We start from the raw sequence: 60,948 nt of genomic DNA, 5'->3' as shown, positions 1-60,948 counted from the left end.
ACGAGTTTCAAATTGGCTATCTTCAATTCAAATCGAATTTGTCAAATCTATTTTGAATTCTAATCTAGTTTCATAATTTGAAAATTCGGATAATTCGATTCAAACAATTTGAATATTCGATATTCAATTCGTTACTTTGATTTTAATAATCGAATTGTTTTAAGCATGTCACACGGCTTCATGAATAACATTATATAAAACGCACGTACACAATAGTATTCTATTTTTGCATAGAAGTATGGAAAGCGCAGACTGTGTAGTTCATTCATTTTGTATCCAACTATCAACATGTAAAGTCAATTACAAATCAAGGAACAATGGTAATATAAGAAAGAACAGTTACTAAACACTACATTAACACAAGAAGCATGACAGAAAGAGAAAAAAAATACATTGTTTGCAGTAAAGATCAAAGCAAGCAGTATTCCATTTCTATATTCTCATATTTCTTAAATTGTTACTATTATTTGAAGAATTTTAGATAAGGGATGCAAAGACTAGGGTGGCCGGTGCATCAAATAAGGTAAGGGAGGTTGAGAGGGTTTGGGCATTTGAAGAGGAAGTAGGAGATGACGCATGTTAAGAGTACTGGAAACCATGATGGCGAAAAGGAGGAGCAGACCCTCACTCACTTAGAATACAAGGTACAAGAAGTCATCTCATGTTGCACATCGTTTTATGATGTATCTAGTACTTGCTATTGTCTTTTAAGTAAATTCCGCATTTGAACCTATATTTATTATGATGTTGTATCTAGTACTTATTTTTATCTTTAATGGCTTTTTTATTAGTGGTAACTTTCTAGTTCTGACTAGCACTACGTCTATATATTTGTGTATGATGTTCTTTGGAAGCAAGTCTTTGTACCATATCAATAGCTTTACTACGGGTGCGGTTTTTACTTGATATATCGGTTGTATACTTGTATTGGATATAGTGTTTGTATTCTAAACACAGAAACCACACACCATGAACACATAGCCTATGTTCATCAAAGCTTCTAAAAGATGCACATTTAAGGCATAAAAACATATACACCTAAATAGTTAGAAACAACATAGGTGAGTATGACAATAAGTAGCAACTTGAAACAATACCTATGAAAGAAGTGAGAATGAAACAAGCCAAATGCATGATCAAAATTCAAAAGCCCTGTTCTTCAACAACATCTACAATCATAATTCCACAAGAAACATCAAGATTCCAACTTTCAAGTTCTAACAACTACAACTATCCCAAATTATTAACAAAAACAAACTACCAAATGAAATACACAGTTTATACACTAAACCTCTTCTTCAACCTTCTTCCGGTGTCGCCAGTCTCTTTACCTTCTCCTCCATAACCATTTCTGTTAACGAATCCCACAACTTCCGATGCGTCTCAAGAACCATCTCCGTCTGCTCCATCTCCGTCTTCACCCGCATCGACTCAAGCTCCCGCGCCATTTCCATCTTCATCCTCTCCATCTTCACAAACCTGTCCCCTATTTTCCGAATTGCAGCCACCATTTCATTCATCACATTACCATCATCCTTCCTCTTCACCCCCAAACCCGACCCGAATCGTTTATAAAACGACGGAGGCAAATCATCATCATCATCATCCAATCTAATATTATTACCATTAATAATAATATTATTATTACTACCTAGGGCGGCAAAATTGGGGATTTTAATCCTAACACCTTCATTAGCAATTGAAGACTTATACCTTAAATTAGGGTTTAAAATCATATCCTCTACATCTTCTTCCTCATCGTCTCGATTACTCGAATTGACAATTGGATCGGATGACGTAAGCCCTAACTCCATAGACTCCATCAACTTGAAGTGAACCCATGACGTTCGGACCCGATTTCCGTTTCCGACCCGTTGGATCTCCGACCGGTACCGTTTCCTAAGCTTCTCCATCTTATGCCGGCACTGGATCGTAGTTTTCGGCGGACTTGCTAACGTGCACCGGGCGGCGACGCCGTCGGAGACGTCCTGCCAGTCCGGCGCACGGAGGTTTCCTCGGCGGAGAGAGTACCATTTGTCACGGTAGACCTCAATCAACGCCGATGTTTCCTCGTCGGACCAGCACGGCAGAGGTAGCCGGCGAGATGTGGGTGTGGACATGTTGACGGAGATGTTTCCGGCGGAGGTGGTGGTGGTGGGTTGGTAAGTGAAGGGAGAATAATATTATAATAATAATAATAATAATAATAATAATAATAATAATAAAAAGATGCATAATGAGAGATGGGTGGGTGTTAGGTGGGAAGATGATAGCGGTGGGGTGGTGGGGGAGGATAACGTGCGCCGAGGTTAAGGTTAAAGTGCGCAGGATGAGATATAGAGTAAAAACAAGTGGTGAGGTGTGGTGAGGTGACATGACCGCCGTCAGGGTTTATTATTATTATTATTATTGGGTGGTGGTGCACCGCATGCCTGAGAGTTACTCAGTTAAGGCTGAGGGGTGTGGGGGGCGCGAGAGGGGGCGTGAGTGGGGGCGCCATCCAATAATATTGTGACGTGTGGCAGAGAGAGAAACTTGATAAGATGGGTATTGGTAGTGGTGATAGCGCCCCGGGGCATGGTGTGGAGGGGCGCGAGAGGGGGCGCGAGCGGTTTTTTTTTTTTTTTTTTATAAATGTATTAAAAAAACGTATTATTAAAAACAAAACATTAATTAAAAATCTATTAACATGAAAACTAATTAGAAGATAGTTTTTACGATTTGATTTCAATTTTTTGTTAATTAAAAATCTATTAACATAAAAACAATTTTTTTTTTTTAATATAATATTGAGCCCAACGGCTCTATTCCGGAATCCCATGCATCATCACGCCATTCCCAGCCGCTACCCAGCCCGCGCCTGCCTCGTTTTCCGCTCTCGCGCCCCTCTCGCGCCCCGGTGGTGTGGCTCTCGCGCCCCGGGGCGCTAGCGAACGCCCTCACGCGCCCTGACTAGCGCTCCGCACCCCTCAGCCTAAGGGATGGGTTTCACTCACGGTTGTTTACAGATACCTTTTCTTAATTATTTAAGATATATGTGACGCAAAGTATCATTATTGTTGCTTGGTAAGTTGGTTCAATGTGTTTTCTTGGGTTATAATTTCCTTTTAGCTTCCTATGGCTTATGGTTTTATGATTTTTTTTAATTAATTTAATATTTATTTTACCTTCTGTCACAGTACTAGGTTTTTGTTTTTATTAGTTTTTTAAGTATTTTTTTTAATTTGTTTTAAATATGATACACCGCCGAATTTTTTCTAGGTTTACTTCTCGTACCAATAATAAACCTAGTTGGTACTGGTTGAATTCCTGTCGACTGATCGCCGAACGTCCATGTTTTGGTTTTAAATATGTTAACGGAACCATTTTTTGGGTTTACTTCTAAACCATAATAAACGTAGCCGATGCCTACCAAATTCGCTTAGACTCCCTGCCGCAACGACCGCATTTTACCAACCAAATAAAGATTGTTTAAATATGTTAATTTTTTTTGTCTCATAGACAATACAAGTGTCACTACCATTATGGGTGTTCACTAATTTGATTTGTTTTTTAGGTTTAATGTTTGAACCGGTACAAACCTAACATATACCAACCGAATTTGTTGCGGGTGTCACCTAGTTCTTAGTTAATATTCAACGATGTATTCAATATATATAGTGTTTTTACATTATAAATTTATTCTATAAAACGTGCATTCCATAAATTAAAGACATTCTTATTCAAATCATACACGGTACATCGTAAAACAGATTCTGATCTCGTACACGGTATATCGTAAAAGGATACATGAGAAACTTGAAAAGCATAGTTTGCTTTAACGTATTTCCTCACTTCAATTCTTAATCTTGATAAAAATACACATGCACCCGTATACATATTACTAAGTGTCATTGCTTTTCAGCCTTGTTAACCTTAACACATTGGGCAGCCTTGAAAAAGCATGGTAAGGCCACTTAACAAAGTTTATCTGGAATGTGTTGTGTTGAAAGATGAAGATACAACTTATTGACAGAAGGCTTGCTACTGGGCAATCATGGTCATTGTAGGCATTCTCGTATCTGGTGCGATAGTCTACATTTCGGTAGCCAAATACACAGTGGACACGCCAGTACCCCGTTTCAGTACCATACGAATACGTGTCATATTGATGAAGGTCATCCGTATGGTACTGAGACGGGTTAGTGACGCGTCCACTGTGTATGTGGCAACAGAAATGTAGACTATCGCACCAAATACGAGAAGGCATAGCATGACGACGACTGCCCAATAGCGAGCCTTCAATTTGCAAGTTGTATCTTAACTTTGCAAAGGAGGTAAGCACGCGTGCGTTGATTTGACATGTGTGTCCCCCCTCGTTGGGCTACGGGACCACGGGTTTGTGGCTGGTCATGCGATAAACAAGCTGAGGCGGGTAAAGTAGCTAAGCACGAGAAAGCTTGCCATGAGAATCAGCACGTGTTCGTACCATTTGCTTTTGACACTTTTGGCGCTCTCGACCCTGACGCGGTTCAGTTCCTTAAGCGGGTTCAGCAGTTGGTCAGCAGTAATTCCGCTCATGCTAAGGGGAACGTTGTGTTTGGTAGGGTAGGGTTTGCTATTCAGAAGGGGGGTAGCGGCGCAGCTTGTTGCCCGTCTATCTGCCGTTAGTCTGTAATTGTCTATGTAATAGTCTCACTTATTTATGAAAAAAAAAATCTTAATCTTCCAAACGACCCCTTCGTAAACTTTGTTAAAGGGCTGTTTGATAGCATCTTGATGGTCATTAAGAGGATGCCTCTTAATGGTTCATACTTTATAGTCTTTTAATTGTTAAGAGGTAGTTTTAAATCTAAATGTTAAGAGGTAACTATACTCTTAATGATCATTAAGAAGCTACCAAACAACCCGTAAGTTGCCTAACCATGCTTTTCAAGGCTGAAAAGCAATGACTCTTAGTAACAGTGTAAACGGGCTCATGGGTATTTATATCAAGTATAAGAATCGAAGTAAGGAAATACATTATAAGCAAAGTGTTGCATTTGAAAGCTCTTAAGCACAAATCACCTAAATGACAACGGTGGTGATTGAAGACGCAAGTACATGTTGTTGAAGACGGTGGTGGTGGCCAGAGAATAGGGGGGAGGAGGGAGGGAGATACGACGCGACGCTATCATCACCAGAATGACGATAGTAAAATACATTCAGGGTAGTCCAACCATACTTCAACAATCTTTGCTCTATCGGGCCAATGACATCTACAACAACCACATCCACATATTGACAAATTAGTTGCTAAACCAAGTAACATATAGGTAAAAGAAAAGAACAAACTAATTTAAGGTCTAAAATGTCACACATGACTACATGAGTAATCCGAAAGAATACAACTCTCTTTGTACAACACTAAACTAAAATCACTATACAGAATAAACAAAAAATGTACAGCAGTACCAATAGATATTGCCTATTGAGCAAATAAGAACCGTCAAAACAACAAAGAACCATCAATAGCATGTCTTTCATAAACTCACTTAAAAATTACTTTCAGCTATTTTCTAAACTCCGTTCAAATATGAAATAACTTTTTTCCGAAAATAAGACCTAATTTTCACTGCAAGGGAGCGGTTAACAAAGAAATTTGACCTAATTTTCGTTTCACTTCAAGAACTAAAGCAATTAGCAATGCATAATAGGGCTGTAAACGAACCGATCGAACACGAACAAGGCCTTGTTCATGTTCGTTCATTAAGAAAATATTGTGTTCACGAACGGTTCACGAACACTTACCGAACGAGATTTTATGTTCGTGTTCGTTCATTAAGAAAATTAATGCGTTCACGAACGGTTCATGAACACAGACGAACACAAATAAAATCGGTAGAGGCTAGAGAATAAGACTGTTGTATTCATCAATGTGAATAATGAAAGCCCATAAATGAATCGAATCTCGTTTATATGAATTCTAATATTATTATTATTAAGTATTGTTATTATTGGTTAATAATAATAATGATAATTTTATTACTATTATTTTATATACACAAATCGGGCAAAGTCACGAGCTGAACCAACCATGGAGCGGGTTCGGCTCATTTAGACTATTATTTTATTTTATGTACAGTTGTACACACACGGGGCTCGGGCTCGTTTAATAAACAACACAACATATCATATACACACACACAAACAACCCATTTATAAACGAGCCAAGTCTGAGTCGAGAGTTAATCTGTTTTGGAATTCTTGGAGCAACACATGGAAGGAAAAGTAAGGATGGAAAAAATATATTGTGTTCCAGAGGATAAGGAAGGAAAATTTAAAAAAGGTGTTCCCGAGTTTCATTTAAAGAAAGAAAAGAAGGGGAGGGAAGAGAAAATGATGAGTAAAATAAAAGAATTTGTATCTTTCCAAATTGGAAAGATTAGGAAGGAAAATAAGTTGAAGCAAAAGAGAAATACCAAAAGAAAAGCTAAGAAGAGAAATTTTCTTTTCCTTACATTTCTTTTCTTAAATGAACTCTGGAACACAGCGTAAATGATCGAAAGATTTACAAATGGTTTGTAGATAAAATCAAATTTGTAATTCTGAATGCAAGATAAAGAAACAAAAATACAATTAAAAGGAAACCAGTTACAATATTTTCTTTCTTCACTTGAACAGGAGTTGAATTTTATTACCAAATCACTAGGTAATATAGTATTAACAAATAAACATTAAACGCATTGACCCGAAACAAGATCCTAACACGACATGATTTTAAGTGAAATTCAACAGGACGTTAATAAACATATGGGTTGGATTCCAGTTGAAAATTCAACCCGCCAACTGACACAACTAGCAGCCCTAGAAGGAAGAAGAGAGGAAGGAGACGGTGGTGATGAGGCCGCTGGTTAGGGCAACTTGACCTTTACATTTACATTTCCTTTTAATAAATTTATCTGCCAAACACAGTACAATTTAGGTTATTGAATAATGTTAACTACTGATGGGTTAATGCATATCAGTGTGTAACTAAGACCAATAACAGTAGCAGAAATCCTAGTTAATGAGAATAGTAATTGAACAACTAGAACTCTAGAAGACAGTTGATTCTTAAGAACAGTATGTTCTTTATCATTTTTACATTATTATCTGCATCAATGATTTTCTTGTATGATGTTTTAACTTAGGGGCTGTTTGTTTACATCTAAATGGAACCATTCAGATGTAAACATCTGATTCATTCAGACTTTAGACTGTTTGATTCCAAACAGAAAAACATCTGAATGGTTAAAATTATGTCTGAATCATTCAGACGTACTGTTGTTGCTGAATGGCACGGATGCTCATTCAGATCTGAATAAACCAAACAGCCCCTTAATAAAACCAGAAATAGCAACAAGCATTGCAAGTTCGGCATTTATGAATGAAAACAGATCAGGTTATCGGTATGCCTTATAAGTTATAATCCGTTCGCTTATCAGTTCACTTACGCCACACAACAAGACCGAAACCAATCCAAACCAAACCACAACTCAGTTATATTTCAGCTGTTAATTTGGTTACAGTTCGGTTAACTCGATTCGATTATTTACTCACCAGCATTACAACTTTCCAACTAGAATCGTTAAGAGAATGAGAATTAAAACATTCAATTAATTTAAAGATCAACATCTATTTTCTTCAACATAAGCTACAATTCCCATTACAAAAGAAGCATCAAGGTCCCAATTTTAATCACTACTACACTAAAAACCAAGTTATTAACACAAAAACAAAATCCAACAAACATTCATGTTCTTAACATTACTCTTACTCATGATTCTGGTGTGGGCATTCTCTTAACCTTCTTATTCTTCTCCATAACCGTCTTCGAAAACGAATCCACAAGCTTCTGCTGCGACTCAAGTATCATCTCCGTCCGCTTCATCTCCATCTTCATCCTCATCGACTCCAGCTCCCGCGCCATATCCATCTTCATCCGCTCCATCTTCACAAACCCGTCCCCTAATTTCAAAATAGCCGCCACCATCGCATCCATCACATTCCCATCACCCTTCTCAACCTCCTCCTCTTTCCTCTTATTATTACTCCTCTTGTTTTCACCCTCATTTATATACCCATTCCTCAACCCGTAATTCGGATTCACCGGGGGCGGAAAGTCATCAAACGATCTATTATTAGGCGCACCTGAGTTGGGGATTTTAATCCGAACCCCATTTCCATCTCCGCTAAACCGTCGATCAAGCGGGAGGGCGATCGCTTGCTTAATCCCTTTTGGGTACAACATCAATTCATCCTCAATTTCATCACCATCATCTTCCTCTTGATTATTATTCGTATCCGAAGCCGAAACCCCCAACTCCATCGAATCCATAATCTTGAAATGAACCCAAGCCGACGGGTACCGATGCCCATTCGGCGTATTCCCAATACGCTGAATCTCGGCACGGTACCGTTTCCGGAGCTTCTCCATCTTATGCCGGCACTGAATCGATGTTTTCGGTGGGTTACCCATCGGACACCTGGCGGCGACACCGTCGGCAACCTCTTGCCAGTGGGTGGCGCGTAGGTTACCTCGCCGGAGAGAGTACCATTTTTCGCGGTAGGCGTCGATTAATGCCACCGTCTCGTCGTGGGACCAGCACGGCGGAGGTAACCGGCGGGAGGACGGTGGTGGGACGGCGACGGCGAGTGTGGGTTCGGAAGATGGTGAATTTGAGGTGGCCATGGTTAGGTTTCCGGTAACGGTGGTGATTGGAGGCATAATAATAATAATAATAATAATAATAATAATAATATCGTTATTGTTATTAAGGGGATGGGAGGATAAAGGTGATGCGGCTGAATTGGGGATCTAGCGGTGAGGTGGTGGAGAAGGCTAACGTGCGCCGAGGTCTTAAAATGCGCAGCAGCATGGGTGAAAACAAAATAAAAGGGTGACGTGAGGAGCGGTGGTGTTTATTATTGGGTGGTTGAGCCGGTCCACAGCCCATTACGCCGCCGGGGTTTGGGCGGCGAAAGGGGGTCAGTTTCTTTATGTTTAATTATTTATGTAAATTACTTACTACACCTATAAAAAGAAGGGGTGAGCTAAATACACCATTTAAATTTCATTTTACACCGCTAATTATTAAATAATAATTATGTTTAATTTTTTCTTTTTCTTTTTAATGATTATGTAATGATTTTGTGTGACACCCATTGTAATGATTACGTTTTATTTTTCTTTGTTTAATTTTTTCTTTTTCTTTTTTTTTCTTTATATTATTACTAATTACTAATTACTATTTCTTTATTAAACTAATTACAATTTTATTTTTATTTTATATTTTATTATACTATTATTACTTATATATAAACAAGATATATAATTAAATAAATAAAAGACAAATAAATAAGATATACAATTAATCTATAACTTTATATACAGGAGGTTTCCATATCCAATCTTTATATAGTTGTTGACGTGATTGATATATTTGTTCCCACTCAGATGCGGCAGTTTGTCTGTTTAGTGTCCATAACTTTTGTGTGACACCCATTGGAAACTCGCCTTGCATTTTCACCGCTACATAATGATTTGAATGCACCAGTGCCATTGTAATGATTCTTTTTTCTGGGAACTGGTCAGGTCCTCTCCAAAGCGGAAATATTGTCGAGCTACTATTATTATCTTTACTAATGAAATGAAAAATGACGTTAAACCTGTTTGCAATCAAATACCCCGTCTCTGGCATAATCATCCAGTATTGTGTTGGTGCAAAACCTTTACCAAACCAGTTCAAGGATGAGAACACAGCATTGTATTCGTCCACCGTATTGTTTTTGTCGTTGAAAGCGAGTCTGTAAAGTTGTTCATACTGCACCATCTCCTCAATTAGGGACCTTCGGATTGATGCCCAATCATTTTGGTGGTACCCGAGAGCAACAGCTGTAGCCCGAAACCCACAATTTCCATCACCGTCGACGTTTTCTATATCCTCCACATACGGTTGAAATATTTCTGGAATTTCACCAATATAAGTGCGATAGTCTATTGATTTTTGACATGTAACACTATGCTGGCTCAACCCCATGAAATCATATTCTGTTACCCTTGCAGTGTTGGTGAAATACGTCTGTTCAGCAGTATTCTGGTTAAACCCGAATAAATCATCTATTACACTTGAAGTGCTTCCAAAATACGTTTGTTCACCAGTATTCACGTATGCACTATTGTCATGTGGCGCAACATTCATCTTTGTCAAATATGCAACCCAACTACGTTCATCATCGGTAAGTCTCCTTGCATATGCATGACCCTCCATATACTGTGAACGTTGATGGTTATGTCCATCGCAAATCACCGTTAAGGTCCACGCATCATACTCATCCGAATATGTTCCTTCTAATTCGAATGGGCAATTAATCTTTTTTGTGCCGGACGCCTTGCTTGATTTCTGAACTCTGTATTTTCCGCCACGATCACATATGAGTACAACCTTGAAGACGAAACCACAAGGTCTTTTATTCGACCTTTTTGTGACGACGACAACACCAAGTGAGTATCCCAACTTTTGTACCCATTCCACCAAATCTTCACGAGACCGGAACACCTACAAATTAATAATAATAATAATAATACTAGTATTAAAATATTAAAATAATAATAATACTAGTAATAAAAGATAAAAGTTAATAATATAACAACAATAAAAATAAAAGTTAATAATATAACAACAATAGATGGTGTCATAAACTATGTTTTTTAATGGATATTGTACCTGATTAGTAGCAAATTGTGGTGTAGTCATAATAATTTCATCATATCCCATTGAATCATTTTCATAAAAAGTCGACATCTATTCAAATAAAAAAAACATAATTATTAGAAACTCAAATATAAAAGAAATAAATGTGTGATGTTTATAAAAGAAATGAATAACTTTTTTTACTTGTATTTTTAGATCTGTGGTGGATGGTGGTGGATGGCGGTGGTGGATGGTGGTGGATGGCGACTGACGGTAGGGGATGGTGGTGGATGGCACTGGCAGGGGATGGTGGTGTGTGGTGGTGGATGGTGGCTTTGAATTAAATATTATTACCTTATTAACTTATTAACTTGTATTTGTTTACTGATTTGGAATATCAAGTTTTGATTAAGTTTTTGATTGAAGTATTCTTATTTATAATACGTAGATGATCAAGTTTTAGTGATATAGAATTAATGTTAACTTTCTAACTGTATTTTTCTTTTCAATACAAATGGTGTTTTCTAAGGTTTGTATCTGATCAAGAGAGAAAGTGATTTGGAAGGTTAAATTGAAGTTTTCAAAGATAAAAAAGCTGATCATATCTTGTTTGACCAAAAAAATAAAATAAAAGTTAAGACTGACACAAAATTATGAAAAAGAGGAAAGCTGACAATCTTATTTCTCTTTCTCTCTCCATTAAACTTTTCAAAGTTGACCCATTATGGTGTATATAGCAGGACCCAAAAAGAAAAGACATACACATATTAAATAATTAATAGACGGTCAACCTTTCTCTCAAATCAAAACCATTTAAAAGCATTCAGATCCCATCCCCTATAATTATGTGTGAGGAATTTGTAAATTACAGGGTGGGATTGTGAGTGTAAATTATAGGGTGGAAAGAGAAATGTAGTGATTTTTTGTAAATTTGAGGAAACATTTGGGGAACATTGTTTGCCCCTATTTATTTTTTAATATTTGTTGGATTGATTGTGAGTAGAAGGGAGAGAAAACTGTAATTATAAAGGCATAAAAGATATTATTTAATTAAACATGAGAGAGAAATATAGTGTTTTGTAGTATAATTATAGAGATAGGGATGATGAGTGGGATGAGAATGCTCTAACAATATAAATTATGATTCTGCATAGTGATAACTTATAATATGACTGTTATAGTTTCTAGTTTGACCCATGATTTTTCATTTTCGTGAGGTTTACAAATCTGTGCTGGGTTTGGTGAACTAATGGTAAGGTTTTGTGTTTGAGTATCGGAAAGTTAAAGATATTATTCTTTAAAAAGAAAAAGACAAGGTTTACAAATCTTATGGTGGTTGAGTTTAAGAAAAAGGGTGAGAGAGATGCTGAGACAAGTTTAAGACCATAGTGAGGTGACGACAAGAGACACACTTACAAAGCTATGGTAATGGGAGTATGATTGTGGTGGCTGAGGCTACGACTATAATGACTTTCGCGATAGATAAAAATAAAGAAAATCTAATCTATATATGGGTAATGTGGCCTTGGGCTGGGCAAGACCTAGAAGGGAAAAAAACGTCTTCACGTATGGGAGACTATGAGGAAGATGGTCAACGACCAACCGATATATGGTGGTGGAGAAAGATAAGAAGGTAGAGAGAAGAATAAAGTAAAAATTCTAAAACTCTGGTACCATGATAATAAAAAACTTATAAGTTATCATGTTAAATATGTACCTAATATAAGAGTAAAAGATGATTACATATCATTTCTTTTAACTAATATAATGATATATATATATATATATAACAATAAAAACTAACTAAAGTGGCCTCTCCGTGGGGTTGGAAGGCATGGAACGTTATTACACAAATATGTTTGGCTTTCCATATCTGACTTTGTAGATAAACTAATCAATCTAATTTGGTGTATCTATAGACAGGATGAAATACTAGATCATCCCGATAAAAGAATATTCAGATCCTTCATCTAATTATCTTAGGCTAGACAACTTTGCATACACTAACATATATAATAGACTTTACTAGTAAAGCATGCATTCGACAATGATAATACATGCGCAAACTCGGTAATCTGATCAAATATATAGTTTTGTTCCAAGTTCTGTGTAATTCTTGATCATGTCACTTCACATGATTCATTCACTCGCCGCATACTAATCCACACCGTTCAAGTTTATTCTTCTTAAAAAATAGTTTCTGTACGTATATATAATTAAGAAAACAACAATATTGCTATATTTTATGGAGAACAAGATTAGGAAGTAACTAAGCTGAGCTAATCAACGTTGAAGTTTCCTTACAACTAACTCTCATTGACTTCACTTCAGGCCTACAAGTGGCTTATCAGTTTGAATATAAAAAGAACTCATCCTTAAACTCTTAATGAGCATATTGACACCAGTAGCTAGATTTTTCTTCACTGTAGAGCCATGGACCAAAGGTTGTTTCACGCAGCATGGAGCGGGGATGTTGATCGTCTTCTTAAAGAGGTTGAGGCCAATCCAACTATTCTCCACACCATAGCGTTAGAGGGAGGCGAAAATCCATTACACATCGCTTGTTTGGCCGGACATCTCAACTTTGCAGCAACAGTGGTCCAACTAAGGCAACAATTTTCCTGGGAGCTTAACCGAAATGGTTTTAGCCCCTTGCACATAGCAGCCGCTTGTGGGCATGGAGAAATTGTGAAGGAGCTTCTCAAAGTTGACCTTGGTTTGTGTTTGATAGAAGGAAAAGAGAGAAAAATTCCTCTTCATTTGGCTGTGATCAAAGGTAATGTTGAAGTTGTTAGAGAATTGCTTTCGTCACGGTTAAATTCTATCGAGTGCGCAACTGCTCTAGGTGAGACCTCCCTTCATTTAGCAGTCAAGAACAGCCAATTCAAAGTTTTCCAAGTTTTAACACAGCATCTCAAACAAGTCAACAGAGAAGATCTTCTGAATTATAAAGATTTTCATGGGAACACAATATTGCATCTTGCTGTCTCTAGGAAGCAGTATGAGGTAAGTTAATTTTCTTTTGCTTGTATGCATGCATCTTTTCAACCTAAATTTTTGAAATATTTTTCCTAAGTTTATAAGTATTGTTATGGGAGTTTATTATCTATAAAAGTTATCATTATTATTTGATTTATCATTTATCTTTAAGTTTGTTTATAGTTATTATTCTATCTCTATTAGTTTAAGTATTAGGATAGTTATTGACATTATATTTTATCATTAGTTGATTAGTTTTATCATTATCATTATCATTATGATTTTCAGTTTAGTTCCTCTATAAAAAGAGATCTCTTTTAAGTTTTTCAATACACATAAAACATTATACACTTTGTTTTAATTATTTCATTTGTCATAGGTGGTTGAACTTCTACTAAATGGACTAGTTATTAGTAAGGAAAAGATGGAGCTGAATTCCTTAAACATGAGTGGTTTGACTCCCCTTGATATGCTACTAATGTTTCAAAGTGAAGCCGGTGATCGAGAGATTGGAGAGATTCTCATTCAATCGGGAGCTCTAAAGGCCGAAAATTCACAATCCCGGGCACACGTACAAGAAGAAAGATCAAATCATCATGATACAAGAGTACACGAACACACTAGATCTCCGGCTAAAAAAATGGTAGACTACTTCAAATACGATAACCTTAATGACTCTCCTAGCAAGGTAAGAAACACACTTCTAGTGATAGTTATACTTATCACTGCTGCAACATACCAACCGGCACTTAGTCCTCCTGGAGGCACTTGGTAGGACGATTATGCTCCATCGAAAGGAAACAATTCGTCATCGTCGGCCACAAGTAATACCACTGCTACTAAACCACACACTGCTGGAGAAGCTATAATGCTTACTCATAACCCGATAGCTTACAGTATATTTCTTTCTGCCAATTCAGTGGGATTTTACATGTCGCTTCACATGATCCAAGTACTGACCGCAGCTTTCCCCATGAAGATGGAATTGCATATTTTAGTTATTGCACTTTCTACAACATACTGCACTTGCATGAACGCAATTGCGCCGGATAGTGTCATAACATATTGTTTTATTGCCATCGCCGCTACTCTGCCTTTCATTATACCAATTACAACGAGTTTGTTGAGAAATTATTTGAATAGGCCAAGAATTGCATCTGCTAACACAAGTCAAGAAAGGGTTTAAATTGGTACAATGGATTAATTAGCGTTTACTTATTAGTAATGAAGTTTGAGACAGGAAATAGTACTTATTTTACATCATATGTAAATTATTGTAGTTTTTAATGCATTCCTTTTGTTTGAAGACTTGATCAGTGTCAACAATTTCTATTCTTTTGTTTCAGTAACGCTATGATTCGGATAAAACTACTAGCTTGCGTTGTAGCATTATTTCGATGATATGCCTCATTCTTTGGTCGAACACAAACATGTAGGAAAACCGTTCAAGTTTTTCCAACAAAACAAAAGAGCCTAACTGTACTACAGATGTTCAGTTAGAATCAAGACTCTAAAGAAATTATGTGCAGCTATACTATAAAACTAATATATATTGAAGCAAAGGAATGGTCCCTGAGTGGATTCATTCTTCTTTACTTTGCTTATGTTTGTGTTATCAACAGAAGCTTAGACACTTAGAGTCATTATTTTATGTAAAACGATAATCTCTTTCCAATAAAAACGGTTGCCCTGCACAGTATAGCACTCTTGCCAGCAGGGCGGATCTAGCATAGGTTAAGGGGTAGTTTGCGCTACCCCTCAACTATCTTGGCGAAGTACATTTGAGTGCGATTTTCTTCTTCTTCGTTTTATGTATCGGCTACCCCCTAAACAAAATATTCTTAGCCCGCACTGCCTCTCAACTTTTCTTAAATTGTTATTAAAGTAATAACCGTTCGCGTGTATAATAAAAATAAAAGTATTACTATCCTTTGTGTAGGATGACATTTAAAAGTAATGAGCCTGAGCTCATCCTAATAGGTTTACTAAATCTTCAAGTTTCTTGTAACTTACTCCCATTGACTCACCTACAAGCCCTACACTTGGCTTATCTTTTATTGACCTTAATTCTTTAACCATGTTTGACATATATATATAGAGAGAGAAATAAAGTTATGGGTATTACAGGTATAAGTATCAGAAAGTCTAGTTAGACTTATTTATGTGGTTGTTAGAAGTATTTATGTAGTTAATTTGTAAACCAACGAGGACCGTTTTTTTGAAGAATTGAAATTTGATTAATATCGGCAAGGCCATCGACCCGTTTAAAATCATCATAGTCATATGGCTTTACATAACAATTTCAAGATGATGAACATACCGGTTTCGGTTTTTTTTTTCTGGTGCTAACCCTTCTTCAGTTTTGATCAATCAAACTCAAAAGAGTAAACTGAAAATAGCAATTGAGATTTCTGCATTAGAATCAAGTGATGAACCAAAACATTCTGACTGATAAGTTGAACACAATATTTTTGGCTTTTTTACTTCACAAAAATAGTATTTGACTTTTCTTGTTTTAGTTATGAAATTGTCTTATCTAACCAAAAGCTTCCACATAAAATCTACTACGTCAAAATGAAGATTGAAATCTATTGTGCCAGGATTGAAATTTGCTGCATCAAAATGAAGATTTGCTGCACCAATAGATACTTGTCAAATACTAACTAGATTGAAACTCTTTTAAAATAAGAACTATTTTTTGAAACTTGATCATATATCAACGTTCAATGAAATTTTAACAGATTTGTAACGCAATACATGTTTCAGAATCTACAAATAATAACAATCACTATTTAAATATCATAATAATAATAACATATATCACAGCAAATGGTTGACAATACCTTACTAAATTTATAATTTAAAAAAAAATGTATAATTATATATCCGCATAAAATATTTGTGTCCACATTTGAATGTCATCATACTAGTGACTTCATCCTAACCTACACTAGCTGACTTCTTCAACTTAAATATCATAACCATGACTTGTTCCAGTCTACACTTTACATCTGAAACTAAATGAGCTGGCTGTTTGGTTCATTCAGATATGAATGAGTCAGATCTGAATAAGCATCTGTCCCATTCAGCAACAACAGTAAGTCTGAATGATTCAGACCTAATTTTAACCATTCAGATGTTTTTCTGTTTGGAACCATATAGGCTGAATTCTGAATGAATCAGATGTTTACATCTGAATGGTTCCATTCAGATGTAAACAAACAGCCCATCACTGTCATTCTGTGAAAGCCATGGATCGATGGCTAATGCAGGCATCTTGGAATGGGGATGTCGATCATCTTCTTAAAGAACTCGACCGAAATCCATCTACCCTGCATGCAGTGGCGTTAGAAGGTTGTGAAACTCCATTACACCTTGCTTGTTTCCGCGGTCGCGGACATCTCAACTATGCAGAAACATTCATCAAACTGAGGCCCGAGTTTTGCACCGAGCTTAACCAAGATGGTTTTAGCCCTTTGCACATAGCTGCCGCTTGTGGGCACGCTGAAATTGTGAAGGAGATTCTCAAAGTTGACTTAGGTTTGTGTTTGATCAAAGGAAAATACAGAAAGATTCCTCTTCATAGGTGTAGAAATGCATCAGCTGACACACTAGTACAACGGATTTTAGGATACATTTGAAATGCTTAAAGACTTGATCAATGCCAACAGTTTCTTTCGTATTGCGTGTGTAACATAATAAGTGTAACAGTCAGTTTATGTTGTGCTATTATCTTGATGATGTACCTCATACTTCGGTGACACAAAGAGAATATCATATTTGTCCTTGGTTGTTCAGCTTGAGTCCTGATCACCACAAAGAAATAACTTAAAGCTACTTATAACTAATTGCAATTGATAAACAATGAAACAAACGAGTGATGCTAAGTAGAGAGGAGTCAAAGATCTGTTATCTTTTCTTTTAACTGCTTTAAGTGATTGGTAATTGGTCTTCTCTTACTCAACTTCCTATATGGTAGACAAGTTGATCAATCTTCGCAATTACGTTAAAAAATTTTGAAACTTTCTTTCGCAGCTTGAATGCTGCTCCCTACGACAAATCAACCTATGGCGACGACACAATGTAAATAAACTGCTTTTCTTATTAGATCAAATTCGTTTCTTATAGAGTTAATATATTATATGAAGTAACATGAAAGTTTAATTATATACAAGGAACCTGTTGTTATTTAACAAGGAAGAAGATCGTATAAAACAAAGAAAATATGTATCCTATGCTAATTTTTGGGTTGTTGGGTACAATAGTGATTCGAGTCAAGCAGTAGTAAACAGCATATGTTTTCTTTTGTTTCTCCTTAGTATTAGTATTGACTATTGAACACAAAGTCATGTAAAAAGAAAAGAAATTAAAAGAAAAGGGGATATTTGAGGTAAATTCTAGCTTATTATATGTGCAATTCAAAAAAGGGTAACGCGCAGCTTGTTTCTTGTTTGCCTTTTGTTTCGACGTAAACACTACTTTTTATCGATCTAAATCAAGAATTCTCTTCTATTCATGTTTTACAAAAGCTAATAGAAAGAATAGAACCTTTTTGTGTCTCTCACATAAACATTTAATACGAAACTGCACGCAATTAAGCTATTTCAGTTATGTTGAACGGGGGTCGATCAAGTTTAACCCGGTAAGTAGTACACTGTACACTACAACAAATGAAAGTATATGGTAGTTAGACATTGTTGCAAGTAATCACATAATCGGCGTAAAGAGTCACTTCAAGGAGATCGATGAAGTAATTGGAAGACATGTTTGTTTGGGAGATGGATCATACGCTAAGATCAAATGAAGAGGTTTATGCTGTTGGAATGTAAGAATCATGAACATGGATTATATCCCAAGTATACAAGTTACGACATTCAAAATCTCAAGAACAATATATTGAGCCTCGGGAAACTAACAAAGATCGAGTGCAAGCTAGGTGATCATGGAAGGAAAGTGGTTATTGTTATATGATCATGGAGGAACTTGATAATGAAAGTGGAAAGGTTGAAGAACATGATGTCCCACATCAAGTTAAAGATAGTAAGATCTTCTAGCAAATATATATAACGAAGCATAGTTTTAATAGCTAGATTAGGTCATTTGAACTTTGATGATAACAAAGACATAATCGGAAGAATCTAGTTCAAGGAATTCCAAAGACAAGTCATGTAGGCCGGTTGTGCGAAGTCCGGTATAAGCGTGTTCAAAATAGCGGTCTACTTGAGAAATTTGGTATAATCAGCCGATTCGTAATGATTTTTAAAATATTGATCATATTAAAATATAAGTGTGCAAAGGGTTAAAAATTGAAAAAAATACAATGAAAGGAGTAAAAAGACGGTAATACCCCTAACTTAACTATTAAAATAGATGAGGTTAGCAAAATTAATAAAAATGGCAAAAATCGTCAAACTGCAAGATCCATATTTAAAAAAAATTGGTTTTAGATGAAAGTAACATAAATGATCAAACATCAAAGGCCAAAATGGCACTTTACTAAATAATAATAATAATAATAAATAAATAAATAAATAAAATAAAATCAATGTAATTGTCTATATTTATAATATCATTTTCAAACTTATAGACACAAGTGAGAAACCATATTGGCAATGATAATCTTTTATCGGTTGTGTTGAAACCATTTTAGGCAGTACATAGACAATGAAGTAGCGATGAACAATTAAAACTGATGAAAAACAAATAAAGAATAAAGAAAAAAGAATGATAAGTGCAGTTTTATGATCAATTTCGAAGACTGATTGTTTGAACATGGCACATGGCCAACTTGAGTTGTGCTTGAAAGCACATGTTGAATGTTCCCCCTCCCATGGGTCAATACACATGTCAACTTTGTCTTCACTTCCAACCATACTCACATTTTTACTATATTAATTAATGGTGTTCTCGAGTTTAATTAAACTACATTGTACAATTAAACTACATAGACCAACTCTAATACAATACATTAAGGTGCATTTGTGGCAGACCGAGAGTATAATGTTGTGAGAAGGAATGAAAAGAACAATGAAAATAAAGAATTAGTAGGAGGAAAGAGACGTGACATGCTTTTAGGATATTGAATTAAGTTTGGAGAAGCTCTTAATAAATTTTTTCGTATTTTATTTTGGATATTAAAGTTTAAAAATCACTATGAAATTCTTTTTACTAAAAAATGTATGATTATTTTAAATAGAATTTTTATTTTTCTAAAGAGGCCAATATTATAAAAGAAAAAAGAAAGGAGAACTCACAAGAAGCGAGAAGCCGTATATATAGTACAAACAATCGAATAACAAAATAATTATACCACAAAAAAAAAAGAGATCATTTATAAAGGAAAATTCAAAAAATTAAGTTTACACAATTTCTCTCATTCCAAGCATGATCGTGTGTTCCTATGTATGTTTGAACCACATGAATGAGGTTGATTCAATATCATTGACCAACATATCCATCGACGTTTGTTTATTGGTGAAAACCCTATCATTCCTTGATTTTCAAATCATCCAACATGTGTCACCAAAATAGCTTGAATTGCAAACACTCCTCTTTATTCTTTTTATGCTTGTTAGGATAATCAATAATCTCTTTTACCAAGTTGAAATTGATTGTGACCAGTAGCTTCACCCATTCATGTATGATAAACCAAACTTGTTTTGCGATTCCACTATGAACTGTCAGATGTGATGTTGTTTTCAATTCCGAAGAACACAACACACACACACACACACCCCATCATCACCCATGCATATCTATGCCTCATGTCAACAGTGTCGTTTTTATGAAAATTCTATCTGTTAACAACCTTCATATGAAACAACACAATATCAATTACCCATCACAAATTTTTAACCAAGAAAGGGTTCACCGAGTCGTCAATACCCTTTCACCATCAACTATCTAGTTTATCCACAAAAGACACACTCAATAACAAATTTAGACAATTTTTAGATCATTACCTAAACGAGCCGAATTTGGAGCTCTCTTCCATCTCCATATCCATCTAATCTCATTTACAATCCACACATAACAATCTTTCACCAGCACATCCTTTTGTTTTTCAAGAAAGAATAAAGATGGAAACAACAATTTTAAAGGTTGTGTACTTGTCCAGATATCAAGCCAAAACAGAGTCTTATTACCCATCCCGAGCTGAACACAAAGTCAGTCAAGCATCTTCAGAGGCCACCGAATCATAGTACTCCATTCTACGTGTATTTTTCCAAGTGCCATCGATAGACTTTTTTAACCGGATTCGTTCCCCAATTTTAACTACTCGTATGCACCGCTGTTAAGACTTTAACCCAAAGAGTGTCACTGTCATTATTGCGTTGATGACGCAAATCATTGATTTGGCTAGGTGGCGGGATGTAGCGTTGTCACCTAAGTTTTTTTTTCATTTTATTTTTTTGGACGTACGAAATTATGTTTATGATTTAGTGCCCGTACCGTAAATGCTGAGCGAACCGCATTGGTTCGCCGCAACAATGTGTGGGTCTTGTATTTTTTTTGTTTGTTCGCCGCCGCAACACACAAGTTTTGTGTTTTTTCTTGTTACCATCGATAATAATTGAATTCGTGCGAGTTTTATATAATTTTATTTGTTTTAAATATGTTAATTTGTTGCATTTGGGTGTTGACAATTGAATTTAGTTTTTGGTTTAGTTCCAGTCATAACTGATATTCACCAAATTCACATCAACTCACAGCGGCACCGCGCGAGTGTTATCAATTGACTACACGTCATTTTCAAAATGTTATCAATTGTCACCAAATCATCCTTTTTCATTCCTAACGTTACTTCTAGATCGACCTACCATTTATAGGCTTACAAGCAAAAGGAAATTGACAAGTGGTTAACACATTAAAAGTGTCCATAATTTCTTTCTATTTGTCAAATTACAAATTTACAAATATCTATTTTCAAAGTTTATTAGTCAATTTTTAAGTTTACCCTTAAACACACACAACTAGTATTAATAAACAATATTGATGTACTTAATATTTAAGACAATTATTGTCATATGAAAGGGAAAAAAAGTAATTATTCAATATACCTTAAAATTTGTATTTTTTCAAATCATGACTATTGATGGAGGGAGAAATATGCATAAACAAAGGAGATTATGCAGAAATAACATCCCACGATGCCCTCTTGTATGGTGCATGGATTACATGGCCATGGTACATAACATCATTCCAATTCACATAAAGGATTAATATAATTAACTCCCCATAATCGTATATTTTTGTTCGTATTACATAACAAGTGAGTCAAATGACATCCACTCACCATCCTGTCTTTCCTTTTCTTTCCAGATTGGATCTTACACAATGTCCCCTTTCTCAACTTTATACATATATGTCCTACCCAACCAAATGGACCACCATTAAGAATCTTTTTATTTCTATTTTCATTTTACACTTTACATTTATATATTGCTAATCAACAAAACTATCTTTATATAACCATTAAAAACTAACCACTTTTGTGACCACAAATCATCACATGTATAACATCTCATGCATGCTTTACAACTCTCAATCTTAACCTCACCTTAAATTCTGAAACTTCGACTTTATATAAAAGTTTTTTCTCATTTATGGTGTCATCCAAATTCCAGTCTGTAAAGTTTGTAACAGGGCAAGCATTTATACATCCCACAAAAGATAGAACTTGTAATAAATAAAACGTCCTTTTCAAAGGTGGATTAATAATTTTCGAGATCTAAACACGCTTTAAAATAAGACTTTTTACGTAGTAGGGTTATTCGCCAATTAGTTCAGTCACTCATATTTTTAAACCTAACATGATTCAAGTTCTACAACAAATGTCTTACATAAAAGCTTCCGTGACATGGTGTTTTTGTGTCACTCGGAGTGATTAAGATTGAATGACAAATAAAGAATGACATACCAAGTCTTGTATAAAAGACAATATTTCTTCTTTTGTGAAAACATAATCTATCATAAAACTTAAGATCTTTTTGGAAAAATAGTGTATAAATTAAAGAATATTAGTAGCAAGATATTTTGTATTATTATAATTTTCATTTTATATAATAATATAATGTTGTGTATATTCACTATAAGTCTGCCCCAAATCCAGAATGTAATGTTAATAAAAATTAAAAAGCACATTATCTGCATACACAGTAATACAACAACCAATTGATATTTAGTAAAATAGGTTATGCGATCCTAAAGAGGATAGCGGTGCAGTTTGTTGCTCGCTTACCCATTATCCAGATATAGCTTGGTTTATGTTAAATGTTAATAAAAATATATAATGAAACCGAAAAAAAAATTGATTCAAGTCACATGCATAATGCACCCCCAGCAAGAAAATATTAAATAAAGAACCTTTTTCCAAAATAACGATTTTTAAATCCAGAGTATTACTCTTACATCAACATACTCTATGCATCAAAAGATATATGTTACTCAGGATTTATCAATTATTCTTCTGGATAAGAGCCTAACCCAAAACAAGTTTAACTTGCTAAACACATATCACATACCCTGCAAATCTACCTGAAATTCAACATTCAAGAGTCATAACATGCGGAATTAATCAGACGGCTACCACTTCTTGTTGTTGATCATCTTCATAGTGCGACAACTTTGTTGATCTTGATTTGTACGAAGACAATGATGTTTCTTCTTTACTTAATGGTGGGTCAAGAAGGAACATTTGATTTTGAAGATTTGAGCAGTAAGTGTTGAATGTGGTTGGATTTACATTCAATTGGAATCCCAATCCAAATAGGAAATCAACTTCAAGAAAGTTGATCTCTGTTATGCTGATTCCTCCAACTTTTGCATAGTACGCGTTGTTGTAATATCTGAATTCACAAAATTGAAGAATCCATCGATCACATATCAAATTTCGTATACACATTCTCTTTACATAGAGATATTACAAAAAGAAAGTATAATAATGAACCTAATTGATTAATGATAAAGCTAACCAACAAATAGCTTTAACAAGGCAAATTAGATTTTAACAATACTATTACTTATTGGACGATAATAATTCATACATGTAATCCAAATAGCATAATAATAGTATATTTGTACATGATTTCATTAGTCAGCTTGCTCATTTCGTGAATATCATCATTGTGAACGAAATCAGAGTGCAAATCTTGAAAATTATGTTACAACTTACAATATTGCGTTTAGAAACAAAAATGAAGTTAGTAGTGTCATTGATCAAATTGTTGGTATAAATAATTATGGGAAACATGCTATTTTTTAGTTACTAAACTCTAATTTGTTTATTAATTAAGGGTGGATGGCTATTCTAATATTCTAACAATAAAAAAATTAATTACTCACAAACAATATTTAAAATAATTGATAAAATAAACAAGTTGGAATTTTGCAGAATTTGTTTTATGTTTTATATCAAGACCATCATTCTTCTGTAATTAAAAATGATAAATAAAATAATTCATAACTATTGAATTCAATTATATGCATAATTTGATTAAGCAATTTGAATTATAGTTTAAGTAAAAATAAAAAATAAATCCTTACATGTCATCCATGAACTTGGCAGCAATCATGACACTGGTGATCAAACAACCTATGAACATTAAACGAATTGATCGAAAGTGCCGGCTGTTGCTGTGTAAATCGGTCAAGATAAACATATGCAACGACGTAGCATGACGGGCTGCAATTAGAATACTTAAATATTCTCTCTAAATAGTTCTGAATTGAGATTGTTGGTTTTGTAAGACCATGAAAGGCCGAGATCTTCTGCGGCTGGAATCGCGGGTTAAGATCATCTTGGTCATCTCCGTTGGGCACTCCAGTTCGGCCATTGATGAACAGAGGAAGTTTAAGTATTTTAGTAAGTTGAAAGAATTATTGGTTTGTGTATATAACGACTGGTAGGGGTGTCAACAGGTAGGTAGAAGGAAAATGACAATTTTGGGCTTGGGTGGAAGATTGGAAGTTATTGTGACTAATTATTATTAGCAGTAGAAATCATTTGATATTTGAATTAAATCTACTTTATTCCACGTCACTTTAATTATTGGAGTAGGCTAAGTTTTTGGTTTTAGTTATTTGATATATTTAACACTTAATAGACGTACTGAGAATTCATTCCAATTAAGAACTTTAATCAAATACTTCTTCGTCAATATTAATCTAACTCATATATATGTAAGAGCGATAAGGTAAATGGTTCTCTTTCTACCTTTCTCGACCATACATCTTCTCTTTCTGGTACACATGGCCTCTCCCTTTCATCTCTCTCATCCAAAACCACTGTCACCATTATCAATCATCTCTAGTGATGTAGCATCCATCTATTTTAAATAAATAAACGGTTTGTATATTAAAATGCTAGTCATAAAAGAATAAATTAAATAGGCAATAAGCTTGGTTATGGGCCTAAGAAAGGCCGTTAGTATATATACTATAATATACTAATGCACTTGCTCCCTAAAACCCCCCGTCACTATATATAAGTTACATCTAAAAACACACACTTAAGCTCTCATTTCTCTCTTCAGAAAATCAAGGTTTAGTTTTTATCTAGGATTCAAGAAACGATCTCAAAAATGTTTAGTGTAACATCTCGGGTTTTTCGTATTTAAATTCGTTTATGTTTAATCCGGCTCGGAATGTAATTCTGATCTATCGAATTATTTAAATTTTGTATTTATTAGTATTTAACTTGGTTAAACTTAATTTATATTTTCTTAACTTTCAAACTCACTAAACAATGGTTAGAAACTTTTAAAATCTCTTAAAACGCCTAAAAATTGCGTTTACAAAAGTACAATGACTAATTTTGCCAAATCTTTCCTATTTTCTACCAAACTAACGAAACCTAAGCTCTAAGATATGTCAATTAATGTTTTAAAACATCCTAATTCGTTTTCTTGTTGTCCAAGCTGAATTTTGTTAGTTATTATACCCAATTTTCGCATTGATAACTTAATTGTTTCCTAATCGAGTTGATTACTTCATAAATGCACTATAACCCTCAATATTTACTCAAAACATATTTCTAAACCCTAAAAACTACTGACTTCCGGCCATCCTCCCCATATCCCACGAAATTTCCATTCCCCATCATCAAGTTCTTCAAGATTTTATCGATTTCATTCAAGACAAGTTGACTTTGGTGTTCAAGACCTCATTGACCACAAATTTCTCTTAGTTCCAATCTTTGTTTGGGTAAGTTATGATGTTTTGGTCAAAAATTGGTTTAAGGATAATGTAACCAAATTTGAATTTGTGAGATAGAGTGCTTGTATAATAATGATGTATATGTAAACGAAATATGGATGAACACAGAGATTTTTTACGAGGAAAAGCCCTTAAATGATTAAGGATTGCCGGCATAAAACCTTGGGTGAGGACAAACGTCTCTCACCACTATATTAATAAAAAGGTAAGATTACAATGTTGGAGACTATGATCAACGAATACAAAGAATGCTATGTTCGTGTGAATTGCTAGAATTGCAGTGATAATAAGTGTAGGTCGTGAGGGATGTCTAAACCTAGCTGATCAAGCCCCTCTAAGTACAAATATAATATAACAAAATGTCCTATTTTTATTCCACTACTCCACTATAGCTGCTACACTTCTTTGACCACGTGCTAGACCACTTGGAGTGCGAAATAATATGTTAGACCACGTATCCAGCCTTTATACCTGCCAATATATTGATATACAAAGAGAACAACCGTTAGTAAATAATAAGTACTGAGGATCCTTGATCCTGACAGGATCTGGAACATATGCTAAGGATAACTGAACCAGAACATATGCCAGGATAACATATCCACAGTGTCAAATTTCTATGCCCTAACAGTTGTCTTCTTCAATACTGTAGATCTTTATCTCCTTTATAAAATACGTTAATCAATTTTTTAGATTGAGGAGATTTAGCGTGTCGATTGGACTCCGACCCGCTTAAGGACAAAATAGTCAACAAGATTGACTAATCGATTTCTAACACTTCTGGTCGGAACTAGCTTTAGGACCAGCAGAATTTTATGTTTTTTTTAAGATTTTGAGTGTATAGACCAAAACCCGGCTCCCAACTCGCAGTTCGGATTTTGGTCAGTACCAGCTCGCTTATTTATTAAATATCTTATAACTTGAGTTCTATACATCCGTTTGGATTGATTCCAGCGGCTAGGTTATCGGTTTGACTCTATTTTACTTTGTATAAGTCTCAGGTCTGTTTGGGTTAGATTACTCGTCACGTTAACTTTGCTCGTTTATTCTTTCTCTCGGTTTACTCGCTTAATCATCAAGGTGAGAAATCATTCCTCACATTTTACTTATTTTAACCGTTTTGAGGACTTATGCGTACCTACTCATATTTACATGTTATATTATATACGCTCTAGCAAATTGTGTACATTGTGTGTTTATCAATTGAATAACTAATTGTTATTTGTTTATCTGTTTTATTTTATCGCATTCGGAGAGGCCCATCATAATCAAATTATAACATGATCATACGACTGTCGTAGTAGCCATAGTTCATGTTCGTGAGGCATGGTCAACCGACACCCTTATTCACATTTATTTTGTTATAGTAGCCATAGCCCGTGTTCGTGAGGCATGGCCAATGGACACCCTCTATTTACTAATGGTTTGATTGATTTATACCCACAATATCGGTTTTGCTCTTTTATTTATATATTATTACTATCTAAAATTTTATGAATTTCTCACTCAACCTCGTGTTGACAACCTATATTATTTTGTACGCATATGTAGATTACCATCTAGTTTGAAGCTAAGATAAAGAATCATTTAGAGATACCCTAAGTTGCTTTAATAAAAAGACTATTGTGTTTGATTTTAGTATTTGAGATGTTTGGTTTATTTGGAATTATTTTGTAATTTGTTTAAACAATGTATACTTGATTGAAATTTTGAATTAAATAAATAAATTAGATATAGTCATATTTAAATTATATGATAGTACATTGTGAGCTGTGAGCAATCTGTTCGCGTCCCCACATTTTCGCCGTGTGGCATTTATACATGCTCAATTCAAGAAGGAAATGCCAAGGACTCGAGACCTAAATCCATCAAGAACGCCCATATCTAGATCTTGCTCGTTTAACTTACATTCACATTAAAAATGTTCGTTTTTCGTGCTTAGATTTCTATGAAAATCAACATGTTAGTAGATAAGGTTATGAGAATCAAGAAATTTATAAACTTGATCTCAAAGGAACCCTGAGATATAGTTCTCTCATGTTTAGTATAGTTTAGGGAAAAAAACAGACATAATAATACAAATTCGAAAATGATGGCTCTTAATTAAGGTCTAGTATAGTGTTCGCTAATAGACCGAGAACTAGACATTCGCAAACGAATCAAACAACTAGACATCCGCATAATGGGCTTGATTAAAACGGTTTGCTGATAGGCTCGTTAAGAAATTTTGCTGATGGGCTTGTTAGAGACAGTTTGCGAATGGTAGGATTAAAACAATTTGTAGATGGGCCTATTAATGCAATTTGCAGATGGCCCATCAAAGTGTTTTGCGAATAGGTCTAGCAACACACTTTGTGAATAGGCCTAGTGATCACACCTTGCGAATGGGCTTGGCAAGCAAACTAGTTTATGAATGGGGCCTTGCGAGTGGGCCTATGATCAAGCTTGAAAATGGGGCCTTAGCCCGCCTTTATGCGAATATGTTGTAGTCGTACTAATCACCTTATCCCAAGCTACTGTGCAAAACTAAGACAAAGGAATTTAAAGCCTTTTGATTTAAGTAATGGCCTTAGGGTAGACTGTAGAGTGCCTATGAAGACACGTATTTTAGGATGTTATTTCGAACCATAGCCAAATAAATGACCTGATATAAAACCCGTAAATGCATGAGGAAGACATGTATTTGTCTATTATCATCAACGAACCATGAAATCACCGTACCTTTACAAATGATCACCTCCGTACCTTTATCCGTCGCTAATGTGCTAGTATATTATAACCAACGAACATATATTATAGAAGGAATATAGCTGTTACTAATACCAAGATCTTTTTTATGTTGTGTATATAAAGGCTTAGGATCCTTCCACACCACCTAAAATCCTTACACACCATTTTTTTCCTATACGGCTCGTATAGCACCTTAATCGTGTAAGTTTGTGTCTGATGTTGTCGGCCATCGTTTATAGGGTCTCGTATAGACATTTTTTTTGATATATTATCTGACTTGCATCATATTTTTTTAGCAATTTTAAATGTTTTTCTTTTCAACCCATCCATGTGTTTTGTAGCACCACTAAAAATCTGTCTATATGGATCGTATAGCACTATACGGCTCGTATAGGCGTTTTCCGGCAACGATTAATAGTGGTTAAAAGGCAATCTGGATTTTGTGCATAGGTACTCATTTTCGAAGAAAATTAATCGGCTCGATCAGTTGCAATTATCCGCTGCTGAAATGTTGATAAAGGAGGGTGTGTGTGTGTATAAATACTAGTCACAAAACAAGATTAGTCAACATGATAAGATTTAGTGGAGTAGCTAGAATGGAGTAGTTTAGAAAGAGAACTACAAGTGTACAACTGATTTCGCAAAAGTACAACCTCAAAATTCAAATGATGCCCATAGATATAAGCCGGTCAACAATCATGACATTATATCATATGTATGACCAAATATTCAGACGGGCTTACTATTTGACATGAAAATAAGAGAATGTATCAATATAAAGAAATTGGGGAATTCAAAAAACATAACTAATTAATTCAAATATTCGAAAATTAAAAGGTGAAAAATAACACAAGTTATTTTATTCCTAGAGTAGATCATATTCATCTTTTTAGAAACCAAGTCGGTGTCAGGAAAGGTTAATTACTTACTATTGTTAGGAAGAGGCTCCCATTTATTTGAAGCTTACCTTTTTCGCCTCGTGTAACCACAACTGGGCCATGTAATGATCTATCGTATATGATAACCTTCGTATCATTTCTCCTCACTAAGGAAGAACTCGCCCTCGAGTTCTCATGACAAGCATGAGTGTCACAAAGGAAGTGTTTATGCGTACACATCATCACGTCGAACACCTTGGATATGGATGATGTCCTAGGGAGATGAGCGACATAAGCATTACATTGATTAATTATCATATGTATAATATTGTAGGGACCATGCTTTTTTTCTACTTAGATTGCTATATGTACCAAGGGGAAATCGCGTCTTAGTATAAATAAATCATGGCTCATGTCATACTTGAAAGTCTTGAAACACCAATGCTTACCCACGACGTGACTACTTTTTACTTGAGATCTCAACTTCATCATCTAAATTAATAGACCATTTAGACCTAGATGACCAACTTGAGTTGATTATTGGGTTTAACATTATCATACTTTATGTAACTTTTAATAATAACCCAAATGGGTCCAAGTTATTGAATGAATTTACTACCCTTGTGAACATTTACAAAAGAAAGGATCATTTCTATTTTAACAACAAATTACTTGCGACTTTACACAATACAATTAAAAATATGTCATAAGTACTAGAGTTAGCATCTAAACGTTGTTGCTAAATTGGATTCTCATGAATTAGTTAAACACTTAAACATATACATTATTGTCATTAATTTTCGTGTATGCCTAGATTGTAAGAAAAGCAAATTGCATTAAGATCAAGTAAGCATCTCCATGCAACAATTATCCAACTTAAAGAGTCCTTAACACAAAAATCAAATTTTATAAACGTTAAGATAACAACAATGATAATTCTGTTGTGTATAGAGTTACTCACCTTTGCCATATGATTGATATGAGCTCGAATTTGTCCATCTACCCATTGACTTATAACTTACAACATATCAATAATCATGTTTATGACATAGTTTCTCATCCCAATAGACATGTGTTGAAATCAAATGAATCATTTCCGAGATGACTATGGTTACCCATCTGGTTTCATTGTACTAGTTTCACTACTACATAAGATTTTATGATGGTCACGACTTACATGGCATCAATTCCTTAATTTAAAGATAAAAAGGCAAGCATTTCATCAAACAACTGGTGTGCAATACAAATTATTAAGCTTTAGTTTACATTGACTTCTTCCTAAGTTATTGTCATTATTTAAACGCATAAAGTGGTGGGCATCTGTCTAATATTTAATAAAGGGGAACCATGTCCAACTAAATCAAAAGTCCCAATTTCACCATGAAACTAGAGATTACCATATACCAACTAGTGATTTCTAGTTTCATGCAAGCATCAAACGTAGCTTTATTAGGTTACATATCACGATGAAACATCCAATTCTTCAAGAAAAATCATCTTTCTTAAAAGTCCCCAAATTTTAGCTAAGAACCCAAAGTTCATCATGCGTTCAAGATTCAGTTTACAATCAATTTGATGATATCTAATCTAACACCAAGACTAGGCAACTTTGCGGCATCTTATTGGTCCTTTTTAGTTTCGGTCCGTAACAAACGTAACGAAAATCGGCCAAACACTTATTGGTTCTTGTTGGTTTGTTTTAGTTCCGGTCGGTAACAAACGTGCCGCAAAGTTCCGATTGGGCACGAACCACCGTGAATTCGGTTTAAAAATATTATAGGGGAGCAACCACTAATGTGGTCGCGGTTGACAGCTTAGGGTGTCAGTCATATGGCATTTTTGGGTCTCGCTCGGGTCCATAGGGTTGAGTACTGGGCCTCGCTCGGGTCCATTGGAACCGTTTTGCCAGTGCCCAACTCACAGTTTCTCTTACCCTTTCATCTATCACAGGGACATGCCACATAACCTAGCCCTAAGGTGTACGAGCGAAAACAACAGGTGGTAATTCTTAAGGAATTTCCCGAATAAAAACAATCTAATTTTCGAAAAGTTTTCTTTGAATGTTGAGGCATGGCCTCGGAGTGTGTGTGTGTGTGTGCATAAAATACAATAATAAATAATTATGTAAGAAGCTGTAAACAATTTAATTTGAACACATAAAGGTAAACAGATAGGCATGTATGGGGCTCCTAAACATGTGTCTAAGACAATTTCTAACGACCTATCTTAAACCTTCGGCTCTGATACCAATCTGTCACACCCCAACCTACGGCGGAAATGTCGGGGCGGACTGATTGCTCACAGCTTTTCAAAGGTTACTATCATGCAATAATAAATGTGACAATATCTATTAAATTAATTAAATAATTAAAAACATCAAATACAAAATCCATATTTCAAATAAATAAGACAATACAAATATATCAAAGTCTATAATCTTGTTTATTTTCTCTAGCGTGCAATCATAAGTTTTTCTTCCAAACAAGCTTGAATATCAAACGATAACCTGCATATGCGTTGAAAATAGAAAGGTTTTGTCAACACAAGGTTGAGTGAGCAACACACAAATTTAAATGTTCATATAGAAAATAAGTATTTGCAAGAAGTCATATGAGTATAACAAATTAACCAAATGAGCAAGTATAACTGAGATGTCGAGAAGCATAAAGCTATAACGACTGGTGTATGATCATACTAGACTGAGATTATGTTGGACCTCTCCGAATGCGGAAGCATACAAAGCAAATAAGCAAGTAAAGTATAAGTTGTTAACACATAAGACAAACTTGCAGTTTTGTGTATAAGTATATATGAAAAGTAAATTTACGCATATGTCCCCAAAATATGAGAAAACGGGTAAAAAGGGGGAATGTGGTACTCACTTGAATAGACGAGCAAAGGGAATAACAAAAATAATAAGAATGATGGCGGCGATTCACACGATGACGATGTAGCCTAATAAAGAAATTGAATGTGAAAATAAATATATGAAGTTACGGATATGATAGGATTCGAGAGTTGATGGTTAGCATTATTTTATTAAGTTATATATATTATTTAAACGTATTTAGTTTATAGATCTTTTAGTTTTACCCGATATCGTATTTTATTAAATATAACATTTGTTAAAATATGAAAAAGTTATACAATACATAAAATAAATAACTTAGTTAGTTAATTAAATATATTTTTATTATTAAATAAGATTTCTTATTAAATTAATGTTGTAAATAATAAATGATAATAATATTACATAAAATATAAATCTTTTTTTTATAAAGCACTATATGATAACTAGCGTGATTCTCCTAGTATATATATAGTAACCGAAACCTTTTTATAAATCAAGCCTTTAATCATTTTTAGAAATCTCATAAATACATACACATAAATATAGTTTTTAACCAAGATTCGGGAAAACGATTGGTCAACGTTTCGGTTACGTAAATTAACATTTGATTATTATTAATATTGATTAAAATAACTAAAATAATCTCAAAATATATCAAAAGTAACAATAATAACAATAATAACAAAACCGGGTCAAGGGGGTTCGAACCCGCAACTAGAGGTGCACAAATCGGTTTTTTTAAAAAAACCGGTTGGGTTATTAACCGGACCGGTTTTTTTTGAACCGGAAAAAAACCGAACCGGTTAATAACCGGACCGGTTAATAACCGGTTTTTTCATCTCAAAACCCTAACCGGTCTAACCGGTTAGGACCGGTTTAGAAACCGGTTAGAACCGGTTAATAAACCGGTTTTTTTATTAACCGGTTTTTTAAAAACCGGTTTTTAACCGGTTAACCGGTTTTTTTTTTTTTTAATAACCATAAAAAACGGTCAAAAAACCAAAAAAACGGCTATATGCCCGTTATACAACGGTCAAAACCGGTTTAACCGGTTATAAAAAAACCGGTTAACCGGTTATAAAAAAACCGGTTTATAAAAAAACCGGTTAACCGGTTTTTTTATAACCGGTTATTAAAAAAAACCGGTTTTTTTTATAACCGGTTTCAAAACCGGTTTTGGCTCTAAAACTTAAAACCGATATACAAACCGGCGGTTTGTAAACCGGTCAAACCGGTTTTTAAAAAACCGGTTTTTTTAAAAACCGGTTTCCGGTTTAAACCGCCAAACCGGTTCGGGAACCGGTTTTTTTGTGCACCTCTACCCGCAACCCTAACCAGTTTGCACAACCAACCCAAGGTTGCACAGCCATGCGAGCTAGCTGTTCAAGTGGTTATAGGATGAAAATGATTTATTATAACTATTTCAATTCATCCTCAAAATCACATAAACCCTAGAAAAACTTATTTGATTTAAAAGTTAACTGTTAATCAAAATATGTTTGGGGCTTTTGATCTACACGCTAACGTGATCATAACCAAGTAAATAATTACCTTAAAAGGATGAGAATCGAGGGTGAAAAGAAGAAGAACAGGGCCGACCTATATGGGTTCCAGAACACTATCAACGGAGGAATGATAATATAATTGCGTATAGGGTTAAGGACGGCGACAGGCTGAGGAAGGTAGGTGTGAGTTTAATTGCGTTTATGAGATCGTTTATATAGAAAACGAGATTAGGGTTTTTCGTCTAGGTCTAAACAAGGAAGAACGAGTCAACATGGTCTAATTAATTCAATTACATTAACGGCGATGCCGCGAATCATGCACGAAATTGATTTCCTTAATCAAAAGTTGGTTATAAACGATTTTGGCCTGTTAATTTCTTGATTGATTGATCGCGGGTTCACGAGATTGATTATGGGTCGGGTTTGGTAAACGGGTATCCAGGTTGATGATCTGGGTTATAATAATATTTACAGATTGGACCCTAGGGTTTAAGTATGGACACAAAAGAGGATAAACTATATAGTATGGGCTAAAAGTGTAAAAGCGTTAAAGATATATTTATTAATAATTAAATATTAATAAAATAGTCAAACTAATTCGATATACGCAATACTTTTAAATAAAAATAATTCGAACACTGAATCGAGTCGGGTATTTAATAAAAAATATAAATTTAAAAACCCGAGTTGTTACACTCAACACCAGAGATTGACAACGGTAGGGTTTTACCAATGATCGAGTTTTACCGGCCGACGCCACGTGTCAAAGACAGCTAAACTTAGCCTACATCTCTGGTTATGCAACCGACATCCTTGACTCTTTGCTGGCTTCGGGATTTGTGTCTATTCACTTAACCGACACCTTATATTCTTTCTTAGCCGTCTCCAACTCGCCTTGTAGGCTAAAGCTTCACTTAGCCGTCTTGTAGGTCCAAAACGACCACCGAACGGTTTTGCTCTCGATAAACGTGTCTAGGCAGGTGCGGTGAATTCAAACGACCGAACAAAATAATGTAAATATAATAAAGATAGTGAACGATCTCGTTGTCGGTTAAAAGATTTATATTGATAACAAAGAACCGACCTCACCCAAGATGAGCTCCTCTTGGGTGAGTGAAAACACCTTACAAAAACACACAAACATGACATACAAGTGACATATTTATTGCCTAACACAACACAAATAAACTAAAAGATCTCCCGTTGAAGCTATACGTGTGCACCCAAGCTCTCGTCTCGTATCCAGATTTCCCACTCACTTTAATTATTAACTTGACCATTAATATATAACGGGTTTTGTAATTTGATATCGCAAGTCACAAATATTGACCTTACACGTCTTCTTTTTTATCTTTTAGCCGTCTAATTGTAGCCGACAAAGATTATAATATTTACCAAACCAATTAAATAATTAGCCGACTTTCTTGTTTTCTTTCTTTGCCATCTTCATTTAGCCGTCAAATTAAATATTTTACTACCAAATTAAATATTTAGCCGGCTCACATTTTGTTTCTCTCTTAGTCGTCTTGATTTTGTCTCTTAGGCGCCGTCATATTTTAGTTGCCAAAGGTATATATATTTACTTACCTAATAAAACACTTGGCTCACTTTCATTCTTTTTTATTACTAGCATACTAGGATGTAGTCCGTGTAATACACTGGAGTTTAAAAAAATGCAACTTTGTTAGTAATTCTATAAATATTAATAGTATTAGTTGGCATCCTAGTTTGTTGAATGACATTTGAAAGAATGGTTTAAATTTAATAGTATTAGTAGGTAGGTAGATTAGCCGTCAAAACTAAATACTATTATCTACGCAGCTAAATTTTTAGCCGGCTTTTGTCTTTTTCTTTCTCAGCCGATATGTTTTACCCACGGTATTATATGTGTTTACTTATCGGGTTTAATTTTTTGTACTTACTATTTTTTAATGTTTATAAAATCATCTTCACCCTATCTTATTAAACATATAAAACCATTTTCAACCTACTAACGGTTTTTGCTTTCTTACTACACCATATCTATTTTTTCATTTGGAAAAAAGGTTTGTTTAACAATAAAGTTAAATTCAGTTATCAATAAAGATGTTTTTATGAATGAACTAGGTTTATTTTTATTAAAATTATTTTATATATGTAGATACTAATAAAAAAGTAATAAACGGAAATGTTCATTAATAATGAAAATTAAGATACATAATAATAACAAAACATACTAGAACAATTACAATCTACTAGATGGTAGGCCTACAACGCCAAATGTATTTTTTTTCCGTCATAAACCTATGATATTTTAGGATTTTTTTTCCTTAAATTCTGCTTCAAAATCAAGCGGTTTTTCAAACATAAATGTTCCATTAACATACAAGCAAATACCCCCGTATTTTCCACCTGACCGGTGTGGTTGGGTTGCATATATTTTTAAGAACTATCAAACCCAAAAAGTTTTTCTTCCCGTCTTGACCTCCTCCAGTAGTGAAGGTTGACCAACAAAGCCCCAAAATAAACTTTCAGTTTGACTAACATTGAATGAATCTTGTAACAATAAATTATCATAAAATTGTGGTGGCAAAATTGTCCACCCCATATTGCCGACATCTCCTTTTAGCATTTTTACATATCTAAACCGCATATTTTTGTTTACCCACGATTCTACCTGCTGAAAGTACAAAATTCATATAAAATTTTAAAAAAAGTTGCAGTATTTAAAAAGAATAAAATTAAAACAAAGTTCAAAATGTTTACAATTGGTGATGAAACACTAGGATAGCGGTAACATAGAAAAGTATCAAAAAATCTTTATCAAATTTTCCAGTCGTTTCAAATAAGCCTAAATAGCGAATGGGGCATCTCCATTGAAGAAAAATTCTGAAGCATTTACTGACCAGTTATTTGATTCCTCACATGGAAATAGCCAATTAGGTTTTCTCGGAACATTGGGTTCTGTTGAAGATGACACTCCTGCCTGCCTCTTACTTCTCCAACCAGTTGTCCACTTTGATGCTACAGGATATGTTTGAGTACCAATTTTGAAATTTCTTTTTCACCATGAATTGCCATTTTTTAAGGAACATATATCCAAATCATTTTCATGTGTATTTATTTATATACTTTATTTGGTACACTATTATCTTGATTATTGAGAATGAGCTGGCAAGGTTTTAATCAGTTAGCTAATCTGTTTAGTCGTTTTGATTAAAGAGAAAGTCCCTGTTTTTAACCGTTTCTGATTAAAGAGAAAGTCCCTGTGTTTAGCCGTCCTCGATTGCAGAGAAATGTCGGCTATAGTAGAAGACACCGGCTAAGACTGCTTATCCTTAGGGTTTCAAGTTTCATTTCTCTCATCGATTCAGATGGGTACTCTTCATCGTTTGCTATTTACGTTTCTACACAGGTTTAAGATTTCGGGTTTCAGCGGCTAAAATGAAAAAAAGAAGACGGCTAAGTGAAGCTTTAGCCTACATGCCGAGATGGAGCCGGCTAGGAAGGAATATTTGGAGCTGCCTAAGTCAATATACACATATCCCGAAGCCGGCTAAGAGTTAAGGATGCCGGCTAAATAACCGGATATGTAAGCTAAGTTTAGCCATCTTTGACATGCGTCGAATTTATAAATGCTAAAGGTGGGTTCCGTGTACTTTTCACAAAATTCCATGTCCAAAAAGTGTCGGCTAAGACTTAGCCGGCTTCTCTGACGTGCCACTTATTTATTGGCCAAAAACTCAATTATTAAAGAGATGTAGGCTAAATTATACATGTCTATTTTGGAAAAATTTTGGTCAAACTTGTTTATTTTGGTAATTTACTCTATAATATATCATTGATGGACAATTTAAGGCACCTACTTTAAAAGTAATTTACAACTTATAATGCATAAGGTACAACTTATATAACATATAAAACATGGGCAAACTTGTCCATTAAAATATATGTCTATAAATAGTTAAAAACATGCCCCCTCAACTTTTGTAAATCTAAAAATAGTTACAACTTTGGACCTTCATGTACACATGTATTCCTTTTAAACTTAATTGTTAACCAACTTCCTATCATTGATTTTCAACGGTCAAAATTTTTTATACGTTAATATTTTTTAAAAAAAAAATGCACTACAAAAATGAGCATTTTATTGTCTTTAATTTGGGTATAGTATCACTATAGTTTTTTTCAATTAAAAAAAATTAACATGTCACGTATGCGTGTTCACAATTCAGTTTTAAACGGTTTCTAAGTAAACTATGAGCCAAATCGTGTGACATTTGTCATTTTCGGTTCGATTTGTATTCGTAATAGTATTGTAAAACCGACTCATTTTGCTTTTCGGATCCTTTTATATTAATAGAATAGTGTATTTTAAGTTATAATCATGTTCCAAACTTTTTCGTTTTCTATTAAGGCCCTTAACGGTGTTCAAAACGCTTATTCCATGCTCAAAACGACCTAAAACGAACTTCAAGGGCCAAAGTTGCCAAAAATTAATCCGATAAATATTTTTACCAGCTATAATTTACAGATTTCTTATAATTATTTTAATTATTTTATTTTAATTAATGGTTTTACTTTAATTCAAAAGCAACAAATGGACATTTTTGCATGAGATTCTATTGGTGGAGCCTTGTCACCCTCTCAAGCCTTTCTCTACACTCTTGGCCTATAAATACAAGTGTTTTCACTCATTTTAATCTTGCTCATTTACTTTTTTTCCCTCACAAACAAAAATTATATCTCCATCTCTTCAAGGTTTCTTAATAACAAGAACCATTCTGTCAAACCCTCAAGATCCACTAACGGAGTTTTACCGTCAGAGGGTGTGAACTAACAAGATCGGAATCATTAGTTATATCAAACACCAAAATTAAAGTTTTCAAAACAACCAAGACATACAAGTCTTAAGTAAAATGCGGAACCGTAAACTGTAAAGCAAATAGTTGCGCCACACAGGACGACTTAAAACACAGTTATCATGATAAAATTTAAGAAAGGTTAAAGCAATAGAGTTCAGAGTATGCATGTCCTATACCGCTCGCCCGCCTCGGCTACCTGAGATAAACATACTAAAAGTGTCAACACAGGGTTAGTGAGTTCACAGGTTAAAGTAAATTTAAGCGTTGTGTTTTAGCGTTACCAGATAGTGTTAAGTCAATTATATATCAATAGGTAGCTAACCTATCAAGCATGTATTACTAAGTGTTCGACACTGAATCTGACTGTTTATACGATTGCCTTGCCACCATGTCAACCACGACCATGGTAAATGTGTTAGCCAAAATTACTCTCACTCGACCTACAGTCGAGTTTAGAGTTGGGTGGGGTTTGTCAAACCCAGTAGTACTACTCAAAGGTGACTTCCTATTATCCAATATTAACCGGTTCGATGTTCAGAAGGACTTAGTTGGTTTGTTGCCACTTAGCCTTACAAGTGATATATAAAGAGTAACAAAATCTAAAGTGTTGGAGTATGTTATCTCCCCCTTAATAAAAGCGTTAAAGAGTAAAAGGGGCCGTGAAACTCACTTTTGCGAAGTTATCAAAAATCCGAGAAAAAGCGTGCGTCAAAGAAATCCTCTCTCGTTCTCTAAAAACGAGATTTCTAAGTGTTTAAACTACGAATGAGTCTCTAGACTCGACACATAGAAGTTATGCATGAGATGTGTTCGTTTGTGAAACAAGTACGACTCGACAAACACGTTGGTGAATAAGTTACATATGTGAACAACTATAGTGTTAAGTGTTACTATAGTGCATCATCAGTAAAATATCTACCACAAGGGCAAATATGTCAAACACATAGCAAACATCGGTCAAATCATCACTTTTCATGTTAAATCAAAGAATTCAGCAGCTAAGTTACCAAGACAGATTTTAACACGTCAAGATTACTCTATTTCACTAACCATACATATAGATAAAATCACCAAAACTTCATCACAGAAGCACAACTGAGTTAGGTTTCCAAAAATATTTTTATTATATTTTTATTACATACGGTTTTCTCACAATGATCAAAACAACACAGTTACCACACAGCAACCATTGTCATGCGCAACAAAACGTTATTTACTATTCCCGTTACATGGTTAATCCAACTAATGCAACGCCAATTGGGTTAGATTCCTTACTCAAATTATTAACTTACAGAAGTGAAATCAACTCCATTGGTCTTGTCGTTTGTGAGATACACTAATTACAAAACAGCCTACAAGAAGGCTTCCCGAAACAGACTTGCACATCAGATTTGTAAATTAATAAAAACTATCTTCCACACGTCCAAAAATTACAAACTCAGACTCTTTAGATACTAGACTCGACCTACAACATTATATAATCAATAATCATTTCCAAACACATCATTAACATCAAGTTAAATTCGTTTTAACATGCAATTATGATTCTGTCCAGTATCAGTTTTCATCGAAACTCAACAAACTACTAATTTATGAATCAAGAATCATGCATGCAACCCTAGCTCATCAAAAATCAACATACATAACACTTAGGGTTTATGATCATCATGTTTAATCATGCAACAAAGCAATGGAATGGATTAAGGGAGTGTTTAATTACCTAGTTATTAACCTTGGATCTTCAAACAACTTGTAACAATTATTGTATGTATGTGTGTGTGTATTGTTGGCCGATCAAGGGAGAGGGGAGGGGGTGTGGGGCTGCCGTCGCAAGAGGGAGAGGGAGGGAGGGGAGAGTTAGGGTTTTGTGTTAATAATATGTATGTATATTATTACTTAATATACATGTTACACTTTGCACCCTCAACTCCTAATTAGTTTAATTCTAGCAAAAAACATCAATCACCTCCATAATATGATGACATACATGTAAGCACAAATTTGCACATATAAACGTAACACATAATTATATCAAGTACTTGTTTATAATATTTATTTTTTGTTCACCAATGGTTTGAGTCGACTCGTGTGTGTTTCGGTGAAACTCCGAAAGACTACTTGTGTAATGATTGTCATGTGTCATTTAACTCTAATTAAATGCAATGAGGTATGCGTTAACTGGAATGACATAGTTCGTGTGATCTTGAATTTGAATTAACGGAGTTTGGATTAACAGAGTTAACCTGAAATTGATGAGTGTCACACATTCTTTAATTTTTGTTTTGTTACTTAAGCTTGTGGTACAACATATATATAATATACACCCCTTGTTACCTTTGGTGGTCACTTCTCCGGTCTCGATCGGTGGAGTGTCGGGCCTCGTAAGGCAAGGCTTCATGGAGGACTCTCGAGTTCTTGATATATATATAACTATAAAACTTGTTTATACTTACTAACCATGTTTAACTTCTGTTCATTTTAGTTTGTATATCATTTTTATAAGAGACTAGCCTCGGTTTAACCGTAAATAGCACTAAACCATAAACCAAACCTTGTTTACTATTTTTGTTAAATATCTGTTTAAACATGCTTATTGTTGGATTTAAGTGTTATGGTTATGGGTTTGTAGAATCTAACCTCGGTCTTAATCCGAAACAAGATCCGAACCGAAAACTGAACTTTTGTTTAAAGACTTTATTGTTAACTTTTTTTGTTGTAAAACTTAAGTATCATCATTTATAAATTATTATACAAGTTCTTTGATATTTGGGCATGTGGAAACCATCCATGAACTTATTGTGAGATGGAAACCGAACCAAACCGAGCTAAACCGACTTCCACTCGCTTAAGACACACAAGTGTGTTTTTAGCTACCAAGACTTGTATATTTTTTAAAAAATACTTTACAAGCTGATTTTATGTAATTTCTTAAAGTACTTGGAATGTTGAATCCAACTTGATCTTATAACAAAGTTGAACCAACAAAATCGAACACTCGCTTAATGTACGTTGTTAGTTCTAAAACAATAGGACTACATACTTGGTTAATTCTTATTTAATTTTATTGAGTTATCTCATAACATTTAATATTTTGGAAAGTTGACTTTGGGTTGGACCAATTATCAAGACCCGAACCAACAACCCGAACACTCGTTAAAACCCATTTTAGTATCTGTATTATAAAGGGACTTGCATTCTTCCATTTTTACCCCCCTTATTACTTAACATAGGTTGAGTAAATATTAAGGTTCGATACTTTAACCCGGTTTCGAGCAAACTACATTTTTAAGGGGACTAGTATTATAATTTCTTAAATAGTTACATTTTAAACCTTAAACTTTAATTGTTTGCATTTCTTATTATTTACTTTAAATTTTTCTTAAAACAATCTTTCTAATACAAGGTTTTCTTTCATTTAGGCTTTGCTCGTTAAACCTCGTCCTACCGGTTATTCATCTTTTACCGCTCAAGTTCTATACTTGAATGTGAGTACTTTCATACCCCGTTTTCCATCTTTCGTTTTAGGGGTAATATTGCATACTTATTTCAAACTAAATGTTTTATACTTGAGTCTTAAACCACAAATGTTATTGTATATTTTACTCAAATAAATGCTCGATTTTGTGTTCTATGCTTACATGCTTATATGCTAATGTGTGTATCGCTTTTGGAGGGTTGATTCATAAACCCGTGAACTATCTGGTATTCTCTTATAGCACGGTGTCGTTAATGTATTCTTATTAACGATCTCATTCATAAATCCGTGAACTATCTGGTATTCTCTTATAGCACGATGTCACTAATGTAATCTTATTAGTGATATCATATTATCCAAATTATTGCTATTATTTATTGTTTCGTATACAAGTTGTGAAAATTTCATATTATATACATATTGTCAAAACTACGAATTACTCACCAACCTTTGTGTTGACAAACTTTATTTTATGCAATGTTACATGTTTGCATTTAGGTTGATTCGAGATCGTGAAGAAAACATGTCAAGACCTCTAGGATATTAGGAAAATGAACAATATTTGATTTGCTATATTTGGTTATGATTATCTTATGAACAAGTATGTTATGTGACATTTTGACGTTGTGAAATTAAATAAGTTTGTTAAATATTGTCGCTTTAAATAGTGTCATGCGCTTATGGGCAATCCGTCGCATCCCGGCATATTCCGCCGCCTTTGGTCGGGGTGTGACAAATCGTTTGTTTGATTTTTTTACATTGAAAACAGAAACTGAACCGTTGAAAAATTAAATTGAATCGTTACTAAGGCTATGTATAGTGGAGGGGCTACAAAATGGGGCATTTTGCGTCATGTGGCGCTCAGTCAGCAAATGGTGGGTTTTTGTTTTAGGTGTGTAATGGTGTTGTAGCCAAATATATTACCACACACAAACAATTATAATATTAATAAAACAATAGTGAAACAGGTCGACAAGAATTCATCACCCCCTCCTGCCGCTCTCACATTCCGCCCCTTTGTCGCCGGTGGGGGGGGGTGTGTTAAAGATTTATCGCCCCATTTCGGAGGGTCTAATGGTTTGGTTTCACGCATTGAGCTTCATTACTTTCCGGTCCGGTTTTATATGGCCGATTTTCGGTATAAACCGTAAACTAAACCGTTTCCCATGGTTTGAACACTCAGAAACCGGCTGACCAATAGTGATTATTGGTTTAAGGGTTTTCAAGGTTTCAAACGAACCTGGAACATCCAAATTGTTAAATGATTATTAGAATTTTTGTTCCCCGCCGTATGGCGCGTACACCCGTCTAGTGTATATAGAAGAAGGATGAGATGAACAAAGAGTATGCATGGTACGTGTGTTAATTACTTATATATATAGGTTGCACAAGCGCGATTTTCTTTAGTGAGAACACTCCGTGATTATGGAATTAAGCATAAAGGACTTGAAAGGTATGGATGTGTTTTTATAAGCCAATGCATGTTTAATGTTTTATCAGATTCTTAGTGATGTTGTTCATGGATAGATACAACTATTGGCTGGAAAAACTAGCTCATTTAAGCTTGAGGACGAGTGTTTCATATGCTAGCTATAGCCCTTTCTTCCCTTTTTTCTGATTTCATAGAAATACTTTGGAGCATGCACACATGTATGTCAGTATGTGAGAGTACAACCAGTATCAAATGAGAGCTGAATTTTCATAAAAATAGATTTATGTTTACTAAATTTGTAATTTTAATTGATTCACAGGTTTATATATGAAAATTCTTTTTACTTGATCTTGATCTTAAAGGGAATGCCAATCGAGGTATTCTAACAAACCGGAATGATACGTGTTTCCATTGTAATGCACGGGTTAAAAAACAATAATCTATAATCATATAAATCAAATAGTATAGTAATTTTTTTAGTTATCCAAATAAATATAAAGTTTTATGTAATAATAATAATAATAATTTATTAACAGTAATGATATAAGTACGGGTTTACAAAGATAGTGGGTTGGAAGAAAGACAACAATCAGTCAGGCTCATGACTGAGTCGATAGGCATGCACCTTATCCATCAAGTCAAGACAGCCTTTTAGTTTTCTTCATAACTATTATTTTATGTACACAATACCATAAATTACCATTGCAATGGAAAATTAACATAAAAAATATAGTTAATAAAAGTTGCAAAGTTGTTCACTGAGTGGTTTGTAGCTAGCGAACTTGATTGTCATGTTACATCAGATTTAGTTTTCCCGTAACTTCTTAATCGTCATTAATTAAACAACTTGTCTCGAGTTTGCTTCAACGCAAACATATGCATCCCTTCCTTCTCCTTCTCTCACAAACTCAATTTGTAAACCATTCGTGCCCACAAATTTCGTCATTATCACATAAATAGCCAAATAGGGACCACGTATATTTTACAAACAAGTAATTGAAGATGCTCTAATGATTATGTAGAAACAGCTATTGCGCTTGTCTGACATTGCTCTTAAGTAGGTTTCGTTTACATGCCTTTGATTGTTTTTTTTTTTTTTTAATTTCAATAGTTATTTTCCTTTTGTTCTTTTGTGCAATCTCTTTGATTCTTTTTTCATATTTTACAGAAATAAAGTTTTTGCATATACTTTAGTTGTTTATTGATAACTTTTTGTCAAAAATACTATTTTTTTTAAGAAAAATAGTTTGTTTCAATATATAAAAAGTATACATCATAAACATGATAACCCCTGCACAAACTTGTTTTTGAACGACATATATAATTCATTAAACCATACACACTAGCTAGTAAGCTGCAAGAGGCAAAAGATAACAATTTACAAAGGAGTTATGGAGGCTTTTAGGATATTAATTCCTGCAAGTCGATCAACCGATTAAGATTACCTACTACACAAATAATAACTCAATCTTTAAACCAAAGAAGATGAAGATTGATGCATAAGTAGCTTGTACATAAACACGGAGTACTTCAGGGATCAATATTGTGTTGACCGGAACTTAACACAAAGTTGAGCTTATGTATTAAAATGATGTAAAACATTCATGTTCTGATGAATTTGAGTCATCACAAGGAGTGTGGTTGTGTCGACCTTCATATGTTGTGATTACCATTCTACAGTCCTCGGATAATCTCTCTACCCTTTTCTTCACACGGCAATTACTGTGCGTGCAACGATAGTAGCTCCTGCTAGTTCATAACAAAAGGAACAAGAATAATTACACTTGTGTAAGATAGCCTAATATCTTAGCTTAATCTTGTTTAATTTTTATATTCCTAGTAAATTTTGGACGAGTAAGTTGATATCTTGCATGAACGTATTGTTTTATGTAGCATATTTGTAATTTTGTGTCAAAACGACCAACGTATTTATATTTTTATGTGGGAAAGCCCTAACAGTTGCCATGGGACACCAATGTTGGTAATAAAGAACAAAATATAGAGAATCATAAAGAGATTTTATTGAAACAATCGGTGGGAATATGACACAGTCATATGCGTCTGCTGAAATTGCATATATGACACTAATCTGAACCAACGCATCATTTGAGAAAGGATATGGTACGTTACTTACATAATTTTCTAAGCTAATCTAATATCATAATTATATTAGTAACAATAGTAACATAAAAAAGTAGTTTATATACCTTATATACCTAGATATATATTTTGAACAAATATTCTCACTGGAAAGAGATCCATGCATGTAAAATACCAAATTGGGAAAAACATGTACAAGAAAAAAAAAATAAATGTTTCATTTTCTAAATCTTAAAAATTCTTAAAATAAAAGAATTAAAATGGTCGAACAGATATATTTAATCATCTTCTTCTCAAATTTAAAAACAAATATGATATATCTAATCATCTTCTCAAATTTAAAAACAAATATGAACAAATTTAGGTTAGTTATGTATGAAAACTACATATGTGTACATGTATAGATGACATTATGTGCACACAACCTACACATTATAAGCAGTTAATTTGAAAAAAAAAAGTAGAAGTTTGATGGTTTTTTATGGGAAAAACTTGAGCAAAAGTAGTAACCAAGATTTCTAATTATTTCACCAAGTCACTGAAGGTTTTTTTTACTCTCAAAGTCACGAAACTTATATAATTAGGCCGGGTTCAACTAAATAGTAACCAATATTTATACATTTCTTTTATTTAACTATAAACAAATAAAATTTATAAAGTATTAATTATAACTGGAACACCTAATGAAAGTTTTGTGAATATTAGTGACTTAAGAGTAAGCAGTGACTTAGAATAACAATTCGAAAGTTGGTTAATATATTTTGTACATTACTTTATTTTTATCTATATAACACACATATATATATATATGTATATATGCATTCAAAAAGTACGAATTAAAAAAATATAGATCATTAATAAAACTTTAATTGATTTATGTTTGTTCCTCCTTACATATGTGTATATAAATTTCATTTTTCTTCTAAAAGTTAATATTACATATTTTCATGAAATTGCTATATATAAACGTTTGTTTTGCAAGCTGATATACTACAAATCCTTTTTATTAAATTTTCTTCAGCACGGTTAATGTTTGGATACAAATTATCAAGACAGTTATCATCCTTGTATATGGATATAAAGAACATTAAAGTCACTTTTGTAGCTAACTTGAAAAGGAACAAACTTTAACTTGTAAAGGAAGTGAATAAAGATGTAATCATGATACTGTTATTGAAGCAAAAGAGGGTTAGATGAAGAACCTTTTTCATGTCCCAAAAAGTAACCTTTTTGTTTTTAATTCATACCAACATATAAAGGCATATCATTAGATCTTTATAAGTGAAGAAATCTTGGAATTGCTGCATTTATAAGTTGTACTGATCAACTAATATGATTTTGCTTGGACAGCAAATAAATCAAGGTTTAATGAGTATCTCAAAGAAAATTTTGATACCAGTTAAAGCACCTAACTTTAGGTAGAGAGACACTAGGATTTTTTAACCTACTATATATCACCTCCACAAAGTGAAACCTGATTAAACACCTAAATGTGCTTAATTAGCATTCTGATTCTCATTGTGCATTCTAGCTTCTCGTAAGTTATTCAAGGAGTCGCGTTGTCATTCAATTAGGATCACTTCTTTATTTATGTTTCTTGTAAAAAGTCCTCCTTTCAAGACTGTGAATACATACTTAGCCAAAGTAGTATTATCCAAAATCACTAATTGATTGTTTGGGGTGTTGGTGATTCTATCAATATCATTTAAGTATAATGGGATTGACATGTTAACCAAATTAAATCATAATATACATCAAAGAAGTTAGGAGATGCGGAAGGCCACTTGTTTGAGTTTTATTTTGACTCTAGGTATTTAGGAACCTCATTGGTTCTCAGGGGCAAAGCCCAGTGGCGGACCCAGGAATTTTTGCCAATGGGGTCCCATATTTTCGGTGTTTAAATTTTTCGGGTCGGTCGTTGTTCAGGTCGGGTCGAGGCGAAGAACATAATAAAAAACAATATCATAATAAAACTTTCTTTTCAATCATCACTACCTGAACGGGTCAAAATGGGTCGGGTTGACACATAAACACTTTGTTTTCCCTTACTTAAACATTTTTGAGATAGAACCTAGATCCACCCTTTCATAAGCATGTGTTGAAAACCATTAACTTAAACTAGTGAAAAATAAAACTGATATTTTAAAGTGTTTGAATGTTTCTAAAGAAAACCATGCATAAAGTTGAAAACAATGATATGTATTTTAGAGGTGTTTGAATGTTTTCAAAGTTATCATTGCAACATTAGCAATCAAATGATTGATTAACACTAAAAATTAACACAAAAAACCAAAAACTGAGCCTTGTAAGACTTGAACCCATGACCTTTCAAAGATAAAACAAGGGATTTTCCACCAGACCACATCAACATTAATAGTATGGGTTCCAAGTATTAAATCTTATGGGGTCCTCAAAAAATTTAATATACCGCTTCTAATAAATTTTTAAAAAACATTGGTGTCCCGGGACCCCGATCCACACTATGTGGGTCCGCCCCTGGCAAAGCCTCTAGGCAATGAGGGTTCAAAGGGGACATGGCCCTTGGTAGAGGGGTCCAAGGGGCTGAACTCTCGCGATTAGCTGGAGCCTGTTTTTACCCTAAACCCGACCCAAAATAACTACTTTGAAGCACTTATCACCAGAGAAACTGAATACGGGGTCAAATTACGGTATGCGAATACAAACAACATATATTCAATCTTGAAACTCTCTTTTGAGTCTAATTCGATTGAGAATTGGAGTGCACCACCAAATTGTTTCAACTTGAAACAGGAACATGATTCTTAGAGAAATCCAGTGCAAAAGATCTATCATTACAACAGGGGGATTCTAAAACTAATTATTAAGTGTATATAAAGGACACCGACTGTTTCAAGGCAATTTTGTTTTCTTAAGTCAATTTCGCTCTCCTTTTTCAATTGGTTACACTTACTCCAGAATAACTTTTGGAATATGTAATGACATAACAGACTAGTTTTCAACAAGTCAAGATGTGATGATGTAGTACATGCATGAACTTGGTCATCAAGAACTTTTGGGAACTAAAATTGGTGTTGGTATATGATCTTAATTTTTTAGTAAAGTGTATATAGGGAAATTAGTGACTAGTCACTAAGGATTAATGGTATCTCATATAAATGACAGTAAGAGCATCTACGTTACTTGTTTCATGGCCCTCATATGCAAGTGTGAAACCTCAACCTAACAACATAACAATTAGTCGCATCATTGATGTCTATTGCTGACCAGTTGGGATGATTCAAGAAGGTGCAATCCCAACTTCAATCGAGCAACTTGTACCGCATGTTTGTGTGGTTAATTTGTGACTGGAAAAGATTATAACATATTATCCGGCTTAGCCCAACAAAGTATTCTATTATAAATTGTCATATTACTTCCGTAATCACCACAAAGTTAGCTAAAATTAATAAGGAATAAAAAAGGAATGATATGTGTGTGTGCACAAATATGCCTTATTTGGCTTTTATCTTTCTCATATTTGCAATAAGATAAAGACCATCATTCCTGTATGGCTAACCCGAAATTGTTACTATTACTCTTAACGAAGTATTGTTGGGAATACTAGCTAGTGTGGGCTAAATAAAAGCATCCAATAAGGAAATACATAACCAAGTACGTGCCTTAAAAACTAGATATGCATAACTAGATTGAGTTTTCTTGACGTGGATGATGATTATAACATGTGGTATATACACATTGGACGGTTTATTATTTTAATGTTATGAACAAACGAATCAACGTAGAGAAAACGATCCACATTACTTAACTCGCTTATTATACTTTGATGGAAATAAGGTCATATATAGACATGCAAGCACACATAAATGTCGGTATTGTAATTTGCCACATTTCAAGATTTGCCTCAAAATCTCAAATTATACTTAGCCGCAGACCATTAGACCCTTATCATGTGCAGTATAAAAAAAGCATATACATATGTAAAAAAAAGGTCAAGTCTTCCATATGATTACACGTCGTAATGGCTGATATATTTCTGTATGTCAGTTTGTTTTTAATATTCTTTTTACTGTTTGTGTTTGTACTATCATACAGTGAATAATGAGAGAACATGAAACTTGGCCTTGAAATGATGCCATCATTAACTAGCTATCACTTTGGTCTATGTACGTTTGTTTGTTTCATACATGTAAAAGGACAACTATAACCTTCGTTCCCTGTTTATTGTTACTCATTAGCTAGGTATTATAGTTACCTGCTTTAAATAATCACTTTGTTAATTTTGTTACAATATTGTAATTTTATGGATTTCTAGTGAATTAGACATATTTACTTTGTCCAAGTGAAGAACACAAAATCGAAATCATGTTGGTCTAATCAATTATCTTAATGCAAGTTATTAATGTAAAAAGCTACAAAAGTAGGATGGAGATGAAGTTAATAAGTACCTGGGAGGAAGACTATTTTTGACAACTTTCTGACCATATTTCCTCCATTTGTAACCATCATCAAGAACATCAACATCACTCCTTGTCTGAAAGCAGAATCTTGGTTCTCTTAGCTTTCTTCTCATTTTCATCCTCCCCTTTTCAGGGTTTGATGAGCTCCTCCACCTTCCATTGAAAATAATAATAATAATAGTAAAAAAAAAATAGAAAGTTAACATGTTGGTGACATGATTCATGAGTATACAGTTGGATTTATGTTATCATTAGGTCTCAAGATTCCTGTTCTTCCCCATATCATATACTGACAATAACAAAGAGATTGAGAGATGCTTTAAAGTTTGCTTTATGTAGAAATCTCTTCCAAAATATATATAGCTAGATCTTGTTAGAATCTGACTGGGGAAGCACAAACAGAAGCTTCTCTCTCTACCATCATACCTCTTTCTCTCTCTCACACACAAACACCTAGTAGAGTTAAAAACAAAAACTTCTGTCTCTGATAAATCCCTTAAACAAAATTATTGATCTAAACACACAAGTTCTAGGTGTTCATAAGATTTTGAAACTCACACTACTGTGGAATAATATTATTAATCAAGTAACTAGCTTTTTTTCGTAATTGGATGTTTCTGATTAAGAACCCTAACAAGGATTGGAATGAGTAGTAGTTTCTTGAAACCTTTTCTTGATCAAGTTAAACCCTAATTCTGAAATCATGAAACCGCTTACTAAAAGCCGTGTTGTAAAAATCGTTCTAGGTGGCGAGTACTCGACGACGAGGAAATTCCCATGTACTCCCCAATTAGGCCGAGTACTCGCAACTCCCTAGTCGACCGACTGCAACCATGATTAAAAGTAAGAAAAGTAAACAAGATTAGGTAAGATCAAAACCATGAACTGTGATCATCTGTGCATTTTTCTTCACTAACAGCTTTTGGATCCATGTTTGCAACCTATATTAATTAAACAAAGATCAGTTTATCTTTGTGCATATATATATATATAGTTGTCAATATTGACCAAGAACATGCAAGATATTATAAATTTACAAGAAGGGGATCATGATATGGTGAAACACCCTCATGATGATGGGAATCTACCTGTTCTTTTTGCCAAGAATCTCTATGACCGGCGGATGTTTCGGTGGTGAAACCGACAGAGGTGGCGGCTGTGGTGGTGTGGATACCCGGCTGAGATAGATGATCAGGAAGAGAAAGAGTTGGAGGTAAAAACCTCAAAAACTGGCTATGGCTATGATGATGAGCTTGATGATCTTGATAATGGGAGAAGGTGCCCATATGATCATGGATGGGGTTTGAAAAGGAAGAAACTTGAATATCAAAGTTGGCTAACCCTCTTTCAGATCCGTCCATAATTCTTGATTTCCAAAATTGTACTACTTTTTCCTGTTGTTCTACTACTATACCACTACGAACATATATAATATATATGAACTTGTTTTCCTTATTTGTTAGTGGGGTTTGTATTTGTAGTGCATGTGTCCGTACAAGTGTTTGTGAATGTGGGGTGAAGGCCGGGTTAGTGCTATATTTCTAGTTGTCTACATGTACATATGGGGCTTGGGCCATTGGGAAACAGTCAACATGTAAACACTAGATGGAATGTTTGGGAAAGAGATTATTATTATTGTTATTATTCCTTTCTTCAATTCTCATCTTCTTTTGCTTTGTGTCAACATACATGTGTTTTCATTTTGACTTCTTCTAACCAAAAATATTCAAACTTAAATGGAGTATTACTTTTTTATGGAGTCAGATGGACTATCTTGTCGGAGGCAATTGCAATTGGTATTGTGATTTTTAACAAAACATCTAGCCAATACTAGTATGCATATATAAGTGATGCAACTTTATTATTGGTGTTCTAGCACGAGTTCTGAATTTAAAAAACATTGTTGCGCTAAACATGTCATGAAATATAATTAGATATATATATATATATATATATATATATATATATATAGCAGTAAGATACTAATATCATTGGTAATTGGTAGGCATCGACCATCTTGATAGTTATATATATATATATTTTTGTTTTACTAAATACTACGTAAGTCAAATTAATATTAAAGGTTGTTGGTATTTTATGTTGTTAATCAAATGTTTTTTTCATCCACTTACAACAAAATAGAAAGCTTTCAGCGACTAATCAATCCACCAGAGTTTACTTTGTAAAAGGGTATCTTTGGTAATCATCTGTCTGAAAACATCGCATGGGTAATGAACGTGCCAACGGTTTATCGACATATAGCGTAAATCCCTAAACAGTGGATCTAAAGTTCTGAACAATGAAATCGGTTCAATCCATGATGTCGGAGCGCGAAATAAAACGACATAATTCCTTATAAACCATAAATCTCTTTTGGCGGCGACTGATCATATGGAATTTACTTAGGCTGCTACAATCACACCCCCTTATGGACTTCATTGTACTCGCTAAGTTTGTCCCACCATCCCAATCCAAGGATTCGGCCTTTTCTAAGATGCTCTCATCGACACCCTCATGGAATCATCATCCTTGGTAAGGTTTCTCCACCATCCTGAACAGCTCAGGAGTGCCCGACTGGCACTAATACAATTTTTAATTTATGACCCCTTGTACATTCAATATTATCCGTTTTACGCCTTATGAATTGCTAGTTCAAGAAGACAACGATTTGTTTTATGTTCCCCTAGTGTAGACTTCCAGGAGCTCATTCAACAATAAAATTCATTTTAGACTAACATATATTGTTAGGGGCCAAAACTGCTAACAATATTAAATGGTATGAGTTTCATCAATAAAATTCATTTTAGAGTGAATTAGTTATGAAAGTTAAACCACGTGAGTCAAAATAATAATATACACTTGTTAATGCTAGGAGCATGTTAATTGTTAGTGTTTGCTTTATAACTACCATGTAACATCGATAAAGCAAACTAGATACATTATGTTAGATGTTTTGATAGAATTTATGTAAGAAATTTTGTTATTTGGTATTAAAAGTTTAAAATTAAAGCATTAACAGCTTGTTGTCATAGGTTGGATCGGTCAGATAGGATAAAGAACCGACGAATGATGTCATAATTATTTTAAAAAAATAAAAGTATAGAAGTAATATATAAATTTATGTAATCTTGGATCGGACCTTTAGGAACCTTTTTCTAGTAAAATCCTCAATTATTGAAGTCGCCGGAATCCTAGAACTAATGTCGGAATTGGTTGGTGGTGCTTAAGTGGTGGGGGTTAGTTGTTAGTGAGTAAATTGGTGGGGGTGGCGATGCTCGGTTTGAGTTTTCCGCCAAAAAATGTGACTTATCCTACCAAAAACATTTTACAGTGACTTGCAAGTAATATCGTTAGTATTTTATTAGTCGCGGCTGTTGAAATAAATATGTTAAAAGATGGGACCATCAGCAACTAATTCATCAGTTGAAACCGACAGCAACCAAAATATAATAGTTGTGATTAATAAAAACTAATACACCTAAATTTTACTTACTCTTATGGATTAAAAATCTTACATGCATGTATATAATTAAACAAATAAAAATTTACAAATGTATAAATTTTTATATAATATATATATATATAGGATGGATCTTGCGAGAAGTGATATTACAGCGAGAAGTGAATGTGTAACGCCATTAATTCCTAATTTCACTTTATTTCTTATGTTGTTACCTACATATATGTAGGTTGGTTATATTTATGTTTTTGCTACACACATTCAAACCTACTACACACATATACATGCATACCTACACACATTCAAACCTACATACCTACACATATACAAAAATACGTTCCTACATACGTACATACGCACCTACACATTTAAGAAAGGGAGTATAATTAGGGATTAATAAAGTTACACATTCACTTCTCGCTGTAAAAAAACTTCTGAAATGATTCAACACACACACACACATGTATATATATATAGGATGGTTCAAGAGAGAAGTTATTTTATTGTGAGAAGTGCAAGAAATAAATATAAGTAATTGATTTTGTTAATCTATGGTATATAATAACAATGGAATACTTGTAATAAATAAGAAAGTCAAGTCGATGGTTTTAAGTTGAAATAGGCAGTTTAGTCTTTTATGTCTAGGTATATTAAAGGCAACATGCATCCTAATAAATTACATTAACTACACCTTTAAATATTCTTATATTTCAAAATTATAGAAAAATAGTGTGACTGTGTGTGATTTAGATCTTAAAAGAAAAAGAAATAACAAATATTTTAACACATCAACACAGGAAACTAATCTACATATATTAAATTTTTACACTATACCATCTACAAATATCCTAACATAAATTACTATGTAGGATGTGTACATGTAGAGACTTTGTGAGGATGTGTGTATGAGTTTGATGGTAATGTATAGGAAAGTTGGTAGATTTATGTATGTGTAGGTTAATATTGTGATTTGTGTAGGTAATAACATGAAGTAGTTTTATATGTGTAGGTTAATATCGTGATCGTTGTAGGCTTTTATTTTGTAATGGTACTCTGTAGGAAATTTGGGAGGTTATGTATGTGTATAGTAACCTAGTATTAAATCATTTTAGCTGACAATGGTACTATGGTAGTGTTTGAATGGTGTAAGATAGTGTATGTATTATAGTAGTGGTTGGTAAGAATGTTTTTGTTTATTATAGTGTAGGATTTTGTTGAGCTATGTGTATGGTATATAGGTAGTATCTGTAGGGTAGTGTAGGGGTTGAGTATCTATGAATTCCCCAGTGTGGCAACACATTAACTCGTGGTGCAAAATTCCCCAGATCTTTGTGTTTCTGGTGGAAGATCTTTACTTGTTGCATAACAGTTTGAGGACAGACGATTACAAGAAAAAAGTGATTCAGAATTATAATCATTGCAAGCTGGAGGATCTGAAAGGTGAATGCGAAACGGTACCAAGGCAAAGAAGTTAAGCTAGAAGAGGTTTTGGGAGATGTCTAAGGCTTTGGGTTTTTATGGTTCAAAATAGGTCTAAGAGTTTTAATGAAAGTTAATTGGTCAAATTGGTATAAAAATGATTTAATGTAGGGTTTTCTTTTCTTTTTTTTTTTCAGAGCAGTGGTGGCTCCTTCGTGCTTGGTGGATGGGTACTGCTAGCTCGTCTTTATTCTTGGATTTTGTGACAATGAAGTGAACCTTTCTAAAAAAAATAAAAATAAAAGTAAGAAGGGTATTTAAATTCTTTACCTACAAGTATAACACAAGCATTTGGGTATAGCATTTTGTAATTGTCCTAGTGTTGATATTGAGGTTTTTAAGGAAGGGTTATGAGTGTCTAACATATAAGAAAAGATAAAGAAAAGAAGATTGAGATGTCTGCGCATGTGAAAAGAAGACTGAGTGACTGATAACGGTGTAAATTTATGAATATGGAGGGGGGGGGGGGGGAAGGTATAGAGGCAAGCCCAAATAACTTGTGATGAGCAGGTTAGGATGTATATGCTAATTTTGCACCTCTCTAATGATGTGGTACACGATAGGAATTCGTGAAGACGTAAGGTTAAAGTTAATTATTTTTAAGGGATGATACTTTTTTGTCTAGCTTTGTCTTAGGGCTTAGATTCTCCTCCACTTTAGGTGAATTTTGAAAGTGATCATCTTCTTATTTACGTGTCCATATGTTGTTTATGATGTCATGTTTGTTTCTATTTTACTTTGTTTCTCTTTCACAACTTCATTTGTTACTAGTACGTAGTTTTCTATTTATGTAGTTTTGAATCTACAAGTTTGTTTTTGCTATATATATATATAGGCCGGTGTCAAAATTATATAATATATTGTTCACCTTACATGTAACTGTAATTTTAGATGATCATGGCCCTTGAAAGTCACCATCTCTTAATCTGAACTGTTATTATTTCTTCTAGAAGCAGCAGTTAAGGGGAGTTTTACACACTCTCTCCTGTCGTATGCGGTTATTTATGCTTCAACCCACGTTCTACCAACTCCTATTTTCCGTCGACAACCAACCCATTATAATATAAACTCCCCACCGTCACCATCGCTCTGTCGCATTATTGCTTTTCTAGGGTGTTTTTTTTTTGTTCTCTGCATCCATAGATTCTTCTTCGGAATCAGAAATTGATTATTCCATCAAAGCTAGCAATTAGTAGCACTCATCTGCGATTGAAAGAAAATGGAATTGAATGAAACTGATTATACTCGCATGTGTTAATGGAATTGAAGGAAGACAACAAATTGAAGTTGAGGTAATTTCATAAGAATTCAATTGATTTTGTGGCAAACTGATCTTAGATTGATGAATTATAATTGCATGAATATGGAATATGCTTAATTTTAATGGTAATTCACATAGAAATTATGGTACAAAAGAAAGCTTCATTAATATATATGAGAATGGAGGTTGCAGAATAATAATAAGGGCCGAGAAAAGAAGTTGACCCGGTTCCAATGGTGCACTTCTATTGGGCTTGTGGGCTGCGCTATTGTGCACAACACAATAAGGTGAATATCTGAACTTGCTCAAAATATAATTTTTAATTTATTAGGGGTTGGCATATTGTTTTTTGTGATACTGAGTGTTCCCCGAATGTAAAAAAATGTTTTCAACTACTTCTACCTGACAAGGCATAAAGGTTTAATTTAGTTTATGATTCTATGCTAATATTGGACTTGAGTACTTAACCAAACATTATCAAAGAATATATGTTTATTTTCTCCCAATTTACTTGTGCAATGTATTTTTGTTGGCCTTTGAATAGGAACATAGGTAACAGTTTGTTACAATATTCATATTTATATTATTCCTATAAAAGCTATATGACATTAAGGTATATTTTTTATTTTGATAAATTATTAATGGTTTTTTTTATTTTCAGAGTTTTATGATAACTGGGGTTTAGTATTCATGTTGATGGAAATGGGAGATCTGTTGAGTTCATGAAGATTTTGAGAGGTAATAACATGTGAATCTTTTCTTTAAATCAAAATGATTCATAATCTTTTCTTTGAATCAAAATGATGATGATTATTATTATTATTATTATTATTATTATTATTATTATTATTATTATTATTATTATTATTATTATTATTATTATTATTATTATTATTAGAGTTATTCTTTATATTTAACCGTTTAATTTCATTAACTTGGTGTGTTTTGAATATTTATTATCTAATCTTGGATTGAGGAAATTCATTGCTTCCTGTGACTAGCATTCTGATAATATTTACCATGGATTTCAGGTTGGCACTTGTGCATTTTTTGTGAGAAAAAGGCAGAGTACATTTGTTATATCTACACTCATTCTTTGTGCAATGCATGCACTAAAATCGCTGTTATGCTATCAGTAAGAGAGAGAGAGAGAGAGAGAGAGAGAGAGAGAGAGGCTTATGTGGTGCTTGGATAAAGATTGTGATGTTAATTGAAAAGATCAGGTATTTTAGTGTTTGCACACTGTCCTTTTTTTTTGTATACATTCTAAAACCGTGAAACCAATCCAAAACCATACCTTAACTACGGTTTGGTTCGGTTTCAGATTTTAACAGTTAAGTTTCGGTGTACAATGATCAAAAACCTTTGCTAACAGTTGACTTCTTTAAAATGGTTTCATTTTTAGCCTACCCTAAATGATACAAGATTAGAGTTTCTTTTAGTTCAGTTGCACTTGCTTCAATTAGAAGCAGCGTTGATGAGTTGAAAAGGACCTGTGCACAATCTACCCAAATAAAAAATGTATGAAGTTTGTATGAGGTTTGTATTTGACAACAATGATAGAATCTTTTTGTTGCAATTTGATTTTAATGTTTAATATTGTTACAGATTCGAAGGAAGATGAGGGGCATTATGGTATACCAATCCTAATCTTATGATAGTAAGGAGTTCGAATTGGTAGAGATATTGAGAAAGCATCAAAGCGGCATCTAGCATATATCCATTGCATAACGTTTTCAAGTGCAAAGTTAATATTTTGAAGGCTCCCAAGTTGACATTGGGAAATTGATGGAGGTAAATTGCTCAATTTATGTTTATGGCATTTAGTTTTTCACATTGATACTTGCGTTATGTGATTGTGCCAAAGATGATTTTGTTGAACTCACATGATCATTATTTCTTTACTATTTTTAGTTATATGGAAATTACCTTGAAGATGTAGATATGAAGATATTAGAGCATGTTAATGAGTTGGCTCAAGCAATATTATTGTCAATGTTAATAACTCTATTATGATCATTTTTATACTATGATTATTATTATTAATATTGTTACTTCTACTGTTATGATTATTCTGATTTTCATTGCTTTGTGGTTTTTTTTATTAGAGCGGTCATTTTAATCATAACTCATAAGTGAGACGAGTTATACGTTTACTATAATCAGATACCTTTATTTAAAACAAATATTGTTTCTAAGTTGCAAATATATTTATAACATTATCACATTAAGCAAGACGGGTATAAAACTAGTTATACTGGATACAATTGTTGTTGCTAGTGTTGTTATTAAAGGACCTGAGTTCGATACTTGCCGGTTGCAAGTATTTATTTTTCGACCCAACCATACCTATGCTTCAAATTTGTCTCACATCTGGTTCAAGGTCCATGGTTCCGTGTTCAACCCAACTTGCTCAGAAACCGCCTAGTTCAACCAAAAGCGGTTTAAATAATATAAACCGGACCAGTGACCAAGCCAATTCCCGCTTAAAACGCTTAGACCAGTCGGTCCAGTCCAGTTTTATAAAACATGGCTCCAAGTCCAACTAAATACAAAAGGTGTAATCAACTTCAATTATATTTGAATTTTTGATGATTTTAAACTCCTGTAACTAATCAAAAAATAAGATGAGAGGTGATGAGGGAAGGTCATAGGTGCAATGAGTGAGTGTAGGGGTCCATAAAATATGTTGTCCAAGCCAAAGGAGCAGTTGGGACTTGATATGAAATGATGATCTCACTATACATCCCGATTTCTCTATCAACTTCTGCAAAAAGATACAAAACACCCATCATACCCTTCGCCACCACCACTCACATGTTCTTTCATCTACAGTTACCCAATCTCCTTTATACCCACCCCTCCACAAACTAATTCTACCCTACAAAATACAAAGATTTGAAAGTATTCTAGTTAGGGCTAAAAACGAACTAAGCGTTTGGCAAACGGTTCGTGTATTGTCCGAAGGAAATTTCGTTTATGTTCATTCTTTTAATAAATGAATGAACATGAACAAGGAATTTCGTTTGATTAACATCTACCAATTCATTATATTTAATTTCACAAAGGATTCAATTACAATAGATAGGCAAGTAAGCAGGCAACAAGCTGCGCCGCAACCCCCATTTGTATGCCAAATCCGATCCTACTTAAAACAAAGTTACAATTCTTCGGCGTCGACATGTCACAATGCACGACCCGATGAATTCTTTTAAGAAACGTAACAACATCTGGGGCAAATGACTCTTTCTGATTAACTAAATGTACGAAAGTCATATCTATTCAGTTATGTTTGTGAATGTTCGATAAGGTGTTTGTTAATATCCATTTATGTTCGTTAATGTTTGTTTGTTAATTAAAAGCTTTTTTATATTTTTTTAATGACTTTTATAATTTTAGGACTATTGGTTTTTATTGGTCCCAAGTATTTCATTTTTGCCGGCGCTGGTCCCAACTATCACTTTAACTGCCAACGGTCCCAACTTTCACACATGTGTCTGTCACCAGTCCACGACTAACCGAGTACTAACTCCGTTATGTTTTAGCTGACGTGTCCATCCTACGTGTTAAAAAACGTTGACGTGGCTGCCTGCATGTATATTAATAACAAAAAGTCCTTCTCCTTCACAAATCCACAAATCTGCAAATTAAAGTCAAAATCAAACTCATACCCACAAACCCTAGACTCCTCCGTACCATCACCTCAACACCGGACCTCCACAAACCCGAATCCGCAGCCGAACCGGATCTCCCGAAGCGGACACCGATTGCCGGAGCCAGGGTTGTCTCGAATTGGGGAAACTGCAGCCAGAGCCTCCGTGGTGCCTTTCCGACTCGAATTAACCGATCCTAAAGCTACCGAACTTGTTCCTAATCCACCGCCATGGTTTCCGGTAACCGAACCTGAGTTATTAACATTCTGAGCTTCAGTGGCGGTGGCGGTGTGTATCGATGTCTGTGAGGAGTTGGACGGTGGTGGATGATTGTTGGATCCGTCAGGAGATGAGGTATCGGATGATGATTGCATGGTGGTGCCGATGTCTGTGAGGAGTTGTACGGTGGTGGCGGTGGCGGTGTGTATTAAGAGAGACGATGGGGTGAGAGAGACGATGCGAAGACATATTATTATTGTTATTATTATTATTATTGTTTTATTAGAAAAAGCCACGTCAGCAACAAAAATGACACGTCAACGTTTTTTAACACGTAGGATGGACACTTCAGCTAAAACATAACGGAGTTAGTACTCGGTTAGTCGTGGGCTGGTGGCAGACACATGTGTGAAAGTTGGGACCGTTGGCAGTTAAAGTGATAGTTGGGACCAGCGCCGGCAAAAATGAAATACTTGGGACCAATAAAAACCAATAGTCCTAATTTTATCATATAGATTTAAGTAAAATTATTAACTATACAAACAAAAATATATATGAGTACTATGTGATTATATGAATATGAATATTAGAAAAACACCAACACAAACTTAGTAGATAGATTATAAACCGTTGACACAACAATTACCGGTTCTCAAAATCAAATAAAAGATTTTTTTATGTTAATTTGTGTTCGTAAATCATTCACAAGTAAGTTCATTTCCTCAATAACCGA

General features: G+C 34.2%; 6 protein-coding genes and 1 pseudogene across 8 annotated transcripts; 2 read left to right on the top strand and 5 right to left on the bottom strand.

Moving 5' to 3' along the window:
- Positions 1-1,298: 1,298 nt before the first annotated feature.
- Positions 1,299-2,180, bottom strand: LOC143536617 (trihelix transcription factor ENAP1-like). Its single transcript, XM_077030562.1, has 2 exons — positions 1,714-2,180; positions 1,299-1,611 (listed from the first exon to the last, which is right to left on the bottom strand). Exons 1-2 carry the CDS (start codon positions 2,118-2,120, stop codon positions 1,299-1,301), a joined length of 720 nt encoding a protein of 239 aa, XP_076886677.1. The 5' UTR covers positions 2,121-2,180.
- Positions 2,181-7,634: 5,454 nt separating this feature from the next.
- On the bottom strand, positions 7,635-9,010 carry LOC143536625 (trihelix transcription factor ENAP1-like). The gene has a single exon (XM_077030567.1). It carries the CDS (start codon positions 8,726-8,728, stop codon positions 7,778-7,780), a length of 951 nt encoding a protein of 316 aa, XP_076886682.1. The 5' UTR covers positions 8,729-9,010; the 3' UTR covers positions 7,635-7,777.
- Positions 9,011-9,371: 361 nt separating this feature from the next.
- On the bottom strand, positions 9,372-10,805 carry LOC143536616 (uncharacterized). The gene is made up of 2 exons (XM_077030561.1): positions 10,728-10,805; positions 9,372-10,559 (listed from the first exon to the last, which is right to left on the bottom strand). Exons 1-2 carry the CDS (start codon positions 10,803-10,805, stop codon positions 9,372-9,374), a joined length of 1,266 nt encoding a protein of 421 aa, XP_076886676.1.
- A 2,312-nt stretch (positions 10,806-13,117) lies between these two features.
- Positions 13,118-14,869, top strand: LOC143536602 (uncharacterized). Its single transcript, XM_077030552.1, has 2 exons — positions 13,118-13,700; positions 14,053-14,869. Exons 1-2 carry the CDS (start codon positions 13,128-13,130, stop codon positions 14,446-14,448), a joined length of 969 nt encoding a protein of 322 aa, XP_076886667.1. The 5' UTR covers positions 13,118-13,127; the 3' UTR covers positions 14,449-14,869.
- A 2,055-nt stretch (positions 14,870-16,924) lies between these two features.
- LOC143536615 (uncharacterized) lies at positions 16,925-17,314 on the top strand. The gene has a single exon (XM_077030560.1). It carries the CDS (start codon positions 16,925-16,927, stop codon positions 17,312-17,314), a length of 390 nt encoding a protein of 129 aa, XP_076886675.1.
- Positions 17,315-22,991: 5,677 nt separating this feature from the next.
- Positions 22,992-25,000, bottom strand: LOC143536613 (cyclin-U4-1 pseudogene; annotated as a pseudogene). The gene is made up of 3 exons (XR_013135913.1): positions 24,958-25,000; positions 24,219-24,493; positions 22,992-23,521 (listed from the first exon to the last, which is right to left on the bottom strand). The product of XR_013135913.1 is annotated as a cyclin-U4-1 pseudogene (transcript).
- A 20,006-nt stretch (positions 25,001-45,006) lies between these two features.
- Positions 45,007-51,647, bottom strand: LOC143536601 (putative WRKY transcription factor 12). Of its 2 annotated transcripts, none has more exons than XM_077030550.1 (4): positions 51,232-51,647; positions 51,023-51,084; positions 50,132-50,296; positions 45,007-45,353 (listed from the first exon to the last, which is right to left on the bottom strand). In XM_077030550.1, exons 1-4 carry the CDS (start codon positions 51,502-51,504, stop codon positions 45,188-45,190), a joined length of 666 nt encoding a protein of 221 aa, XP_076886665.1. In that variant the 5' UTR covers positions 51,505-51,647; the 3' UTR covers positions 45,007-45,187. The 2 variants fall into 2 exon arrangements, with proteins under 2 accessions (XP_076886665.1, XP_076886666.1); XM_077030551.1 differs by having other exon boundaries at positions 45,007-45,350.
- Between the last annotated feature and the right edge of the window lie 9,301 nt (positions 51,648-60,948).

The sequence above is a fragment of the Bidens hawaiensis genome, unplaced genomic scaffold, assembly GCF_021521415.1.
Source record: "Bidens hawaiensis isolate Kalapana, Puna unplaced genomic scaffold, B.hawaiensis_p1.1 tig00010854_1, whole genome shotgun sequence".
NCBI lineage: Eukaryota > Viridiplantae > Streptophyta > Magnoliopsida > Asterales > Asteraceae > Bidens > Bidens hawaiensis.
This window is presented reverse-complemented; position numbering and strand designations above follow the sequence as displayed.

Excerpts from the sequence above, each read along its gene's own strand:
- LOC143536617 (XM_077030562.1), bottom strand. The coding sequence starts at position 2,120 with ATGTCCACACCCACATCTCGCCGGCTACCTCTGCCGTGCTGGTCCGAC. Across the intron at positions 1,612-1,713 it reads ATTTTAAACCCTAATTTAAG|ATTGGATGATGATGATGATG; the intron begins GTATAAGTCTTC and ends TAATAATATTAG.
- LOC143536601 (XM_077030550.1), bottom strand. The coding sequence starts at position 51,504 with ATGGACGGATCTGAAAGAGGGTTAGCCAACTTTGATATTCAAGTTTCT. Across the intron at positions 50,297-51,022 it reads ACAGATGATCACAGTTCATG|GTGGAGGAGCTCATCAAACC; the intron begins GTTTTGATCTTA and ends TTTCAATGGAAG. Across the intron at positions 45,354-50,131 it reads AAAAATAGTCTTCCTCCCAG|CAGGAGCTACTATCGTTGCA; the intron begins GTACTTATTAAC and ends GTTATGAACTAG.
- LOC143536616 (XM_077030561.1), bottom strand. The coding sequence starts at position 10,805 with ATGTCGACTTTTTATGAAAATGATTCAATGGGATATGATGAAATTATT. Across the intron at positions 10,560-10,727 it reads CACAATTTGCTACTAATCAG|GTGTTCCGGTCTCGTGAAGA; the intron begins GTACAATATCCA and ends ATTAATTTGTAG.
- LOC143536602 (XM_077030552.1), top strand. The coding sequence starts at position 13,128 with ATGGACCAAAGGTTGTTTCACGCAGCATGGAGCGGGGATGTTGATCGT. Across the intron at positions 13,701-14,052 it reads TCTCTAGGAAGCAGTATGAG|GTGGTTGAACTTCTACTAAA; the intron begins GTAAGTTAATTT and ends CATTTGTCATAG.
- LOC143536615 (XM_077030560.1), top strand. The coding sequence starts at position 16,925 with ATGGATCGATGGCTAATGCAGGCATCTTGGAATGGGGATGTCGATCAT.
- LOC143536625 (XM_077030567.1), bottom strand. The coding sequence starts at position 8,728 with ATGCCTCCAATCACCACCGTTACCGGAAACCTAACCATGGCCACCTCA.